Source organism: Anolis sagrei, chromosome Y, assembly GCF_037176765.1.
Source record: "Anolis sagrei isolate rAnoSag1 chromosome Y, rAnoSag1.mat, whole genome shotgun sequence".
Lineage (NCBI taxonomy): Eukaryota > Metazoa > Chordata > Lepidosauria > Squamata > Dactyloidae > Anolis > Anolis sagrei.
In genome coordinates, this window is record NC_090035.1 from 1,098,384 (window position 1) to 1,170,472 (window position 72,089).

A 72,089-nucleotide genomic window follows, 5' to 3' on the forward strand; every position below is an offset into this window, starting at 1 on the left:
AAGGGCCCGGCCCCTTTGGGAAGAGGATTGCCTGGCAGCGAGGCAAGAAAGCCGAGGCTCCACCCGGACTGCTAGGGCTGTTGTGAGCTGAGGGGGCGCTCCTCAAGTGGTGGTCGAGGAGCATTTACAGAGCCGCCTCTGCGCCCCTGGCAAAAAAAAAGTGTTCTGCGACCGCTTACTTCGCGTAATGGACGAGCCGCCCCTGTGTGTGTGTAGGGAAACGCCCGCTCTCTATACACACAATGAGAAAACCCCAGGTTTTGAAAAGAGACACAAGAAGAGATGGAAGAAGAAGAAGAGGTGGCCGAGATTTTGGGAAAGCATAAGCTATTGGAATCCATGGACCCATGGTTCTCAACCTTCCTAATGCCATGACCCCTTAATGCAGTTCCATATGTTGTGGTGACCCTCAACCATAATATTGTTTTTGTTGCTACTTTGATACCTGTCATTTTAATACTGTTATAAATCGTAATGTAAATATCCGATATACAGTATGTATTTTCATTCACTGGATTAAATTGAGCACAAATACCCAATATGCCCAAATGTGAATGCTACTAGGATTGGGGGGATTGATTTTGTAATTTGGGAGTCATAGTTGCTGGGATTTATAGTTCACCTATAATCAAAGAGCATTCTGAACTCCACCAGCGATGGATTTGAACCGAACTCGGCACACAGAACTCCCGTGACCAACAGAAAACACTGGAAGGGTTTGGTGGGCATTGACCTTGATTTTGGGAGTTGTAGTTCACCTATATCTAGAGGAGTGTTGTAGATTCATGCAATGATGGATCTGGACCAAACTTGGCATAAATACTCAATATGTCCAAATGTGAACACTGGTGGAGTCTGGAGAAAATAGACCTTGACATTTGGGAGTTGTAGTTGTTGGGGTTTATAGTTCACCTACAATCAAAGAGCAATCTGAACCCCGCCAATGATAGAATTGACCTAACTTTCCACACATAACCCAGATGATCAAGAAAAAAATACTGTGTTTTCGGATGGTCTTTGGCAATCCCTCGAACACCCTCTCGTGACCCCCCCCCCAGGGGTCCCGACCCCCAGGTTGAGAAACACTGGTCTAGATCTAGGGAAGTCATTCAGATAATTAGTTTCATCCAAGGAGTCTATGGCAGTGTTTCTCAACCTGGGTCTAGTGTCTAGATCTAGTGTCTAGATTTAGGGAAGTCATGCTACCCCTCTATTCCACCTTGGTTAGACCCAGAGGCAGCTCTCTTGGTCCCAATGGCTGAAGAGAAAGTCAGGAGAAGAGGCGACTTTTGGTGCGCACGCTGGAGTCTTCAGACACGCCTCTGGACCCGAAGCAGGCCAGGCACGGCTTGGCCCACCCGCAGATTGGGGAGAGGAGAGGAGGCGGGTGGATCAGGAAAGGGAGTCGGTCATGGGGAAGTTTCATCCAAGGAGTCTATTGCTGCTACTCATGTGGTCCCCCGCCCCCCTTTGGGTACTGTTTATATTGCTCTGGTGTTGGGGAGGGGGCAGAAGAGGAGGTGGCCCGGAGCCTGTGATGGAGAGTGTGGTGGGGAGGGAGGGGGAGGGGGAGGGGGGATGCTGGCAAGAACCAATAAACATAACAACAAGTGTAGGAGAAAGTACTCTTACAGCTCATAACGGCGGCATGGAGGGGGGGAGGTGTTCCACTAGCCGAGGGGTCCCCATAGAGGTCGTGGTGGGAAGGAGGAGATGCGGGAGAAGGAGACCTCGAATTCGGCCTAATTCGGACCGCTTTTCCAAATTAACTATCCCCAATAGGTCTCCTAAGGTAATTTGGTGTAACCAGGTGAGCGGGCCCTCTGGCTTGAAGGTGGTGTTGTTGAACGCCAGGTCTGTCAACGGAAAAACAACTTGGATCCAGGACTTAATCCTGGAGGAGCGGGCAGATCTGGCGTGCATCACGGAGACCTGGTTGGATGAAGCGGGGGGCGTAAACCTCTCCCAGCTTTGTCCTCCAGGTTTCTCCGTGCAACACCAACCTAGAGCCGGAGGACGGGGAGGCGGTGTCGCAGTGGTCTATAGAGATTCCATCCATCTAACCAGGAGCCCCATCCCGCAGACCACAAATTTTGAATGCGTCCACCTGAGGGTGGGTGACCGGGACAGAATAGGGATTCTTGTGGTGTACCGTCCACCTCGCTGCACTACAGTCTCCCTACCTGAGCTAGCGGGGGTGGTCTCGAGCCTGGCGGTGGAGTCCCAACGGCTTCTGGTGCTGGGGGACTTCAACATCCACGCCGAGGCAACCCTCACAGGTGCGGCTCAGGACTTCATGTCCGCCATGGCAACCATGGGGCTGTCCCAACAAATAACTGGCCCCACCCACTGTGCTGGACACACATTGGACTTGGTTTTCTGCCAGGGATGGGAGCAGGGTGGCGGTGTGGAGGAGCTGTCCATCTCTCCGTTGCCGTGGTCCGACCACTTCCTGATTAGATTTAGGCTCACTGCGCCCCCTAACCTCCGCAAGGGTGGAGGACCCATTAAGATGGTCCGCCCCAGGAGGCTAATGGATCCGAGTGGATTCCTGACGGCTCTTGGGGAGTTTCCCGCCGCCGCGGTAGGTGATCATGTCGAGGCCTTGGTCGCTCTCTGGAATGGGGAGATGACCAGGGCTATTGACAAGATCGCTCCGGAACGTCCCCTCTCGAGTAACCGAGCTAAACCAGCCCCTTGGTTTACTGAGGAGCTGGCAGCGATGAAGCGAAAGAAGAGGGTTCTAGAGAGCGTGTGGCGCTCAGACCCAAGCGAGTCAAACCGAACACGGTTTGTGTCCTTTTTAAGGGCTTATGCCGCGGCAATAAAAGCCGCAAAGAAAACTTTCTTTGCGGCCACTATTGCGTCTGCAAAAAACCGTCCGGCGGAGTTGTTTCGGGTTGTCAGAGGTCTTTTAACTCCCCCAACTTCAGGTGGGAGCCCTGACAACTCGGCAACACGCTGTGAAGCATTTGCTCGGTTCTTTGCAGACAAAGTCGCTTTGATCCGCTCTGGGCTGGACGCCGCATTAGATGCAGTCTCTGTGGATGTGACACAAGCACCTGCTTGTCCGATTTTGTTGGATTCTTTTCAGTTTGTGAAACCCGAGGATGTGGACAAGATACTTGGAGGAATGAGACCCACCACGTCCATCCTAGACCCCTGCCCATCCTGGCTTCTGAAAGAGGCCAGAGGGGGATTGGCCGAGTGGGTAACGGTGGTGGTTAATGCCTCCCTTCGGGAAGGCAAGATTCCAGCGAGCCTAAAACAGGCTGTTGTAAAGCCGCTGTTGAAGAAACCATCACTCGACCCCACTAAATTGGACAACTTTCGGCCTGTTTCCAATCTTCCCTTCTTGGGCAAAGTCATGGAAAGCGTGGTGGCCTCACAACTCCAGGTATTCTTGAGAGACACGGATATTCTGGATCCGGCACAGTCTGGTTTCAGACCGGGACATGGTACCGAGACGGTCTTGGTCGCCTTAGTGGATGATCTGCGCCGGGAGCTAGACAGGGGGAGTGTGTCCCTGTTGGTGCTCCTGGACCTCTCAGCGGCCTTCGATACCGTCGACCACGGTATTCTTCTGGGGCGCCTTGCAGAGATGGGTCTTGGGGGCACTGCTTTGCGGTGGCTCCGGTCATTTCTGGAGGGTCGTACTCAGAAGGTGTTGCTGGGGGACTCCTGTTCAGCGCCACAGCCGTTGATCTGTGGCGTTCCTCAGGGTTCCATCTTGTCCCCCTTGCTGTTTAACATCTACATGAAGCCGCTGGGTGAGATCATCCGGAGTTTCGGGGTGCGGTGTCACCTGTACGCAGATGATGTCCAGCTCTGTCACTCCTTCCCACCTGCTACTAAGGAGGCCGTCGAAGTCCTGAACCGGTGCCTGGCCGCTGTAATGGTCTGGATGAGGGCGAACAAACTGAAACTAAATCCAGACAAGACAGAGGTACTCCTGGTCAGTCGCAAGGCCGAACAGGGTATAGGGTTACAGCCTGTGCTGGACGGGGTCGCACTCCCCTTGAAGGCGCAGGTTCGCAGCTTGGGTGTGACCCTGGACTCATCGCTGAGCCTGGAGCCTCAGGTTTCAGCGGTGACCAGGGGAGCATTTGCACAGCTTAGGCTCGTGCGCCAGCTGCGCCCGTATCTTGGGAAGTCTGACTTGGCCACGGTGGTACACGCTTTGGTCACATCCCGCCTCGACTACTGCAACGCTCTCTACGTGGGGCTGCCCTTGAAGACGGCCCGGAAGCTTCAGCTAGTCCAACGCGCGGCAGCCATGTTGTTAACGGGAGCAGGACGCAGAGAGCATACAACGCCCCTGCTGTCCCAGCTCCACTGGCTGCCGATTCGCTACCGGGCCCAATTTAAGGTGCTGGTGTTATCCTACAAAGCCCTAAACGGTTCCGGCCCAAAATACCTTGCAGACCGCATCTCGGCCTATGAGCCCACGAGGGCCTTGAGATCATCCGGGGAGACCCTTCTCTCGGTCCCGCCGGCCTCACAGGCACGTCTGGCGGGGACGAGAGAGCGGGCCTTCTCGGTGGTGGCCCCCCGGCTGTGGAACACCCTCCCTGTTGAAGTTAGACAGGCGCCCTCCTTGATGGCCTTTCGTAGGGGCCTGAAAACATGGCTCTTCGAGCAGGCCTTCAACTGAGAGTATCTTGAACGACACTGGAATGGACTAGGATTATGAATTTTGGCTATGACCCCAGGACTAGACGAAGCGGATTTTTAGTATAAGTATATGTCATGTTGTATTGTCTGGTTTGTATTGTCTTGATTTATTGTACACTGTCCTTTTTTGTTGCTGTTCACCGCCCCGAGTCGCCCTCGGGCTGAGAGGGGCGGTCAATAAATGCAAAAAATAAATAAATAAATAAGTGATCAAACATGGAGAACAATTGAGCGCCAGCTCTGCTCGCACACCCGGTAGCTGTGTGGAGCAGGAACGAGAGGGGCTAGGTGAGGCTCAAGGGCCCGGCCCCTTTGGGAAGATGATCGCCCGGCAGCAAGGCAAGAAAGCCGAGGCTCCCCCCGGACTGCTAGGGCTGTTGTGAGCTGAGGGGGTGCTCCTTAAGTGGTGGTCGAGGGGCATTTACAGAGGCGCCTCTGCGCCCCTGGCAAAAAAAGTGTTCTGCGACCGCTTACTTCGCGTAATGGACGAGCCGCCCCTGCGTGGAGCCCTATTCTTGACCCGCATGTCTCGCGCAGTGAGGGCATCGGTTTCCACACGGAAGGCAGTCCTGGTTGGGGTTGGCTTGACCCAGCTTCCTCTTGGCACATTTCTCTCTTTTGCCCTCCATTCGTGCATCTTCAAATTCTACAGCACTGCTGGTCACAGCTGACCTCCAGCTAGAGTGCTCAAGGACCAGGGCTTCCCAGTTGTCTCTGAGTATCTCTGCCAGAGTTTTTAAGGTTGGCTTTGAGTCGTTTCAGGAGTTGCATGTAACATCTGTAGACAGTCCACATTTCTCAGGCGTAAAGCAGGGTGGGAGGACAATAGCTTTATAAGCAAGCCCCTTGGTCTCCCTACAGATGTCTTCCAGCACACTGATATTTGTCTGCCTGTCTTCGCAAGAGATTTGCAGGATTTTTTGGAGGAAGCAATGATGGAATCATTCCAGGAGTTGCATGTGACATCTGTAGACAGTCCACGTTTCTCAGGCGTAAAGCAGGGTTGGGAGGACAATAGCTTTATCAACAAGCCCTTGGTCTCCTTATGGATGTCCCAGTCCTCAAACACTCTGTGCTTCACTTGGAAAAATGCTGCACTTGCAGAGCTCAGGCGGTGTTGTATTTCGGTGCAATGTTGACTTTTGTGGAGAGGTGGCTGCTAAGGAAGCGGTCAAGAAGCATCCCTGAAAGAAAGATCCTGGAACATGGCATTAAAGGAAATACTCCGATATCTAGTGGGGAAAAGCAACAGAATGCATGGAAATATTATTGTCTGCAACATAAAAGAGTCTATTTGAAGCAGAGCAGGGTTTTCATTTTCCGAGCTGGGTAATAGTTTGGCATCTCCATTTAGAGCTTTCCAACAATGAGCAGATGCTGTGGGTCAAGAAGGGTGAGGCGCATTACCCAGCTCAGTCTCCTCTTGCTCACTGGCCCTCTCAGATCATCATCATTATATCTATTTATTTTTTTTGGAAAGCGACCATGCTTTCAACGTTTCCATTTGCATCTCAACAATAGCTTTTCTCTCTGTCCTCGACAACAATGAAGAATTCCTTGTGGATTAAAACAATGGATGTAGCCACTGAGAAAAGGAAGAAGGGGGGAAATGTCGCCAACAGCTTTGGGAAAGAGTTAGGTCTCTCGTGCAGGGGGACAACAATCGTAATTTATGTAAGAGAGACGGGGGGGGATGTAGGACAATACAATTCATAAGTGGGAGAGTGGCTCAATCAATGGCTTAGGATGCACAGAATTCCCAATTTCCCTCTAAATCCTTCCTTGGTGAGACAAATTAATGGGTGGCCAATTAAGAACTAAACAAGTCATTCTGAAGCCAAGAAGTCCCTTGTCTCATTTTGTGAAAATGCTCATTTCATTGTATATTGACCATCTAGCTGCTAGACAGCCATTCCTCCATTGTATGCCACAATTCCATTATTTGGGTACCAAGTTGCCCAAGCGGTGACAAGAGGTCCAGGCGATGACAAGGTGCCTCCTCCACCACTATTGGAGCAGCAGAAGCAGCAAGGAGGAGGAAGAGGAAGGTAAAGAGGTCGAGGAATGAATGAGAGAGTGAGAGAGAAGGGGAGGGGACATCCCTACTTCGTGGAATTTCACTTATTGTGGGTGGTCCTGGACTACTGCCATGCACAGTACGTGGGGTTGCATCTGAAGACTGTCCAGAAACTCCAAATAATCCAATGCTCAGCAACCAGGTTGCTCATAGGAAGAGGGTACAGGGAGCGCACAACCCCCCTGTTACACTAGCTCCACTGGCTGCCAATTAGCTTCCGAGCACAATTCAAAGTGCTGTGTTTAACCTACAAAACCCTACATGGCTCGGGCCCAGTTTATCTGTCCAAACGTATCTTCCCCTATAAACCATCAAGGACTTTAAGACCTTCAGGAGAGGCTCTGCTCTTGGTCCCGCCACTGTTGGGATTCAGCCTGTGTTTGACCCTCAATCTGTTCCCTAAGAGCTCAATTTAAGTCCCAGACACTGATTTCTACTCCCCCCAGTCTTTGACCTTACATGCCGTATTCTTTCTGACCTGTGTAAACATTGGGCCTCTCTATGGTTCTGGCTGATTTCCAGACGGCGACTAGTCTTACCTATCTCCTCATTAACTGCAGGTGTGAAATTATCTTGCAAACTCAAGCCTGGAGAAGGGAGTGAACTTTCCTGCAAACTTGAGCCTGGAATTTTCTCATGCTAACTTAGCCTTTTCCCTGACACTTCTTGATCAAAGTCTGTAGTAACCTTATTGTCCAAAGTGTCTCCATTTTGCACCTCATCCTCATTGACATCCACGCCAGACTCAGAAACATTAGAAGGGGGAAACACTATTTTTCTGAGACTTATATGGATGTCAATGAGGATGAGGTGCAAAATGGAGACACTTTGGACAATAAGGTTACTACAGACTCTGATCGAGAAGCGTCAGGGGAAAGGCTAAGTTCTCATGAGAAAATTCCAGGCTCGAGTTTGCAGGAAAGTTCACTCCCTTCTCCAGGTTTGAGAGAGAGGAGGAGGGGACGTCCCTACTTCGTGGAATTTCACTTATCGTGGGTGGTCCTAGACTACTGCCATGCACAGTACGTGGGGTTCCATCTGAAGACTGTCCAGAAATTCCAACTAGTCCAATGCTCGGCAGCCAGGTTGCTCATAGGAGGGGGGTACAGGGAGTGCACAACCCCCCTGTTACACCTGCTCCACTGGCTGCCAATTAGCTTCTGAGCACCATTCAAAGTGCTGGTTTCAACCTACAAAAGAAGCAGATGGCGGAAACAGAAGAACGGCCTGCCTCAGGGGAGCGTGCTTGCTCCATCCATGTTCAACATCTACACAAATGACCAGCCGCTGCCAGAAGGGACAGAGAGCTTCATCTATGCTGATGATCGTGCCATCACTGCTCAAGCAGGGAGCTTTGAGATGGTGGAACAGAAGCTCTCCGAAGCTCTAGGTGCTCTTACTGCCTATTACAGGGAAAACCAGCTGATCCCCAACCCATCCAAAACACAGACATGTGCCTTTCATCTCAAGAACAGACAAGCATCCCGAGTTCTGAGGATTATTACCTGGGAAGGAAGGAATCCCACTGGAGCATGGCAGCGCACCCACATACCTGGGAGTCACCTGGACCGTGCTCTGACCTACAAGAAGCACTGCCTGAATATCGAGCAAAAAGTGGGTGCTAGAAATAATATCATACGAAAGCTGACTGGCACAACCTGGGGATCACAACCAGACACAGTGAAGACATCTGCTCTTGCGCTATGCTACTCTGCTGCTGAGTACGCATGCCCAGTGTGGAACACATCTCCACTAAAACAGTGGATGTGGCTCTTAATGAGACATGCCGCATTATCACGGGGTGTCTGCGCCCCACACCACTGGAGAAATTACACTGTCTAGCCGGTATCACACCACCTGACATCCACCGGGAAGTAGCAGCCAATAGTGAAAGGACCAAGGCAGAGACATCTCCAGCTCATCCCTTGTTTGGGTATCAGCCAATACGTCAAAGACTTAAATCAAGAAATAGTTTTCTAAGATCTACAGAGACACTTGCTTGAACACCCCAGCAAACAAGAGTCCAAAAGTGGCAGGCTCAAACCCAGAGCCTCAATCAATGGCTGATACCAAAGGAGAGACTCCCCCCTGGGCACACAGAAGTCTGGGCGACTTGGAAGGGTGTCGTCTGCATATTGGTAGCAGCCCAGGCCGAAACTCTGAGCCAAACTAGCAAACTAGTCTAACGTAGATGTTGAAGAGAAGAGGAGAGAGAATTGCACCTTGGGGGACCCCACATATGAGGGGGGAATCTATCGGAGACTTGATCCATGTAGCATTAAGTTTTGCTGTTAGCCATTCTGAGTCCCTCCACGGACGTAGAGAAGAACAGGACACAAAAGTTCTAAATAAATAAAACGTAACACCTGCGATAAGTGAGGGAACACTCTACCGTGTCTTCGGGGAAAGACTTGTTCTCCACCGACTTTGAGTTCTCCTTACTATGCCAGTTACTCCAGCAATTAGAAAATATTTAGTTAAGCGCCATCTCATCAGTATCGCCCTGATTAGACAAGTCTCCCTTGCGGAGAACCAAAGTTCATTGGAGAAGACAAGAGCGATGGGCTTCTGGAAGAGGCCAGAGCATCGCGCGCAGGAAGAACATGGTTAACGTGACTAATTGCACCCCGAGGCAGCCCAGGGCAAGGCAGTGCTGACGAGAGAGAATCCATTGCATCTGCATATTTCAGAGCAGGAGAATTATGCCTCGGTGATGAACCCATTGATGAATGAGGTGCTGGTTGCCCGGAGTCAAGACGAAGCAGTCCACTCCAGGTATATTCATTAAGAGAGAGGCAGCCTCTAACAACTCTCTCCTTTTCTCCTTCTCATTCAGCAAGAGTCTGAACAAAAATGGAAATTCAGTGCCAGTGTGGGATGAGACTACGGGAGAATGCAACGCAAGGAAGTTGGGAGAATATGTCCAAATGTCTTGGCTCTCTTTCGAGGAAAGACAGGACGCATAAAAGAAAATTACAACAATATTCTGGCTGGCACCCCAGTTGGTGATGTATGACTCTGTCCTACTATTGGATGTCTCTGTTTGGTCATTGCAAAACCTGCTAAGGCAGTGATTCTCAACCTTTCTAATGCTGTGACCCCTCATAGAATCATAGAATCATAGAATCAAAGAGTTGGAAGAGACCTCATGGGCCATCCAGTCCAACCCCCTGCCAAGAAGCAGGAATATTGCATTCAAATCACCCCTGACAGATGGCCATCCAGCCTCTGCTTAAAAGCTTCCAAAGAAGGAGCCTCCACCACACTCCGGGGCAGAGAGTTCCACTGCTGAACGGCTCTCACAGTCAATAAGTTCTTCCTAATGTTCAGATGGAATCTCCTCTCTTCTAGTTTGAAGCCATTGTTCCGCGTCCTAGTCTCCAAGGAAGTTCCTCATGTTGTGGTGACCCCCAACCATATTTTCGTTGCTATTTCATAACGGTAATTTTGCTACTCTTATGAATCATAATGGAAACATGTGATATGCAGGATGTATTTTTATTGTTAGAAATTGAACATAATTAAAGCATAGTGATTGATTACAAAAACAATATGCTCGGGGAGTATGGACAATGGATGATGGGAATTGCAGTACCTTCAACCGATTCAACTCTGACTTCCACAGACCACTGAGACCCCCACAAATTATAGACCTGGAACAAACTTAGCACACAGAACCGCAATGATCAACAGAAAATACTGGAGGGGCTGGGACAATGATTTACAGGCAGAGGCGGCCCTGGGTAATTTTCAATGGTAAGCAAACAGTATTTTGGCGAGAGAGAGAGAGAGAGAGAGAGAGAGAGAGACGGAGATGCCCGCCTTTCCTGAAGGTAGACGCAAAAACAAAGGAGGGAGCGGAGGTGGGAGATACCTCCAGCCGGAGGGGCTCTCTATCTCTCTCTTGGTCCCAATGACTGAAGAGAAAGTCAGGAGAAGAGGCGTCTTTTAGTGTGCATGCTGGGGTCTTCAGACACGTCTTTGGACCTGAAGCGGGCCAGGCAAGGGAGCAAGTGCGGCGTGGTGGCTCTGCCCCTTGGCCCACCCGCGATTGGGGAAAGGAGAGGAGCGCGAGGTGGGTGGAGTGCCGGGGACTCGGGAAAGGGAGCCGGTCATGGGGAAGGGATCGAACGCGGAGAACGATTGAGCACCAGTTATGCGTGCGCATCCAGTGGCCGGGTGGAGCAGGAACGAGAGGGGCTAGGCGAGGCTCTAGGGCCCGGCCCCTTTGGGAAGAGGATCGCCCGGCAGCAAGGCAAGAAAGCCGAGGCTCCCCCCGGACTGCTAGGGCTGTTGTGAGCTGAGGGGGCACTCCTCAAATGGTGGTCAAGGGGCATTTACAGAGGTGCCTCTGCGCCCCTGGCAAAAAAAAGTGTACTGCAACCGCTTACTTTGCTTAATGGATGAACCGCCCCTGTTTACAGATGTAGTTCACCTACAAATGGCGAGCACTGTGAATGACTGTGCATTTGGACCCAACTTGGCACAAATACTCAATATGCCCAAATTTGAACATCAGTGGAATTTGAGGGAAACAGATCTTGACTTTTAGGAGTTGCAGTTACTGAGATGTATAGTTCCCCTGCCATCAAAGAGCATTCTGAACTCCAACAACAATGGAATTGAACCAAACTTGGCATACAGAACTCCCATTATCAATAGAAAATACTGGAGAAGTTTGGGGAAAATATGTTCAGACATGGAGGAGTTGCAGTTCCTCCTGCAATTAGTAAAGCTCCACCAAACACGGTATTGGACTTAATTTGGCACACAGAATCCCATGGCCAGCAGAACATACTGAAGGTCTTTAGGGGAAATTTACCTTGATTTGAAGTTGTAGTTGACCTCCATCCAGAGAGCACTGTGAACCCAAACACCAATGGATCTGGACCAAGCTTGGCAGAGGGTGAGGGCTAAGCAACAAAGGTTCCCCAGACTGCCAGGCCATGTGGAGCCTTCCTCCCGGTTCTGCGCCACTTCTCAGCAGGGGGTGAGTGCCAGGCAGCCATGGCACTCCATAGATGAGAAAGGTTGAGAAACACTGTTCCAGATGCATCATTGGTAGGGTTGAGAAGGTTGAGAAACACTGTTCTAGATGCATCATTGATGGGGTTGAGAAAGGTTGAGAAACAATTTTCTTGATGCATCATTGGTGGGGTTGAGAAAGGTTGAGAAACACTGTTCTAGACGCATCATTGATGAGGTTGAGAAAGGTTGAGAAACACTCTTCTAGATGCATAATTGGTAGGACTGAGAAAGGTTGAGAAACAATTTTCTTGATGCATCATTGGTGGGGTTGAGAAAGGTTGAGAAACACTGTTCTAGATGCATAATTGGTAGGGCTGAGAAAGGTTGAAAAACACTGTTCTAGATGCATCATTGGTAGGGTTGAGAAAGGTTGAAAAACACTGTTCTAGATGTACCATTGGTGGGGTTGAAAAAGGTTGAGAAACACTGTTCTAGATGCATCTAGGGATATTCATGCTGGAGATCTTGCATTGAACAAAAAGTTGGGCTTGGTGGTGGCCTAATGAACCCATCCCAACTCTGTGTCTCTATATCTATGAAATCTTCTTTATCAGGAAATAAAACGTTGTGTGATTTGTCAGAAGGCAAGAGGTCCAAAGCTTCAGGAACAATCCAAAAGGAACCCCATTGCTTTGGAAATCCTTCCTGCAGCGCAGCCATTCTTCTGCTTCTTCTTCCAGTTTTATGCCTCCTGTATTCCAGAAGATAACACACCAAGCTGGCCTGGAGAACTTTATGTTCCCCAACAATGGGAAGTAGCATGGTTTCTATCAAGTTAAGCCTAAATGCCTCCCAGCTTGGAGGAGGCATGGATGAGAATAAGATAATGAAAGTGGTGCCAGGTTGACTCGTTGGAGAAGCTCTTCCCGCGATGACTTGCTGGGAGCCATTCTCGGATGCCATGGCTTACAATTAATTTGGGGAGTTTATGGAGAAATAATGGGCCAGAACTGCATTAGTTACAGCCGTAGCAAGAGCGAGCCATAGGGGATGCGGAAGATGTTCAATCCCACCACCAAAGATCCCCCTGCCTAGCTTACATGACCCACAGCTAGAGCTACGCTGAAGTTTTCCTAATTGCCATCTTCTCTTTGCATTTAGCACGTGGGGCAGAACGGAACTCAGCTGGTGGAGGCTTTTCTGCTGGCATGCTACTGTTCAGGTAATTCTCTCTCTCTGGCGGCTGATTCTTCTTGGCACTGTTTTGCTTTATTGCCTCCATTGCCCTCAGGCTTGTTTTCCACTGACACCCGACAGTTTGTTTGGATATTATGATTTACCCAGATGATTTTATAGATATTTGATGTCACGGATAGTACGAGAAATAGCAACCAAGGGGATAAAGGGACCATGAACAACAAAGGTTTGGGAAAAGTTAACCCAAATGCAATACTTACTTACTTACTTAGGCAACTTAGGCGTTGACCGAGTAAGATTGTCTTCCAATGTATTGTCGAAGACTTTCATGGCTGGAATCACTGGGTTGTGGTAGGTGTTTCGGGCTCTATGGCCATGTTCTAGAGGCATTCCCTCCTGAAGTTTCGCCTGCATCTATGACAAGCATCCTCAGAAGTAGTGAGGTCTGTTGGAACTAGGAAAAAGGGTTTATATATCTGTGGAATGACCAGGGTGGGACAAAGGACTCTTGTCTGCTGGAGCTAGGTGTGAATGTTTCAACTGACCACCTTGATTAGCATACAATGGGCTGACTGTGCCTGGAGCAATCTATTGTTGAGAGGTGTTTAGATGTCCTTGTTTGTTTCCTCTCTGTTGTTTTGCTGTTGTAATTTTAGTACTGGTAGCCAGATTTTGTTCATCTTCATGGTTTCCCCCTTTCTGTTGAAATTGTCCACCTGCTTCTTGTGGATTTCAGTGGCTTCTCTGTGTAGCCTGACATGGTGGTTGTGAGAGTGGTCCAGCATTTGGACCTCTCTCACAATATGCTGTGTCCAGGTTGGTTCCTCAGGTGCTCTGCTACGGCTGACTTCTCTGGCTGAAGGAGTCTGCAGTGCCTTTCATGTTCCTTGATTTGTGTTTGGGCAATGCTGTTGCGTTTGGTGGTCCCTATGGAGACTTCTTGTCCACAGCTGCATGGTACACTTCTGCAGGAGCAGAAGTGAGAGGATCTCTCTTCACCTTTTGCTGAATGGAGCAAAGTTGAAACCTTCACACCTAGCTCCAGCAGACAAGAGTCCTTTGCCCCACCCTGGTCCTTCCACAGATATATAAACCCTTTTTCCTAGTTCCAACAGACCTCACTACCTCTGAGGGTGCTTGCCATAGATGCAGGCGAAACGTCAGGAGAAAATGCCTCTAGACCATGGCCATATAGCCCGAAAAACTTACAACAACCCACTTACTTACTTACTTAGGCAATCCCTTGTCGTCCGAGTAGGATTGTCTTCCAAGACCTGTGTCCTGGCGATGTGTCTGTAGGTGACTGTGGAGCCCTATTCTTGACCTGCATGTTCTCCCACAGTGAGGGCATCGGTTTCCAGATAGAAGGTGGTCCCAGTCAGGCTTGGCTTGAGATGCCTTCCTCTTGACGTGCCAACATGGGCTCTTCAGGTGTTTTCGACTTCAACTCTCACAACTCCTTCAGTATGTGGACAACATACTCATAGCACAGGCATTGACACATTTCTCTCTTTCACCCTCCATTCATGCCTCTTCAAATTCTACAGCACTACTGGTCACAGCTGACCTCCAGTTGGAGTGCTCAAGGGCCAGGGCTTCCCAGTTCTCGATGTATATGCTGCAGTTTTTAAGGCTGGCTTTGAGCCCATCTTTCAATCTCTTTTCCTGTCCTCCAACATTACGTTTTCCGTTCTTGAGTTGGGAATAGAGCAACTGCTTTGGGAGACGGTGGTCGGGTATTCGGACAACGTGTCCAGTCCAGCGGAGTTGATGATGGAGGACCATTGCTTCAATGTTGATGGTGTTTGCTTCTTCCAGTATGATGACATTTCCCAAGAGATTTGCAGGATTTTTTGGAGGCGGTGCTGATGGAATCGTTCTAGGAGTTGCATGTGACATCTTAGACAGTCCACGGTTCACAGGCGTAAAGCAGGGTTGGGAGGACAATAGCTTTACAAACAAGCACCTTGGTATCCCTACGGATGTCCCAGTCCTCAACTCTCTCTGCTTCATTAGGAAAAAAGCTGCACTTGCAGAGCTCAGGCGGTGTTGTATTTCGGTGTCAATGTTGACTTTTGTGCCGCTGCACATTACAATTGGCAGGAAATACTTTTTTGGGTTTCAAGGTTTTGAAAATTGAGTTTCATATTAGATTCAATGACATATTAGACTCGGGTGAGTATGGTAGTAAGTGTACCCTTTTGCCCGTTCTACACTGCCCTATTGTAGTGGTTGAGGTAAGACTGCGGATAAGAGGATATGTGCCCGGCAAGCATACATTAAACCAAATGGGCCAGGATGGAAAAACAATTCACCAGGTTGAAGACAAGACACAGGTATTTAATTCAATTTGGCCAAAAGGCATGCAAGTACAAGCATGAACATATTTATTTATTTAATCATTCATTTGCAGTATTTATATTCTGCCCTTCTCACCCCGCAGGGGACTCAGGGCGGATTACAATGTACATATACATGGCAAACATTCAATGCCATAGACACACAACATATATAGACAGACACTCAGAGGTTATTAACTTTCTAGTTTCTGGCCACCAGGGGAGCTGTCGCTTCCTCATTCTTTGCATATTTGCATACTTCCTGGAGATTTTTATGGCCTCATAAATCAGTTAATTTAGCCTCCCCACAAAGCGGTACCTAATTTTCCTACTTGACAGATGCAACTATCTTTCGGGTTGCAAAATTCGACAACAAGCTACACAATTTTGGTCAGAAGCTCACTCTGACCCGGGCTGGCTTCGAACTCATGACCTTTCGGTCAGTAGTGATCTTAATGCAGCTGACTAAACAGAGGCTGGATGGCCATCTGTCAGGGGTGATTTGAATGCAATATTCCTGCTTTTTGGCAGAATGGGGTTGGACTGGATGGCCCATGAGGTCTCTTCCAACTCTTGATTCTAGGATTCTATGACTCCCAGCCAGCTGTGCCACAGTCCCGGTGCATACAGAGAAGGAGAGGTGTCTTATATAGTTTGCCAGCTATTCAAAACTCTTGATCCCTTCCCTGATTGGCTGAGAGAAGAGCCATTCAGGATTCACACCTGGATTGGCCGGGAGTTCCGCTGATGGAGCTTTTTCCAGGTGGGTATTCTCTTTCGTGGGGAAATGACAGCTAGAGATCAGATCCTGGGATATAGGGCAGTCCAGATCCAGACTTAGTTTTCTCATAAAGCTCATTTTCTTTTCCTCTGCCCTTTCTCTTAACCCTCTTTGTTATTTTTTTACTATTATTGCTGCTCTCTGGTTCCCCCCCCCCCCCCCCCTCAGTCTCAGCCTTTGTGCCCAATCCAGCCATTCCATATGCCCGTCTATCACAACCTCCCTGTTGGGGTTCAGACTGAGTTTGAACCTGATTCTCTGTTTGTACCTCCTGATGCTAATGAAAATATATTTACTGATGCTAATGAAAATGTACTTCCTGATGCTAATGAAAATGTACTTCTTGATGTCAATGATCCTGAAATTAGTGACAATGCTCCTGAAATTCTGTAGATTTGGAAAATGAAAGTACCAGTGTTCATGAGAATGTTTCAGAGGGAAGCCATGACCTTTCACTCCCTTCTGCTCCTGGTAACATTAATGAGAATAGAAGGGGGCAGATCTGGCAAGACAGGAGTAAATCATTCAGCTTGCGAAGGTCTTCCAGATTAAAAGAAAAACGAACAAGGGCTTCAAAGCAGGGAGGCATTTCACGAAACCAATTCCTCGGCTTTAAGTGCCTTCCACCGGGCTGACTTTCTCAGTTCAGGCATCGTTTCAGATTGATGAAGACCTTGGCAGTTCTCCCGGTTTCCCTGGCCATCGTCTTGAAAGATTTCTAGGACACCAAGTACGGTTAGTGGATTGCTAACAGGTTCCAGTATTTTACAGTGTGGCTTTGGGTTTTGATCTTGTTCATGGACATTCATGTTTGCTGATTTTGCTGTGGCTTTTGACTTTGCATTTTTCCTTTATTTTGTAACCATTTTTCTTCAATAAAAAAGGATTGTTTTTTCACAGTCAAGTGTGGTGGGTGGTTATCTTAGGGCCTCGTTTCCTGCTCTGGATTGCAACACTCCCCTTAACACATACTCTTTATTTATTATTTACTGTATTTGTATACTGCCTTTCTCAGCCAATTGGTGGCTATCCCTCTATCACTCAATTTCAAGTGTTTGATAAGAACCAGAGCCCTACAGAACACAGTGTGACATAGACCTGCCTGGAGGCCATATAAAGAAAATCTCCCCAGTAGACCCCTGCAGAGAGGAGAGGATCCCTCTTGTCCTCTCAACAAAGGATTCCCCCAGGCAGTAACAAGCCACACCTAAAAACTGTCAGGCCATCAAATGTTAATCAAGATGGCCACACTTGGCTCCAACAGACAAGAGTTCTTTCTCCCACCCTGGACATTATTCCACAGATATATATAAACCCCATTTTCCTAGACCTCACAACCTCTGAGAATGCCTGCCATAGATGTGGGCGGAACGTCAGGAGAGAATGCTTCCGGAAAATGGCCAGACAGCCCGGAAAACCTACAACAACACAATATGAGGTGAAATTAATCAAGAAGCAGAGGGGCAGTCTTATTCAAAACCTGACAAACCACAGGAAGGCTTTTGGAGAAGATGCGTAATAGGAGTGGGTGTGTATTGGGGGGGGAGGGGAGGCACACGCTGAATCCTGAGCAAATGTAGGCTTAAAATAATAAATAAATGGGCCATTTAATTAATCTGCGGCATTACTTGGCAAGGCCAGCGCTTGTCTGACAAAGGAAGGTCAGAATTATGTAGCTGAACAAGAATCCACATTAGGCAAGGAAGGGGAGCAACCCGGCATCTGTGCTTCGGCAGAAGAGCTGCCGGAAGGGGGAGCTGGCGGGGTGCCACTCCTCTCCCGATGGACTTGCCCTGGTTTGACAGGCAGGTCCACTTCTTCTCCCTCCCTTGACTTTCACCTCCAATGAAGAGAATACAGAGCTTGAGAGAATCCCTCTTTTCTGGGAGAGAGCTACTTGAGCGAGAGGAACATGTTTCCCCAAAAACAGAGGAACAAAGCACGAGGTTATATTAGAATCAAAAGTGGGCCTTATGGCAGAGGAACGAGAGACCAGATTGCCAATATCCGGATGCTGGAGAATGGAGAAAGGCAGGGAGTTTCAGGAAAACATCTACTTCTGCTTCATTGACTATTCTAAAGCCTTTGACTGCGTGGATCATAATAAATGGTGGCAAGTCCTTGGTGGGATGGGCATCCCAAGCCCCCTCCCCTCTCTCCTGAGGAATCTGTACAAGGACCAAGGAGCCACAGTCAGAACTGACCACGGAACAGGAGACGGGCTCAAGATTGGAAAAGGCGTACGGCAAGGCTGCATCCTCTCACCCAACCTATTCAACTTGTATGCAGAACACATCGTGCGAGGATGTGCGGGGCTGGATGAATGCAAAGCTGGGGTGAAAATTCATGGAAGAAACATGAACAACCTCAGATATGCAGATGACACCACTCTGATGGCCGAAAGCGAGGAGGAGCTGAGGAGCCTTCTCATCAAGGTGAAAGAAGAAAGCGCAAAAGCCGGGTTGCAGCTGAACGTCAAAAGAACCAAGATTATGGCAACAAGAATGATTGACAACTGGGAAATAGAGGGAGAAAATGTGGAGGCCGTGACAGGGTTTGTATTTCTAGGTGGGAAGATGAGTGCAGATGCAGACTGTGGCCAGGACATCAGAAGACGCTTCCTTCTTGGGAGGAGAGCAACGTCCAGTCTCGATCAAAGAGTCAAGAGTAGAGACATCAGACTGGCAACCAAGATCCATTGCCTAGTCCAAGCCATGGTCTTCCCTGGAGTCACATCTACGGATGTGAGAGCTGGACCTTCGGGAAGGCTGAGCCAAGGAAGATGGATGCTTTTGAGCTGTGGTGTTGGAGGAAAGTTCTGAGAGTGCCTTGGACTGCGAGAAGATCCAACCAGTCCATCCTCCAGGAAAGAAAGCCCGACTGCTCACTGGAGGGAAGGAGACTAGAGACAAAGCGGAAGTCCTTTGAATGCCACATCATGAGGAGACAGCCAAGCCTAGAGAAGGGAATGATGCTGGGGAAAGTGGAAGGTAAAAGGAAGAGGGGCCGACCAAGGGCAAGGTGGATGGATGGCATCCTTGAAGCGACTGGACTGACCTTGAAGGAGCTGGGGGTGGTGACGGCCGACAGCGAGCTCTGGCGTGGGCTGGTCCATGAGGTCATGAAGAGTCGGAGACGACTGAACAAATGAACAACAACAACAATTTCTTTTTTTGGTGATACAATTTATGTTTCCTTGCTTCTATAATTACAGGAGTATGGCTTACAAGATGGCAGAGGAGGGCAACTACAGGGCTCGAGTACTGGCTTGTGCTGCTTATCCCAGGTGTGCTACTTCAGGGAGAAGGGCAGAATATAAATAAAGTGTTGTTGTTGTTGTTGTTGTTATAGTCTTTTTCAACCAACTTCTAAAAGCATAATCTGTTTCTACTGACATCTCTAAGCATACTGTTCCTACTGGCACCTGAAAGCATGTTTCTAAAATGGAGTCAGAGTCCTGAACAATCCCAGATCCGACCCATGGTCTGCATTCCATCCCACAACAAAGAGTTAGGGAAAACTGGAAACCAACACACACATTTGCAATACAGTAAGCAATCAGAATTATATGCATTCCAAATAGCTAGTGTAGGAGGTCTGAAGAAGGTTGCTGTTTCCAACAAGAGTGTGCTCAAGATGGCTGTGCTGTCACGCGCTGGGCCTATAGCAGTTGGCTTTTGAACAGGATGTGCTCTTTGTGCCGGGGTGCCTCGAGTGAGAGGCCCTAAGGATTTTCCTATACAGAGTCTTTAGAAGCTTGAAAGGTTTAACAAAATCCTTTATTATTGCTTATGTCTTCAACAAACAATCAAATACTTCTTAGATCTTCAACAAATTACACAAATGTTTCAAGGCTTTGAATCAAATGGTGGCTTTCTCAATCTCGTCCACAAGGGACAGGCAACTGGCTTCGTGAACTGTTTCTTTTCTTTAAGAGGAAAACCCTTTTTAACCCCTCCTTGGGGTTCCTCCTCAGGGGGCCATTCTCTCCCCTCTGTTGTTTAACATCTATACGCGCCCACTTGCTCAGCTGGTTCGAGGTTTTGGGCTGGAGTGTGACCAGTACGCCGATGACACTCAGCTGGTGCTGAAGATGGAAGGCCGACCGGACTCTGTACCCAATTATTTCCATCAGTGCCTCGAGGCCGTGACTGGATGGCTGCGTGCCAGCAGGTTGAGGGTGAATCCAGCAAAGATGGAGATCCTATGGCTGGGTCAACCGGGCAGTGGGGACATCCAGCTGCCCACCCTGGATGGCGAGGTGCTACGCCCGTCCTCGTTGGTCAAGAGTCTGGGAGTCCTTTTGGACCCTCTGCTGAGGATGGAGGCCCAGGTCTCTCTCCGCCGTGAGCAGAACCGCCTTCTTTCTTTCACCTGCGGCAGGCGAGACGGCTACCCCCCCTCCCTGTCCAAGGACAACCTGGCTACGGTGATCCAGGCTACGGTCATCTCAAGACTGGACCTTCTACATTGGCCTTCCTCTGTCGGTGATCTGGAAGCTCAAGTTGGTACAAAACGCAGCTGCTCAGCTTCTTGCGGGAATTCCGATGAGATGCCACATCACCCCAATCTGACTCCAGCTGCACTGGTTACCCATTGAGCACCGGATCACTTTCAAAGGGATGGGACTCACCTTGAAGGCCTGGCATGGTCTGGGGCCGATGTACCTGAGGGACCGCCTCACCCCCTCCCAACCCCAGAGATCCCTCCGTTCTGAGGACCAAGATCTATTGGAAGTCTCCACTGTCAAGACCTTGCGCATAACAGCAACCAGGCGCAGAGCCTTCACAGCAGTGGCACCATCGCTCTGGAATACTCTGCCACCCGAAGTCCGTGCCTTGCGGGACTTACCAGCTTTCCGCAGGGCATGGAAGACATACCTGTTTCCACAGGCTTTTAATGTTTGATATTGCTGTTTTTAAATTGTTTTAAATTGCTTTTAAATTGTGTTAGATTTTAGCCATTCTTGTAAGCCGCTCCAAGCCCCAGAAGTTCAAATACTAAATAAATAAATAAAAATAACCCAGCCTAAAATCAATGGATCATGCTTACATGGCAGCTGCCAGTTGTGATTGCATTAGACTGAGATGGTCAAAGCAACAAGCTCCATGTAGCAATCTCATGCCATGTTCTGCTGAACCCTAATGGATGCAATGTACTCCATGTCCGACCAGTTGATTGGAGTTTGTGTCAGAGTTTTATGTTATGTAGATCATTTCTTAAGTGAAAAATGGATAAGTGGTTGCAGGAATCATTTCCAGTCATTGTATGACCAGCACCTGTGAGAGCTTAGCTACTACAAATTGAGAGAAGAAACAGAGTAGAGTGGAGAGACGAGAGTGGAGAGGAGTGAGAAGAGTATGAGCAGAGAATGCTGATGCTGGTGATGAGAGCAATAGATTCCTGTAAAAGCTCAAGGAAGGTTTGCTGGAGTATTGGGATGGACTGAAACTGTTATTTGTTACTGTGGCATAAACATTTACTTTATTTGAAGAAAGTTTGTCTTCTGTGGATTGCATTATTTTCTCAACGGGGCGCAGCTTCCAAGAAGGTGGCTTGAATGTTTGAATACAACTCCAGCTATAAAGCAGCAACACCATAGCTGCGACAGTTTGGACTAACTATTAGAGAGATGCTGCTTTTTCTTTCGGTTTGGAAGGAGTTCAAGCCGACATCTGTCCCGTGCTCTACTCCACCAGGCCCACAGCTACGTTGTGCTTGGCATGGCTTTGGCATGCTTCAGGAAGTTTGGATTAGGGGATGTTCTCTTTCAAGCAATGGCCATTTTGCAGCCGGGAATGGAAACAGAGATGGAGAGGGAGGGATGGAACAAAAGGCAATCATGGCATGTTGATCATGAAATCCTCTTTTGGTTCTTTGCTGCTTATCTGGATCAAAGTTGATCATTCGAGAGTACTAGAGGGAGCAAATCAGAACTATCTAGAATGCTTAGGTGAGAGTGCTAGCAAAAGACTTAGCGGAAACAAGGAAGTGGGGCTTGTCTCCTTCCTTCCTGTGTGAATCTCCTCGTAAGAGCCTGCCTATGTGTTAAGAGCTTTTGAGGAGGACCTTCTCTTTGTCCCATCATCCTCAGAGATACATTGAGTGGGGACGTGAGAGAGGCAGCTACTTCTCATTGTCTACTCCTAACTCTACAGTTGTGGATGCACCTACAGTTCCCCAGGATTCACTTTTTCCACAATTACCCTGATTCAGCCCAATATAAACTCATGTATACATCAACTTCATGTATAAGTCTAGGGCAGGCTTAAGGGACTTTGATGGTGCTACTCCTGAATGGCAGGAGGTTGGTCTAGGTAGCCCACGTGGTCTCTTTGTAATAGGAAATTCAATGTGTAGATTTGACAAATATGAATGTAATAATTATCTGTGGGAATGAATAGAAGAATGGAAGAATGTATGAATGGAGCTAATAATTTTGGAAACACCAGTAAAATATTAAGGCCTGCAATGACTAACTACTAGGGCTGGGCGGTTTCGTTCGTTAATTTCGTAATTCGTTATTAATTCGTATTTAAATTAGCTTACGATCCAATATTGAGCCATGCAGGACTACTGTGAGGAGTAATTAAAAATTGAAACAATTTTTCCAATTGATTTCGTATTGTTTCGTAATTGTTTCGTAATTGTTTCGAAATTGTTTCGTAATTATTTCCGTATGTCTGGTGCAAGTTTTATAGTTGTTGTTTGTTTTATCAGTGATAAAAAATAAATTATCACACCAGCAGTCAACAACAGAGGGAGAGTGAAGCTTCAGAAGTTCCCCCTGTCCCATTTGGAGATGGTTTTTTAGCATATTGCGCAATTGCGTCCGCCATTAACGAATCGATTCGTATTCGTTTCGTATTCGTTTCGTATTGTTTCGTAATTTTACGAAATTTCGTAAATATCGAACTTTTTTAAAGAAAAATTTCGGAATTCTTTTAAATATCGAAACGCAAAAACCCCCCAAAAACGAATCGAGTTTAGAAACAAATTTTTCCGTGGTTGCCCAGCCCTACTAACTACCCACTTGCTGGACTTGCTAATGAGAGACCCTGATAAGAACTGGGACAGTGATAACAGAAATGTTTGCAGCCTTCCTTATGTTAAGAAGGATGTCAACACAAGCCTTGTGTTTGTCAACACCAATCAAGAAATCAACAACTGGCCAGGAAACTGGGATGGATCCAGGAAGGAAGACGTCTATCATTCATTTACAACTTTGGGACGACATCAGCAGAATATTCCTATAAAAGACTCAGTCTAATAATGCTCAAAGTGTGGCAGACCTGAGGAGTCTGGTTCACCCACCATGCTCTGCTCCACGGGAAGGACAGAGGTGGTGTGCCTATGGAGAGTGGCAGATCTGCAAGAGAACAGTCTGGTCACTTTGAGGCTTCTTTCTCAAGGGAAGAGGAAGAAGTGTGCTTTTGGAGTCTTGGAATTTGTGCAGAGAGTCAGGTTCTGCTGTGTGGAAAACAGAGATCTGGTCCTTGGCATTATTATTTATTTATTTTATTTATTTACTTTATTTGTATACCGCTCTTCTCAGCCCTGAGGCGACTCAGAGCGGTTTACAACAGTTTAGGTATACACAATACAAAATCATTAGGCATTTAAAAGCAGTAGTATCACAAATCATTAAACATCAGCATCAATACATCAGTACATCAATACAACAAATCCATCAGGTCTCATCAATGAAATCAGAATCCAAACTCGTTATCCATTATTCCGTGTTCCGATAATCAGTCAATCAATCACACTGCTTAGTCGAATGCCTGTTCAAACATCCAGGTCTTTACTTTCCTCCGGAATGCCAGCAAGGAGGGGGTCGATCTAATGTCTGCAGGGAGGGCATTCCACAGCTGAGGGGCCACCACTGAGAAGGCCCTGTCTCTCGTCACCGCCAGGCGTGCTTGTGAAGCCGGCGGGATCGAGAGCAGGGCATTTAAAATGGTATCAAACTGCATTAATATTACAGTGTAGATGCTCAGAGTCTGTTGGGCCCTTTATCTGATGTTCCTAAAACAGGACGGAAAAACATTGTTCTTAGGGAAAGAAGTTTTGGTATCTCAGTGTTGTGAAGTTTTGACATTATGGAAGTTTTGGAACTATGTGTTGGCAAGCTGCAGGAAATCAGGGTCTGGCCTGACAGGTGCTCCTCCAAGGAGGGAGAAAATGATATGGTAACATTTGGATGCATGTGGATGAATGCATGTACATGGGGATGAATGTTGAGTGAAAATTTATTTATTTATTTATTTATTTGGGGTTCTTTTACCCCGCCCTTCTCACCCGGAAGGGGACTCAGGGCGGCTTACAGAAGCAAGGCACAATTTGATGCCTGCAGTACAAAACAATCAAGACACAAAATTACACAATTACACAGTTACAACACACTAGTTCATGCATTATATCAATAAAATCAATAAAATCAATAAAAAACCAATACAAACCCAATTCCTCTCTTACATGGTCAGCGATCGCTAACTCATAGTTCTAGTTTTCCGTTCCACTTCATCAATCCTGTTGGTCTTATTCACCTGATTGTCTTATTTAATTGCCTGGTTGCCCAAAGGCCTGGTCCCACAACCACGTCTTTACTTTCCTCCTGAAGGAGAGGAGGGATGATGATGCCCTAATTTCCCCCGGGAGTGAGTTCCACAGGTGAGGGGCTACCACTGAGAAAGCCATGCTCCTCGTCCCCAGCAGCCTCACTTGTGAGAGTGGTGGGGTCGAGAGCAGGGCCTCCCCAGATGATCTTAGATTTCGGGGTGGGACGTAGAGGGAGATACGTTCGGACAGATACACTGGACTGGAACCGTACAAGGTTTTGTAGGTCAAAACCAGCACCTTGAATTGAGCTCGGAACTGAACTGGCAGCCAGTGGAGCTGACATAACAGGGGGTGGTATGCTCCCTGTATGTCGCTCCGGTGAGCAATCTGGCTGCCGCTCGTTGGACTAATTGAAGTTTCCGAACAGTCTTCAAGGGCAACCCCACGTAGAGCGCGTTGCAGTAGTCTATTCGGGATGTGACAAGAGTGTGGACCACTGTGGCCAGATCAGACTTCCCAAGGTACGGGAATGTAATTCCCCTTTGTTTTTGTCGACCAATGTAATTGTAAATCCAATGTAGTTGCATAGAATCTGTCTGTCCAATGTCATTGTATGTCTAAATGTTTTCTGTAATCTGATATACCTTCTCACACTGGAAATCGCAATAAAAAGAACCTATGCTTCAGAGTTATTGAAAAGTCATTCATGACATCTTCCAACTCTATTATTCTATGATTCTAAAAATTATGGATTTTGTTATGATCTGAGGATACATTGCGGGTCCTTCTATAAAGAGGGGAAAATAGGAGGCTTGGTTGATCCAAAAAAAGGTTCAAAACTTGTTTTGGATGTAAAGGGGCACTAGTGGTAACAACCTCAGATATGCAGATGATACCACTGCATTGGCCGAAAGCGAGGAGGAGCTGAGGAGCCTTCTAATCAAGGTGAAAGAGGAAAGCGCAAAAGCCGGGTTGCAGCTAAACGTCAAAAAAACCAAGATTATGGCAACAAGAATGATTGACAACTGGAAAATAGAGGGAGAAAACGTGGAGGCCGTGACAGACTTTGTATTTCTAGGCGCAAAGATGAGTGCAGACGCAGACTGTGGCCAGGAAATCAGGAGACGCTTCCTTCTTGGGAGGAGAGCAATGTCCAGTCTCGATACAATAGTCAAGAGTAGAGACATCAGACTGGCAACCAAGATCCATTGCCTAGTCCAAGCCATGGTCTTCCCCATAGTAGTCACCTACGGATGTGAGAGCTGGACCTTCGGGAAGGCTGAGCCAAGGAAGATCGATGCTTTTGAGCTGTGGTGTTGGAGGAAAGTGCTGAGAGTGCCTTGGACTGCGAGAAGGTCCAACCAGGATCCTCCAGGAAATAAAGCCCGGCTGCTCATTGGAGAGACAGGAAAGCCCGACTGCTCATTGGAGAGACAGGAAAGCCTAGAGAAGACAATTATGCTGGGGAAAGTGGAAGGCAAAAGGAAGAGGGGCCGACCAAGGGCAAGGTGGATGGATGGCATCCTTGAAGTGACTGGACTGACCTTGAAGGAGCTGGGGGTGGTAACGGCCGACAGGGAGCTCTGGCGTGGGCTGGTCCATGAGGTCACAAAGAGTCAGAGACGGCTGAACAAATGAACAACAACAAGTGGTTTGATTCGGAATTGAATTCCGAATTTTTCCAAAGAAATTCGGAACTTTCCGAAATTTCTGAATTGTTTCGTTAATGGCAGATGCGATTGCACAATAGTGATTTCTTAGGCAACGCAGAGCAAACAAAGAAACAAACAAACACCACTGAGAGCTTTAGTGGCCCCAGCACTCTTCAGCAGAGAAGGGTAACGAGTCCTGGCATTTAAAATGGTATCAAACCGCATTAATATTACAGTGTAGATGCTCAGAGTCTGTTGGGCCCTTTATCTGACGTTCCTAAAACAGGACGGAAAAACATAGGCCTGGGAGGGATGCAGAATGAATGGGATGTACCTCTCAGAATTCAGCCACCGGGACATCTCTTGTGTTTACAAAAGTATTTTTTAAAAAGGGGGGCAGGGAGATGACGGGAGAGAGAAGAGAGTAATCAGGAACTAATGGCTTGTTCCTGGCCCATTAAGCTGCATTAGCCATCCATTTGAGAGCTAATAAAATAGAACAGAGTTTCCAGCCCACCAGATGTTCGTGAATAAACGGAGACTAAACCAGTGGCAATAATGTCATCAAGGGGCCACAGGTCAATTGACTGTTCCGGGGAGAAGCAAGGCCATGTTTGGGAAAGGAAAGAAACATAGAGGATGGTACAGCACGCTTTGGGGGTTCCTCCAAGGTCCATGCACACTGCTATAGAAAGAAGTTTCATAATGCAGTTTGACTGCAATGAAGTGCATTATTATTTATTATTTATTTACAGCTTTTCTCTTCCGCCCTTCTCCTCACCCCGCAGGAGACTCAGGGCGGATCACAGTGTACAAATATATGGCAAACATTCAATGCCAATTTTGACATACAACATAGACAGACATACACAAAGGCTATTTAACTTTTTCTGGCCGCCGGGGAGCTGTCGCTTTCATCGTCCATCTGCGACACTGATGAAGCACTTCCGCATTCCCCGCATGCTTTTTGCTGGAGTGCTTACTAGAGTCTTCTTTATGGCCTCATAAATTAGTTAATTTAGCCTCCCCACACTTATTTTCCTACTTGACAGGCACAACTGTCTTTCAGGTTGCAAAGGTCGACAACAGGCTACACAATTGGTTGGAAACCCACCAACCCGGGCTGGCTTCAAACTCATGACCTTTTGGTCAGAGTGATCACTCAGCCAGCTGCGCCACACTCCCGGTTTAGAAATGGTGTGCCGTCGCGCCTGGGGGCTATAACTCTTAGTGAAAGAGGCATGGACGTGGCATCTTTCCCCAGGGGATTGCTTCTTGCCCTCCTATAGGAAACTGGAACTCCCAAAGACCAACACACAACAGATAATTCGAAATGGTATTTATTGTTCACAATGAGTTATCTTTCTCAGGCATAAGCTTGATGTTTCAACAGGGATAAAGGAAATATACTTTGCAATCTCTGAAGTCCAAGGAGTTTGGAGCTGAGAAGCTTTTCCTGTTTCCTCTTTCCTCAATGGCTGTGAATATCGGAATAAACACAGCCCCAGTCCAATGGCCTATGTTGAAAGGACAAGACCTTTCTCTGGTGCCAAAAGAACCGGTTTGAAGGTGCTTGTGTCTCCTCAATGTTGTCCAGGACGATCAGGACATAAAGCATGAGTCCCAAGTGTAAAGAAACCTTAGAATTGGTGCTGAGAGGTAATTTAAGCAGAGGCTTTTAGAGCCAAGTATCTTACTCACGTCCATCTGATAGAAACTCTGATGGCAGAATGAAAAAAGGGAAGCACTCCCCTCCTCCAGGAAGAGGTGGAGCCAAACAATTGAGCTTGAGAAAGCAATTCAGCTGGTGCAAACAACACTGATTGACAGCTATAAATAACCAATTAATCCAACTATACATAAGCGGGGTGAAAAGGCAGGATTAAGCATGATACAACAGTTTAAATCTTGCAACTAACAGTTCTACACATAGGTGGCGCCACTCGTGCTGTCACAAAAAGAGATTTAAAGATGGGCTCAAAGCCAACCTTAAAAACTCTGGCATAGACACTGAGAACTGGGAAGCCTTTGCCCTTGAGCGCTCCAGCTGGAGGTCAGCTGTGACCAGCAGTGCTGAAGAATTTGAAGAGGCACGAATGGAGGGTGAAAGAGAGAAATGTGCCAGGAGGAAGGCGCGTCAAGCCAACCCCGACCAGCACCACCTTCCACCTGGAAACCAATGCCCTCAGTGTGGGAGAACATGTAGGTCAACAATAGGGCTCCACAGTCACCTACGGACCCACCGCCAGGACACTGAATTTGGAGGACCATCATCCTCGGATTTCGAGGGATCGCCTAAGTAAGTAAGTAGACTGCATTAATTCTACAATATAGAATCACCCTTAGAATCAAAGAATCATTGAATCAAAGAGTTGGAAGAGACCTCGTGGGCCATCATCATCCAGTCCAACCCCATTCTGCCAAGAAGCAGGAATATTGCATTCAAATCACCCCTGACAGATGGCCATCCAGCCTTTGCTTAAAAGCCTCCAAAGAAGGAGCCTCCACCACACTCCCTCTGGGGCAGAGAGTTCCACTGCTGAACGGCTCTCACAGTCAGGAAGTTCTTCGTCATGTTCAGATGGAATCTCCTCTCTGGTTGGGTTCCCACCGTGTGTGTATTTTCCACATATGTGTCGCATTTTTCTTTTAATTGAGATTCCTGCATCTTCTTCATCCCGCTTGCAAATTACGCTGTTTCTGTTAAAATCTAATCAGAAAGAACAATGAAGGCCAACACTCCAAAATGACCACGGCTCTTCATGAATAGTCAACACGGCGAAATAACTCCCCATCACGAAGCTCCTTATCCTGGCTCTTCTGAATTGTTTTGATGCCCATTGAGAGCCCTTCAGCACAAAATGCCTGGCTCCGGGCCCACAAATCCACAACACTGGATGTGTGTGTTGATTGTTCACTGAAGGGAAGGTTGGAGATCGGCCAGCTTTCCCTTCTTTTGCTTTGGCTCGGGTTTTTTTTGGCTGCGTTCAGAGCAGGAGAACTGATATCTGCCATCCGATATAATGATTTCTCAGTCGCGGCCTTTGGATTCAGCAGTTTTAATTAAAGTCCACGGAGCAAAACGTCACCATGCGAAGTGCAGCATTGGGAAGCCCTCCTTTCTTCATTGACCTTTCAGGAGAGAAGGAGAGCAGCCTCACGTGGTTTGAATGACTTCTCCCTTTCTTGGCAACCTCTGCCATTCCATTTCAGGAAAAGAGAAAACAACAGCAGCGCTCAAAACCAGACTCAGCCCCTCCAACATGCATAACATATATCACATTGAGGCAAATTTGGATTTGCCCTCTTTTGGAGCATGTAAAAATCAGTTGGTGAGTGTGTGTTAACTGAAATGCAAAGCATGAAGCTGATTGGTTGGACTATACTCAAGGGACTAGCTGAGCCTGGGTGTTTTGGCAACAGTTACATATTTTAGGCTTTAGCTGTGAAGGATCTTGCAGAGACAGATTTGCTCCCGGGCTGCTGAAAGGAATTCATAGAATCATAGAATCCTAGAGTTGGAAGAGACCTCATGGTCCATCATCCAGTCCAACCCCATTCTGCCAAGAAGCAGGAATATTGCATTCAAATCACCCCTGACAGATGGCCATCCAGCCTTTGTTTAAAAGCTTCCAAACGTCTGGAGGGGCCCTGCTCTCAGTCCCGCCGGCCTCATAAGCACGTCTGCTGGGGATGAGGGACAGGGCCTTCTTGGTGGTGGCCCCTCAGCTCTGGAGCGCTCTCCCACTGGAGATCAGAACTGCTCCTTCTATCTTGATGTTCAGAAAACAGGTAAAAACTTGGCTCTGGAAATTGGCATGTGACGAATGAGTCAATATTCTGTGATATGGATAGATGATGACGAATGACAAACAACGATTTTATTGTGACAACTGACCATTGTAATTATTTGACGGCATTTTGCTATTTTAATGTTTTTAGCTTAATATGTAATATGATATTTTTTTAAAGACTGCTTGTGATATTATTGTTGGAAATCAGCCCGAGTCCCTCGACAGAGGTGAGAAGACCGGTATACAAAACTGCTAAATAAATAAACAAACAAACAAACAAACAAATAAATAGCCTCCACCACACTCCGGGGCAGAGGGTTCCGCTGCTGAACGGCTCTCACAGTCAGGAAGTTCTTCTTCATGTATTGTCAAAGGCTTTCATGGTCAGAATCACTGGGTTGTTGTAGGTTTTTTCGGGCTATATGGCCATGGTCTAGAGGCATTCTCTCCTGACGTTTCGCCTGCATCTATGGCAAGCATCCTCAGAGGCAGTGAGGTCTGTTGGAAGTAGGAAAATGGGTTTATATATCTGTGGAATGGCCAGGGTGGGGCAAAGGACTCTTGCTTGCTGAAGCTAGGTGTGAAGGTTTCAACTGACCACCTTCATTAGCATATAATGGCCTGGCAGTGCCTGGAACAATCTGTTGTTGAGAGGTGATTAGATGTCCTTGTTTGTTTCCTCTCTGTTGTTGTGCTGTTGTAATTTTAGAGTTTTTTAATACTGGTAACCAGGTTTTGTTCATTTTCATGGTTTCCTCCTTTCTGTTGAAATTGTCCACCTGCTTCTTGTGGATTTCAATGCTTCTCTGTGTAGCCTGACATGGTGGTTGTGAGAGTGGTCCAGCATTTCTGTGTTCTCCAATCATATGCTGTGTCCAGGCTGGTTCTTCAGGTGCTCTGCTATGGCTGATTTCTCTGGTTGAAGGAGTCTGCAGTGCCTTTAGTATTCCTTGATGTATGTTTGGGCCATTCTGCTGCTGCGTTTGGGGGTACCTATGGAGACTTGTCCACAGCTGCATGGTATGCGGTAGACTCCTGCAGAAGTGAGAGGATCCCTCTTGTCTTTTGCTGAACGGAGCATTGGTTGGATTTTCTTGGTGGGTCTGTAGATTATTTGTAGGTTGTGTTTCCTCATCAGCTTCCCTCTGCGGTCAGTGGTTCCCTTGATGTCTGGCAGGAACACTTTTCCTCTGGGTGGATCTTCATCTTGACTCTCGTGGCTTCTTCTCGGTGGTCTTGCAGCTCTTCTGATGTCTGAGGTGGAGTCTCCCTTGGCCTGGAGAGCCCAGTTGAGGTGGTTCAGTTCATCTTGAAGGAGGTGGGCTGCGCAGATTCTTTTTGCATTCTTTTGTTCTTTCTCATGTTCAGACGGAATCTCCTTTCTTGTAGTTTGAAGCCATTGTTCGATTGCATCCTAGTCTCCAGGGAAGCAGAAAGGAAGCTTCCTCCCTCTCCCTGTGACTTCCTCTCACATGACCCGGCGCTCATACATAGCTATGTGTGGTGTTTAAAATCAGAGGATTTTCCTGTCCTGGAGTCAGGGGCGGCTCATCCATTACGTGAAGTAAGCGGTCGCAGAACACATTTTTTGCCAGGGGCGCAGAAGCGCCTCTGTAAATGCCCCTCCACTGCCACTTGAGGAGCGCCCCCTCAGCTCACAACAGCCCTACCAGTCCGGGGGGGGGGGGGAGCCTCGGCTTTCTTGCCTCGCTGCTGGGCAATCCTCTTCCCAAAGGGGCCGGGCCCTTGAGCCTCGCCTAGCCCCTCTCATTCCTGCTCCACCTGGCCACCGGGTGTGTGAGCAGAGCCGGCGCTCAATCGTTCTCCGCGTTCGATCCCTTCCCCATGACCGTCTCCTTTTCCCGATCCCCGGTGGTCCACCCGCCTCCTCTCCTCTCCCCAATATGCAGGTGGGCCAAGGGGCAGAGCCGCCACACCTGGCCCACTTCGGGTCCGGAGGTGTGTCTGAAGACCCCAGCGTGCGCACCAAAAGTCCCCTCTTCTCCTGACTTTCTCTTCAGCCATTGGGACCAAGAGAGAAAGAGAGAGAGAGAGAGCCCCTCTGGCTGGAGGTATCTCCCACCTCCGCTCCCTACTTTGTTTTTGCGCCTACCTTCAGGAAAGGTGGGCATCTCCACCTCTCTCTCTCTCTCTCTCTCTTGATCCCAATGGCTGAGGAGAAAGTCAGGAGAAGAGGTGACTTTTGGTGCACACGACAGGGTCTTCAGGCACACCTCCGAACCCAAAGCGGGCTAGGCAAGGGAGCAAGTGCGGCAAGTGGAGTTACTGGACTGTATAGTTCACCTACAATCAAAGAGCGTTCTGAACTCCACCAATGATGGAACTGAACCAAATATGGCACACAGAACTCCCACAACAAACAGAAAATATATATCAATGATTGTTTGGGGTGGGGCGCCAAAATACTGTTTGCTTACCGTTGAAAATTACCTAGGGCCGCTTCTGCCTGGAGTGCAACACAGCGCCCTCAGACAATGGTTCAAGGGCAGGACCACTTCCTTGGCATCAGCTGAAACGGAGTAGTAGAGTTGGGCATCATCTATGTATGCATCATTGCCTCTCTCCACACATGCATTATACATACATTCTGAGAGCATCTCTTGAGTTTCCCCTTCAAGTCCCACTTATTTTGAATGGGCATGGATAGTTTCCCATTAATGTCCTCCTGCCAATGGATACAAAAGAACCCCGAGGGCAAATACTTTTGTGCAGAGAGATAATTCAAACTCGGACAACTCGGACAAAGCGACCTGAGGCAAACAGGGCGAAGAAGAAGACTTGGAATTGCAAAGAGGGCCTTTATTCAAGCAAGTCCCGTGCCTTTGACTCCTTTCACCCTCCTTTCCCTGTTTCAGATTGAATGTACACATTTCCGAAAAGGCAGCCGCCCGTTGCGATGCTGGTGTATCTCTTTCAAATGAGCAGCACACTCCAGCCTTGGGAAGAGGACGCATGTTTCCGAAAAAGTCCTCCATTGTGTCCCTGGGCGAATGCCCTCTGCATTTTCTCTGCGCCGGCTTCTCTGCTCCCCTGGCAGTTCATTTATCCAGTGCTGTCAATCCTTATCTGTCAGAATGGCAGGCCCCGAAAGCATGGCTGGTGACGGTTGCCTTTCCGTCGTGACTTCCCTTGCGTTCTCCTTGAACTTCCACCCCAGAGTTGGGCCGTGTAGACAATCCAAGCTGCTCACTTTGCCTCTCCTGCTGCGAGAGACCAGATCATGACGGAAGGGAGAGGGAAAGGCAAGTCTGATTGAGGATCTTCTTTATCCCTGTCAGGGCTTTGCTTTTCTGAATTAGGAGGTCAAAGATGAACTAAGTCCTCAGCTGATCTGTTTGGGAGCCGGAGGAAAGGCAGGCATAGCCTTCATTACACAGACATTGTGTATTCCTGCCTGGCAGGAGGCTGAACGAGAAGGCCTTTGTGGATTTTTCCAGTTGTAATATACTACGAGTAGCTCGGGTCCCGGCGACACCCAGGTTATTTCCAAAAGACAGAGTTAGTTTTTGGATGGTAGGTATTAATATCAGTTTGATCATTTGTGATGCCATTTATTGGGGGGGGGGGGGGGGGAGCCAGTCTTTGTATTACTTTTTATGAATGTGAAGTCAATACGGACTTTAGGAGGATCTCTCCAGTAAGAGAGACCCCTAGGACCGCACCAAAGACTGTCCGCAACCTTGGCGAGGACAGAGAAGATGAATTCCGGCAAATTTAAATTAATAAAAATAATAAAACTCCGTATCCGCGGTTTCAAGCGGTGCGGCTCCGGCATTCCGGAGGCATTCCGGGCAGGCTCGCAGTCCCCCACGGCCTGGAAAAGGTTGAATTCATGCATTTAGTTGGCTCAGGCAAGAAGTGACACAAAGTACCAAGCTAGAAAGTTTAAAAGTTGCAATTTCAAGTACCTTTATTAGGGGAATAGTTACAATATTAGGGCTTGGGGGAAAGTGATAGAAAGGCATAGAGGCTGAGCGCAGTCCCTGTTGAGCTGTCTGTTGGCGCACATTTCATCAGTTTGTCCCAATTGTGGCTTCCAGGAACTGCAGAACTCTCCGCTGCAGGTCAGACTAACTTGAAAGCGGGGGCCTCCGCTGCCCTTGATGACAAATGCTCCCATTAGAAAATGTGTAAGACTATGGGTGGACTTGATGTTGTTGTTAATTCGTTCAATCTTTTCCGACTCTTCATGACCTCCTGGAACAGCCCACGCCAGAGCTCCCTGTCAGCCGTCACCACCCCCAGCTCCCTTAAGGCCAATCCAGTCACTTCAAGGATGCCATCCACCTACCTTGCCCTTGGTCGGCCCCTCTTCCTTTTTCCTTCCATTTTCCCCAGCATCATTGTCTTCTCTAGGTGACCTCATGGACCAGCCCATGCCAGAGCTCCCTGTCAGCCATCACCACCCCCAGCTCCTTCAAGGTCAAGCCAGTCACTTCAAGGATTCGATCCATCCATCTTGCCCTTAGTCGGCCCCTCTTCCTTTTTCCTTCCATTTTCCCCAGCATCATTGTCTTCTCTAGGTGACCTCATGGACCAGCCCATGCCAGAGCTCCCTGTCAGCCGTCACCACCCCCAGCTCCTTCAAGGTCCAGCCAGTCCCTTTAAGAATGCCATCCATCCATCTTGCCCTTGGTCGGCCCCTCTTCCTTTTTCCTTCCATTTTCCCCAGCATCATTGTCTTCTCTAGGTGACCTCATGGACCAGCCCATGCCAGAGCTCCCTGTCAGCCATCACCACCCCCAGCTCCTTCAAGGTCAAGCCAGTCACTTCAAGGATTCGATCCATCCATCTTGCCCTTAGTCGGTCCCTCTTCCTTTTTCCTTCCATTTTCCCCAGCATCATTGTCTTCTCTAGGTGACCTCATGGACCAGCCCATGCCAGAGTTCCCTGTCAGCCGCCACCACCCCCAGCCCCTTCAAGCTCCAACCAGTCCCTTCAAGAATGCCATCCATCCACCTTGCCCTTGGTTGGACCCTCTTCCTTTTTCCTTCCATTTTCCCCACCATCATTGTCTTTTCTAAGCTTTCCTGTCTTCTCATGTATGGCCAAAAGACTTCATCTTTGCACGCACACACACAAACCAAACTAGCATTACATTTTTATTTATATAGATGTATTTTGATCTGTGCAATTTTGTTTTATATGATATGTCTTATTGTTGTTTATTTGTTCAGTCACTTCTGCCTCTTGGTGCCCTCCCAGACCATCCCATGCCAGAGCTCCCTATCAACCGCTGCCACCCCCATCTCCTTCACTTGCTTTTAGAATTATAGGTGTATGTTTGTTGCTCATTCATTCAGTTGCTTCCGCCTCTTTGTGACCTCCTGGACCAGCCCATGCCAGAGCTCCCTGTCGGCCAACACCACCCCCAGCTCCCTCAAGGTCAATCCAGTCACTTCAAGGATGCCATCCATCCACCTTGTCCTTGGTCGGCCCCTCTTTCTTTTTCCTTCCATTTTCCCCAGCATCATTGTCTTCTCTCAGCTTTCCTGTCTCCTTATGATGTGGTGAAAGGACTTCATTTTTGTCTCTACTATCCTTCCCTCCAATGAGAAAACCAAAGTGCTCTTCCAACAGTCACCAGCCAATCCCTCTGCAATGCCAGAAATACAGCTTAATGGTGTAACATTAGAAAATGCTGACCATTTCTGCTCCCTTGGCAGCCACCTCTCCATCAACATCAACATTGACACCAAAATACAACACCGCCTGATCTCTGCGAGTGAAGCATTTTTCTGAATGAAGCAGAGAGTGTTTGAGGACCAGGACATCTGTAGGGAGACCAAGGGGCTTGTTTATAAAGCTATTGTCCTCCCAACCCTGCTCTACGCCTACGAGACATGGACTGTCTACAGACGTCAACATTGACACTGAAATACAACACCGCCTGAGCTCTGCAAGTGCAGCATTTTTCTGAATGAAGCAGAGAGTGTTTGAGGACCGGGACATCCATAGAGAGACCAAGGAGCTTGTTTATAGAGCTATTGTCCTCCCAACCCTGCTATACGCCTGCAAAACGTGGACTGTCTACAGCCATCACATGCAACTCCTGGAACGATTCCATCAGCGCTGCCTCCGGAAAATCCTGCAAATTTCTTCGGAAGACAGGCGGACAAATGTCAGCGTGCTGGAAGAAGCAAAGACCACCAGCATTGAAGTCATGGGCCTCCACCATCAACTCCGCTTGACCGGCCATGTTGTCTGGATGTCCGACCACCGTCTCCCAAAGCTTGTGGCGCAGCTGGTTCCCGGGCTTGTAGCGCAGCTGGCTGAGTTCATGAGTTCAAAGCCAAAAGGTCATGAGTTCAAAGCCAGCCAATTGTGTAGCCTGTTGTCGACCTTTGCAACCCGAAAGACAGTTGCATCTGTCAAGTAGGAAAATTAGGTACCACCTTAAAGTGTGGGGAGGCTAAATTAACTGATTTATGAGGCCATAAAGAAGAGACTCCAGCAAAGCATTCCAGCAGAGGGGGAAGCATGCGGGGAATGCGGAAAGCGACAGCTCCCCTGGCAGCCAGAAAAAGTTAAAAATAACCTCTGTGTATGTCCGTATATGTTGTATGTCAAAAATTGGCATTGAATGTTTGCCATATATGTGTACACTGTAATCCGCCCTGAGTCCCCTGCGATGGGGTGAGAAGAAGGGCGGAATATAAAAGCTGTAAATAATAATAATAATAATAATAATAATAATAATAATAATAATAATAATAATATATTATAAAGCAGGTGCTCTCCGTTGGACCAGCCATGTTGTCCAGATGCCCAACCACAGTCTCCCAAAGCAGTTGCTCTACTCCGAACTCAAGAACGGAAAACAGAATGTTGGTGGGCAGGAAAAGAGATTGAAAGATGGGCTGAAAGCCAACCTTCAAAACTCTGGCATAGACACTGAGAACTGGGAAGCCCTGGCCCTTGAGCGCTCCAGCTGGAGGTCAGCTGTGACCAGCAGTGCTGTGGAGTTTGAAGAGGCACAAATGGAGGGCGAAAGAGAGCAACGTGCCAAGAGGAAGGTGCATCAAGCCAACCCCAACTGGGACCACCTTCCATCTGGAAACTGATGCCCTCACTGCAGGAGAACGTGCAGATCAAGTCACCTACGGACCCACCACCAGGACACTACTCTTGGAGGACCATCATCCTCGGACAGCAAGGGATCTCCTAAGTAAAGTTTTGCACTGAGGCTAAAGAACTCTCTGGGTGAGAATCCCAAGTGTCCCTGTGCTGGTACAGCTGTACCAGGAGCTCTAATTCTGTTTGCTTTGCATTAGATGTTTGTTTGCAATCCCAGGCTTGGGATTTTGCAGCAGGGTGGCTTCCTGTTATAGTTTGCAATCATAGGGCAAGCCACCTGTCTATTATGGTTAGGTTCCCTGGTCCCACCCCTTTTTGAGTTTTAGTGGGAATAGGAGCCATTTTGAGTCAGTTCCCACAGAGAAGCCTTTCGCACAGGACATAAAACGAAGAGCTCCTGTAGAAAGCTTCGTCTTCTACTGCTTGGCCGGGGAGATATACAGCCTACAGCCTGACTGGAGTTATGCCTTACAGCTCCTCTGCTGAGGGACTTCAGCCAGCCATCACAGCAACCTGAACTCTTTATTTTCCCCTGGAGGTCTACAAAGCTCTGCTTGGTAAGGGTCACTCGTGGAAGCCAGGCGCAGTTGGTACCGGGTGCAGGGGCTTCACGCCAACAGAGGCAAAGACAGACTGCCCAAATTAGAAGTTAAGGATTTCCTCATTAGTTAATTACAGTTATGAAGACAGTGCCTGTTCCCAGTGAACCAGATTGCAAGAGCCAATAGACTGTTAAGAAAGCTTAAAAGTACCTGTTTGTTTTCATCAATAAAGAATCATAGAATCCAAGAGTTGGAAGAGACCTCCTGGGCCATCATCCAGTCCAACCCCATTCTGCCAAGAAGCAGGAATATTGCATTCAAATCACCCCTGACAGATGGCCATCCAGCCTCTGTTTCAAAGCCTCCAAAGAAGGAGCCTCCACCACACTCCGGGGCAGAGAGTTCCACTTCTGAACAGCTCTCACAGTCATAGAATCCTAGAATCAAAGAGTTGGAAGAGACCTCCTGGGCCTTCATCCAGTCCAACTCCATTCTGCCAAGAAGCAGGAATATTGCATTCAAAGCACCCCTGACAGATAGCCATTCAGCCTCTGTTTCAAAGCTTCCAAAGAAGGAGCCTCCACCACACTCCGGGGCAGAGAGTTCCACTTCTGAACAGCTCTCACAGTCATAGAATCCTAGAATCAAAGAGTTGGAAGAGACCTCCTGGGCCATCCAGTCCAACCCCATTCTGCCAAGAAGCAGGAATATTGCGTTCAAATCACCCCTGACAGATGGCCATCCAGCCTCTGCTTAAAAGCTTCCAAAGAAGGAGCCTCCACCACACTCCGGGGCAGAGAGTTCCACTGCTGAACGTCTCTCCCAGTCAGGAAGTTCTTCCTCATGTTCAGATGGAATCTCCTCTCTTGTAGTTTGAAGCCATTGTTCCCTTGCGTCCTAGTCTCCAAGGAAGCAGAAAGGAAGCTTGCTCCCTCCTCCTCTCTGTGGCTTCCTCTCACTTTGTTGGACTTACTTTAAGCCTCTACAGAACTTTGTTTTGGGGAGATCCAAGGGCCTTTAATCTGAGGCATCCCCGGCATCCCGTTGGGCACACGGAATTTATGTCCTGTGTCTACAGTCTAACGCACAGGCCCAGCGTGCGACAGCACAGTCCCTCCTCAACTGCTAAGAATCCAGAGGTTGTTGCCCTGACATCTCCAGAGGAAGAACAGTGTGACAACAATGCGGTGTGATAAGGACTTCAGTCTCTCCATTTTGAAATCCTATTAAGATTCCTAATACGATTTCAAAAGCCTTGTCATTTTCACAGAGATGAAGAAAGAGAGAGATTTGGAGGGGACTGTCTGTCTGTGTGTTGCTTTGGGCATGTGCCACCCCATGCTTGAATTCACTCCCTCTTGGTGCACCTGCCGGATCTCGTCTCTGGGTCTCCTAATAATTCCTCCCCGTGTCTCTTTAATGTTTTCCCTCCGCAGACCAGAAATCTCTTTTATGTCGAGGAGCATTCCTCTCTGTGCCAGGCTGCTGTTTACACCACTTTTGCTCCCTGCAGGGCATCATTCCATGTCGTCGTTCTGCTTGCGCGGTAAACAACATCCGTACTGATGGAGAGGAAGCTCTGGAAGGGAGAGGATTGTTTTCAAGCAACACTTTCCGTTCTGCGAGACCAAGGGTGGGCTGAGACGTCGAAAAACACCCGGTGAGCTCTGTTTTCTAACAACACAGTGGGAAGAGCACAACACTCAAGTGGCACCGCGAGAACGGCGGGCAGATGGCAACTCTTGGCTTTTCTTCTTTATTTCATTGATTTATAGCTTGCTTGTCTTGCAGGAGGAAAAAAAAAGATCAGTAACTACTTCATGTCAACCATATACTCACATAGGAGGGTTGAATGAAAAGTAATGCCTCCACCTTCGTAACTCCTCAACAGAATCCTAGAGTTGGAAGGGATCTCATGGACCATCCAGTTCTCATGGACCATTCAGATTCATTAAACTGCCTGGCAAAAAGGAACACACAAACACACCCACACAGTCTTCCAGGCACAAATGCCTTCTTCCCCTAGAATTCTAGAATCCTAGAGTTGGAAGAGACCTCCTGGGCCATCATCCAGTCCAACCCCATTCTGCCAAGAAGCAGGAATATTGCATTCAAATCACCCCTGACAGATGGCCATCCAGCCTCTGCTTCAAAGCTTCCAAAGAAGGAGCCTCCACCACACTCCGGGGCAGAGAGTTCCACTGCTGAACGGCTCTCACAGTCAGGAAGTTCTTCCTTGTGTTCAGATGGAATCTCCTCTCTTGGAGTTTGAAGCCATTCCTCCATTGCGTCCTAGTCTCCAGGGAAGCAGAAAGGAAGCTTGCTCCCTCCTCCTCCCTGTGGCTTCCTCTCACATATTTATACATGGCCCTCATCATATCCCCTCTCAGCTTTCTCTTCTTCAGGCTAAACATGCCCAGCTCCTTAAGCCGCTCCTCATAGGGCTTGTTCTCCAGACCTTTTATCATTTTAGTCACTCTCCTCTGGACACATTCCAGCTTAGAATCAATATCTCTCTTGAATTGTGGTGCCCAGAACTGGACACAATATTCCAGATGTGGTCTAATATCATTCACATTATTGTGAAATGTTGCTATTTTGTGTGGAGTCATATACCATTGGTAGAACATTTTGATCCAGTTCTCTTTAAGATCAAACGTGTACGTATAGTTCATTCTACTTGTTGTTGTTCATTCATTCAGTCATCTCCGACTCTTCGTGACTTCATGGACCAGCCCACACCAGAGCTCCCTGTCGGCCGTCACCACCCCCAGCTCCTTCAAGGTCAGTCCAGTCACTTCAAGGATGCATCCATCCCTCTTGCCCTTGGTCGGCCCCTCTTCCTTTTTCTGACTCTTCATGACCTCATGGACCAGCCCACTCCAGAGCTCCCTGTCAGCCGTCACCACCCCCAGCTCCTTCAAGGTCAGTCCAGTCACTTCAAGGATGCCATCCATCCATCTTGCCCTTGGTCGGACCCTCTTCTTTTTTCTGACTCTTTGTGACCTCATGGACCAGCCCACTCCAGAGCTCCCTGTTGGCCGTCACCACCCCCAGCTCCTTCAAGGGCAGTCCAGTCACTTCAAGGATGCCATCCATCCATCTTGCCCTTGGTCGGACCCTCTTCCTTTTTCTGACTCTTCGTGACCTCATGGACCAGCCCACGCCAGAGCTCCCTGTCGGCCGTCACCACCCCCAGCTCCTCCAAGGTCAGTCCAGTCACTTCAAGGATGCCATCCATCCATCTTGCCCTTGGTCGGACCCTCTTCCTTTTTCCGACTCTTTGTGACCTCATGGACCAGCCCACGCCAGAGCTCCCTGTCGGCCGTCACCACCCCCAGCTCCTTCAAGGTCAGTCCAGTCACTTCAAGGATGCCATCCATCCATCTTGCCCTTGGTCGGACCCTCTTCCTTTTTCTGACTCTTCGTGATCTCATGGACCAGCCCACGCCAGAGCTCCCTGTCGGCCGTCACCACCTCCAGCTCCTTCAAGGTCAGTACAGTCACTTCAAGGATGCATCCATCCCTCTTGCCCTTGGTCGGCCCCTCTTCCTTTTTCTGACACTTCGTGACCTCATGGACCAGCCCATGCCAGAGCTCCCTGTCGGCCGTCACCACCCCCAGCTCCTTCAAGGTCGGTCCAGTCACTTCAAAGATGCCACCCATCCATCTTGCCCTTGGTCGGCCCCTCTTCCTTTTGCCTTCCACTTTCCCCAGCATCATTCCCTTCTCTAGGCTTTGCTGTCTCCTCATGATGTGGCCAAAGGACTTCCACTTTGCCTCTCGTCTCCTTCCCTCCAGTGAGCAGCCAGGCTTTCTTTCCTGGAGGATGGACTGGTTGGATCTTCTCGCAGTCCAAGACACTCTCAGGACTTTCCTCCAGCACCACAGCTCAAAAGCATCGATCTTCCTTGGCTCAGCCTTCCCTAAGGTCCAGCTCTCACATCCGTAGATGTGACTGCAGGGAAGACCATGGCTTGGACTAGGCAATGGATCTTTGTTGTCAGTCTGATGTCTCTACTCTTTACTATTTTATCGAGATTGGACATTGCTCTCCTCCCAAGAAGGAAGCGTCATTCTACTATTCCACATGATTTCCCATGATTTCCCTGACAGGAAAGCTTGCTTTCCTGTCAGGTGGGTTTTTCTTCCGAGAGGGCCCTTACCGTTATGAGTTCCTGAAGTACTGAAGGTACCAACAGAGGAAACAGAGGAAATGAATTCTGCATACAACTCTAATGCACGTTGGCATGTAGATGTGATTGGCACGAAGATGTGTGCATGTTGTGCCTTTGGTGGTCCATCCAGGTATGTATTCCATTGTGTCATGTTTCCCTTCAACACAAGTAAAATAATAGGGAATCATTCCAGGAGAGGAGGCGGAATAATAAATGTACATCTACTCTGACGAACAGCAACAATACGAGAAGGAGCAGGAGACACCAGAGGCTTACAAACACTGCCTTCACTTACGCTGACCTGCTGACCTGAATTCCCCCATTTATTTCAGTGTCAATTAGCGTGAGGCTTCCCCTGCAACCCGGATGGGAAAGCCAACCTCGTGTGCGGATCAGCCATTCCTTTTCGGTCTCCTTCTCCTCACTTTGTCTATATTTGATAAAACATTTCTTCCCTATCTGAAAACAAATGCCGCGATCAATGCTGGATCTGCCGTGCAGTCAAAGCCTGGCTGAGCCGCCTTTCATCTCCTGCCAGTGGGACACCTCCACGTCAATCCACGACCCCAAGCAAATTAAAAATGAAGAGCGTTGTCAGGTCCGGAAATGTAGTTATTTCACTTGTCATTTCTTGTTAGCGCTGCATTTCGCCCGTGTTCAGTCGGGGGATAAAATATTTAAAAGAATGCGGAGTGCTCAATCGGATGCAATTGAGATGAGCACCCGAGGTTGTCAGGCGGAAGGGTCACCGGGCAATTTCGCTCTTTGCTTTCTTACAAGGCTCTTCCCAGCCAAATATTATGAAAGTGATCCCGGGCTGAAGGAAATAATGCTGAGTGAGCTGCAGGATTTTATTGGTGGCCTCAATGAGAGTTGACCCATTGATTCAAGGGAATTTGCCTACTTTGGCTTATCACCCAGCAACTGGTTCTAGGATTATTTGATCAAAAAAATAAAGGTTCAAAACTCATTTTGGATGTAGGAGGCGCTGGTGGTTCAATTCTAAAGTCAATTCCAATTTTCACAGGAAAAAATGTTCAAAACTTTTTGAAACTTCCAAGACTTCTGAATCCTTTTGTTAATGGTTTGAAAGTATTGTTTCCTATTTCATTGGGTGGTCTTTACTTTGAAAGTAGTTGTCTTACTCCAGAAACAGGGAAAAGCAAATGGAGTAAATTCTTTCCATCTCTGGTTGAAACAGGTTTCTCTGGCTTGAGCTGAGGTCAGGGACCAGAAGCAGGAAAAGCAAGAAGAGTAAATTCTTTCCTTCTCTGGTTTAAAACTGGCTTCTCTGGCTTGAGCCGAGGCCAGGAACCAGAAGCGGGAAAAGCAATTGGAGTAAATTTTTTCCATCTCTGGTTTGAAACAGGTTTCTCTGGCTTGAGCTGAGGCCAGGAAATTCCTTCCTTTTCTGGTTTAAAACTGGCTTCTCTGGCTTGAGCTGAGGTCAGGGACCAGAAGCGGGAAAAGCAAGCAGAGTAAATTCTTTCCTTCTCTGGTTTACAACTGGCTTCTCTGGCTTGAGCTGAGGCCAGGGACCAGAAGTGGGAAAAGCAAGCAGAGTAAATTCCTTCCTTCTCTGGTTTAAAACTGGCTTCTCTGGCTTGAGCCAAGGCCAGGGACCAGAAGCGGGAAAAGCAAGCAGAGTAAATTCCTTCCTTCTCTGGTTTAAAACTGGCTTCTCTGGCTTGAACTGAGGCCAGGAAATTCCTTCCTTTTCTGGTTTAAAACTGGCTTCTCTGGCTTGAGCTGAGGCCAGGGACCAGAAGCTGGAAAAACAACTGGAGTAAATTCTTTCCATCTCTGGTTTACAACTGGCTTCTCTGGCTTGAGCTGAGGCCAGGGACCAGAAGCGGGAAAAGCAAGCAGAGTAAATTCCTTCCTTCTCTGGTTTAAAACTGGCTTCTCTGGCTTGAGCTGAGGTCAGGGACCAGAAGTGGGAAAAGCAAGCAGAGTAAATTCCTTCCTTCTCTGGTTTACAACTGGCTTCTCTGGCTTGAGCTGAGGCCAGGGACCAGAAGCGGGAAAAACAAATGGAGTAAATTCTTACCTTCTCTGGTTTAAAACTGGCTTCTCTGGCTCAAACCAAGGCCAGGAAATTCCTTCCCTCTCTGGTTTAAAGTGGCTTCTCTGGCTTGAGCCGAGACCAGGGATCAGAAGTGGGGAAAAGCAAGCGGAGTAAATTCTTTCCCTCTCTGGTTTAAAACTGGTTTCTCTGGCTCAAGCCGAGGCCAGGAAAATCCTTCCCTCTCTGGTTTAAAGTGGCTTCTCTGGCTTGAGCCGAGGCCAGGGACCAGAAGCGGAGAAAAGCAAACGGAGTAAATTCTTTCCTTCTCTGGTTTAAAACTGCCTTCTCTGGCTTGAGCTGACTAAGGCGTGGACCACCATGGCCAGATCCGACTTCAAGAGGTAAGGTCATAGCTGGTGCACGTATCTTTTACACTATTTATTTATCGTGTCAGGAGCAAACCAAACAGTTGTATTGCATGTTTTAACAAACAAACAAACAAACAAACAAAACACGAAGTTTGCAAGCTTGGTGGTTGATTAAATGTCCTTTGACCAGTATTTGTCCCCTTGGAGTGCCTCTGGTGTTGCCGCAAGAAGGTCCTCCCTTGTGCATGTGGCAGGGCTCAGGGTGCATTGCAGCAGGTGGTCAGTGGTTGGCTCTTCTCCGCACTCGCATGTCGAGGATTCCACTTTGTGGCCCCATTTCTTGAGGTTGGCTCTGCATCTCGTGGTGCCAGAGCGCAGTCTGTTCAGTGCCTTCCAAGTCTCCCAGTGTTCTGTGTGCCCAGCAGGGAGTCTCTCATTTGGTATCAGCCATTGATTGAGTTTCTGGGTTTGAACCTGCCACTTTTGGACTCTCGCTTGCTGAGGTGTTCCAGCGAGTGTCTCTGTAGATCTAAGAAAACTATGTCTTGATTTAAGTCGTTGACGTGCTGGCTGATACCCAAACAGGGGATGAGCTGGAGATGTCTCTGCCTTGGTCCTTTCACTATTGGTTGCTACTTCCTGGCGGATGTCAGGTGGTGCAATACCAGCTAAGTAGTGTAATTTCTCCAGTGGTGTAGGGCGCAGACACCCCGCGATAATGTGGCATGTCTCATGAAGAGCCACAGCCACTGTTTTAGTGTGGTGAGGTGTGTTCCACACTGGGCATGCATACTCAGCAGCAGAGCAGCACAGCGCAAGGGCAGATGTCTTCACTATCTTTTACACCATTAAATAGTTATTGATGCCAGGAAGGTCTTTCTAATGCTTATCTGGCATTTAAATGATTCCTTTCTTGTAACTTGAACCCACTGCTTCTGGTTTTCGCCTCTGGAGCAGCAGAAAGCAAGCTCCTTCCGTCTACGTGACAGTTCTTTGGATTTTTGGAGACGGCTGTCACGCTGCCTCTCCATCTTCTCTAGGCCAAATATGTCTCCGTTCCTGAGTTGTCCCTCCTCAAGCTTGGCTTCCAGACTTTGTGCTCCTTCAGACACATTCCAACTCATGTTAATGAATTATTCAGGTTACACCAGGTACAGGAAAACATCAAGTTGGGAAGATGTGGCGTTACTTCTGGTGCCATGTGTCCATGGCATGAAGGACTTTGAATGGAGAGGTGGGTTCCAGTCTGAGTTGAGCAAGAATACATTGTGGACAAGACTGGAGAAGAAAAGGCAACCAGGAGGTTGGATTGAAACACAAGCAGGAGGCTAGAACAGAACAACACCGCATGAGCTCTGCGAGTGCAGCATTTTTCCGAATGAAGCAGAGAGTGTTTGAGGACCGGGACATCAGTAGGGATACCAAGGTGCTTGTCTATAAAGCCATTGTCCTCCCAACCCTGCTATACGCCTGCGAAACGTTGACTGTCTACAGACATCAACATTGACACTGAAATACAATCCCGCCTGAGCTCTGCAAGTGCAGCTTTTTCCCGAATGAAGCAGAGAGTGTTTGAGGACCGGGACATCAGTAGGGATACCAAGGTGCTTGTCTATAAAGCCATTGTCCTCCCAACCCTGCTACATGCCTGCAAAACGTGGACTGTCTACAGACATCAACATTGACACTGAAATACAATCCCGCCTGAGCTCTGCAAGTGCAGCTTTTTCCCGAATGAAGCAGAGAGTGTTTGAGGACCGGGACATCCGTAGGGAGACCAAGGTGCTTGTCTATAAAGCTGTTCCCCTCCCAACCCTGCTAAATGCCTGCGAAACATAGACTGTCTACAGACGTCACATGCAACTCCTGGAATGATTCCATCAACGCTGTCTCTGGAAAATCCTGCAAATCTCTTGGGAAGACAAGCAGACAAACGTCAGCGTGCTGGAAGAAGAAGCAAAGACCACCAGCATTGAAGCGATGGTCCTCCGCCATCAACTCAGCTGGACCGGCCATGTTGTCCGGATGCCTGACCACCATCTCCCAAAGCAGTTGCTCTTCTCTGAAGGTGAAATTTCAGGAGAGAATGCTTCTAGAACATGGCCATACAGCCCAAAAAACCTACAACAAAGCAGTGGTTCTGGCCATATTTATTTATTTATTGTGTCAGTAGCAACCAGACAATTGTATTACATTTTAAACAATTTTTTAACAAACAGACAAAACAGAATTTGCAAGTTTGGTAGTTGATTAAATGTTCTTTGACCTGAATCTGGCCCCTTGGAGTGCTTCTGGTGTTGCCGCAAGAAGGTCCTCCCTTGTGCATGTGGCAGGGCTCAGAGTGCGTTGCAGCAGGGGGTCAGTGGTTTGCTCTTCTCCACACTCGCATGTTGTGGATTCCACTTTGTGGCCCCGTTTCTTGAGGTTGGCTCTGCATCTCGTGGTGCCAGAGCGCAGTCTGTTCAGCGCCTTCCAAGTCGCCCAGTCCTCTGTGTGCCCAGGGGGGAGTCTCTCATTTGGTGTCACCTATGAATTGAGGTGCTGGGTTTGAGCCTGCCACTTTTGGACCCTCGCTTGCTGAGGTGTTCCCGCGAATGTCTCTGTAGATCTAAGAAAACTATGTCTTGATTTAAGTCGTTGACGTGCTGGCTGATACCCAAACAAGGGATGAGCTGGAGATGTCTCTGCCTTGGTCCTTTCACTATTGGCTGCTATTTCCCGGCGGATGTCAGGTGGTGCAATACCGACTCAGCAGTGTAATTTCTCCAGTGGTGTAGGGCGCAGGCACTCCATATCTCATGAAGAGCCACATCCACTGTGTTAGCATGGTGAGATGTGTTCCACACTGGGCATGCGTACTGAGCAGCAGAGTAGCACAGCGCAAGGGCAGATGTCTTCACTGTGTCTGGTTGTGATTCCCAGGTTGTGCCAGTCAGCTTTCGTATGATATTGTTTCTAGCACCCACTTTTTGCTTGATGTTCAGGCAGTGCTTCTTGTAGGTCAGAGCATGGTCCTGAGTGACTCCCAGGTATTTGGGTGGGTTCTGGCCATGAAAGCCTTCGATAATACATAGCTCTCAAATCTTCCCAGTAATGAATTGGCCACGAACCTGGAGCATGGCTGGAGACACTCACAACAGGAGGAGATGGTTCTAGTCTGAAAGCATTGAAACTTCTATTTCTCTGATGGATGAATCCTCACAAAGAATTGTTGTAAAAGCACAATGCAGCCTATAAAAGATCCTCCCTGAGGAGTGTGGGACTTTTATAGGGAGGATGACATTTGGGCTTTCTCTCTGTTTTTTTGGAAAGTTTCTGCTCTCTCAAGTTGTTTGTCTCTCCCTTTCCCTGAGTTGAATGAATTCCAGTAAAAAGTGCGCTGTTATGACCCTTCCAGCTTCGAGTTGTCAGCTCTGTCACGCATCAATCCCCAGCCGTAGCAAAAGTGGCAGCTATGGAAACCGAGGGAGCTGTGTCAACTTCCCCTTTCTGGTTCAGAAATATGAATTACACGAGAAGTAATTAGACCGATCGAGTGCAGAAATACATCATTTCTGTAAGAGGTAGAGCCTGAAGGGTGCTGCATCCCGGAGATGAGGAGGTGGCGAGAGATGGGGCTTTGCCAGCGAGAAGGAAATGGCTTTCCGTCTTGAGGAAGCTCCCCTCGAGTAACTTGCTCCAGAGGTGGATATGCAACGTCCCTGCAGGTGGAAACTGCTACAGATAAGCAGAAGTCAAAAGGATCTAATCAGCCATGATTCCTCTTTAGGCAAGCTATCCAGAGAGAGCCAGCATAGTATATGTAATGCAGGCATCATCAGACTGTGGCCCTCCAGCTGGGAGGGAGGAAATTCATCCACTCTGGTTTAAAATGGCTTCCTAGGCTTGAGACAGAAGTGAGGGGAGAAGAGAGGGAGGAAATTCATCTACTCTGGTTTAAAATGGCTTCCCAAGCTCAAGACAGAAGAGAGGGGAGAAGAGAGGGAGGAAATTCATCCACTCTGGTTTAAAATGCTTCCAAGGCTCGAGAAAGAAGTGAGGGCAGAATAAAGGGAGGAAATTCATCCAGTCTGGTTTAAAATGGCTTCCCAGGCTCGAGACAGAAGTGAGGGGAGAAGAGAGGGAGGAAATTCATCCACTCTGGTTTAAAATGGCTTCCCAGGCTCGAGACAGAAGTGAGGGGAGGAGAGAGGGAGGAAATTCATCCACTCCAGTTTAAAATGGCTTCCCAGGCTTGAGACAGAAGTGAGGGGAGAGGAGAGGGAGGAAATTCATCCACTCTGGTTTAAAACGCTTCCCAGGCTCGAGACAGAAGTGAGGAGAGGAGAAAGGGAGGAAATTCATCCACTCTGGTTTAAAATGCTTCCCAGGCTCAAGGCAGAAGTGAATCTCAGCAACTACAAATCCCAAATGACAAAATTACAGTTATGAAGTAGCAACAAAAATTATTTTATGGTGTGGGGGGGGGGGTGTCACCACAACATGAGGGACTGTATGAAGGGGTCGCTGTATTAGGAAGGTTGAGAAGCACTGGTCTAAAGCATCTCTTTGATCTAAGAGTCTAATTTGTTTATTTGTTTGTTTGTTTACTACATTTATATACCACACCCAGAGGCGGCCCTAGGTAATTTTCAACGGTAAGCAAACAGTATTTTGGCGCCCCCCCCCCCCCAACCAATCATTGATATATATTTTCTGTTTGTCGTGGGAGTTCTGTGTGCCGTATTTGGTTCCATTCCATCATTGGTGGAATTCAGAATGCTCTTTGATTGAACTATACATCCCAGTAACTACACGTGCCTCATTTGCTCCCTTGCCTGGCCCGCTTTGGGTCCGGAGGCGTGCCTGAAGACCCCGGCGTGTGCACCAAAAGTCACCTCTTCTCCTGACTTTCTCCTCAGCCACTTGGGACCAAGAGAGAGAGAGAGAGGTGGAGATGCCCACCTTTCCTGAAGGTAGGCGCAAAAACAAAGGAGGGAGCGGAGGTGGGAGATACCTCCAGCCGGAGGGGCTCTCTCTCTCTCTCTCTCTCTCTCTCTCTTGGTCCCAATGGCTGAAGAGAAAGTCAGGAGAAGAGGCGACTTTTGGTGCACACGCTGGGGTCTTCAGACACGCCTCCGGACCCGAAGCGGGCCAGGCGCAGTGGCTCCGCCCCTTGGCCCACCCGTGGATTGGGGAGAGGAGAGGAGGCGGGTGGAGCGCCGGGGGATCGGGAAAAGGAGCCGGTCATGGGGAAGGGATCGAACAGGGAGAACGATTGAGCGCCGGCTCTGCTTGAGCACTCGGTGGCCGGGTGGAGCAGGAACGAGAGGGGCGAGGTGAGACTCAAGTGCCCGGCCCCTTTGGGAAGAGGATCGCCCGGCAGCGAGGCAAGAAAGCCGAGACTCCCCCCGGACTGCTAGGGCTGTTGTGAGCTGAGGGGGCACTCCTCAAGTGGCGGTCGAGGGGCATTTACAGAGGTGCCTCTGCACCCCTGGCAAAAAAAGTGTTCTGCGACCGCTTACTTTGCGTAATGGACGAGCCGCCCCTGAGCGCACCTCTCAGCCCAAGTATCTGTCTTCCTAAAGAATTCTATTTCTACAATGGAGTCTAAACTGTACTGTTTGGAATGACTTCTAAACTGTAGCTTTTCTACACTGAAAGTCTCATGGCTTTTGCCTTTTTAAACTAGAGTCTGAGTCCGTTCAGCAGTGGAACTCTCTGCCCCACCGTGTGGTGGAGGCTCCTTCTTTGGAAGCTTTTAAACAGAGGCTGGATGGCCATCTGTCAGGGGTGCTTTGAATGCAACATTCCTGCTTCTTGGCGGAATGGGGTTGGACTGGATGGCCCATGAGGTCTCTTCCAACTTTTTGATTCTATGTTCAGCAGTGGAACTCTCTGCCCCGGAGTGTGGTGGAGGCTCCTTCTTTGGAAGCTTTTAAACAGAGGCTGGGTGGCCATCTGTCAGGGGTGATTTGAATGCAACATTCCTGCTTCTTGGTAGGGGGTTGGACTGGATGACCCAGGAGGTCTCTTCCAGCTCTTTGATTCTATGTTCAGCAGTGGAACTCTTTGCCCCGGCGTGTGGTGGAGGCTCCTTCTTTGGAAGCTTTGAAACAGAGGCTGGATGGCCATCTGTCAGGGGTGCTTTGAATGCAACATTCCTGCTTCTTGGCGGAATGGGGTTGGACTGGATGGCCCATGAGGTCTCTTCCAACTTTTTGATTCTATGTTCAGCAGTGGAACTCTCTGCCCCGGAGTGTGGTGGAGGCTCCTTCTTTGGAAGCTTTTAAACAGAGGCTGGGTGGCCATCTGTCAGGGGTGATTTGAATGCAACATTCCTGCTTCTTGGCAGAATGGGGTTGGACTGGATGACCCAGGAGGTCTCTTCCAGCTCTTTGATTCTATGTTCAGCAGTGGAACTCTTTGCCCCGGCGTGTGGTGGAGGCTCCTTCTTTGGAAGCTTTGAAACAGAGGCTGGATGGCCATCTGTCAGGGGTGCTTTGAATGCAATATTCCTGCTTCTTGGCAGAATGGGGTTGGACTGGATGATGGCCCAGGAGGTCTCTCCCAACTCTAGGATTCTAGGATTCTATGATCATGAATAGTCCCAGATCTGATCACATGGCCTGTAGCCCCTCCCACAACCTAGAGTTAAGGAAAACTGCATCCCACTGCACACATATACAATACAGTAAGCAATCTGAATTATATACAAACAAATCTTTGAAAAGGTTGCTAATTCCAACAATTAGTAGCTGAGCTCAATCGTATTTTTTAACCACAAAATGATATGAAGACCGGCAGATCAGAGGTTCGAATTTGAGGAAAGCGTGGATAAGCTCCCTCCGTCAGCTCCAGCTCTCCATGTGGGGACATGATAGAAGCCTCCCACAAGGATGGTAAAATATCAAAACATACGGGCAACATCCCCTGAGCAACGTCCTTGCAGACGGCCAATTCTCTCACACCAGAAGTGACTTGCAGTTTCTCAAGTCGCTCCTGACATGAAAAACAAAGGACATAAAGTCCTTCTCGGATCGGGCAACTTGGTTAAATTGGAACCCGTGGAGAGCAAATAAACACACTGCCACTGTGCATGCCTGCCCAGCAAATTCTGAAAAAGTTATCAATTCCATCAAGCAACATTTCTTTTGAAGGGGTTTCCACAGCTTGCCACAAATTTTCAGCGGCAAACCACAAAAAAGCCCTTTTAAACAAGTAGATATATACTTGGTTTTTTAATCCTTCTTTGTGGTTTCCTGCTGAAGCCCATCTGTATGCTTTGACCACAGTGACACACACACACTTTCATATTTATTTTGTGTAGCTTGAGGCAATTAGCGTTCTAGGTCCTTCAATGCAAGTCTAGGTAATTTCCTGCAGAATCCGGCCCTTTGGAGTGCCTCTGGTGTTGCCGCAAGAAGGTCCTCCCTTGTGAATGTAGCAGGGCTCAGGTTGCATTGCAGCCAGTGGTCTTTGGTTTGCTCCTCTCCACACTCGCATGTCGTGGACTTCTCTTTGTGGCCCCATTTCTTGAGGTTGGCTCTGCATCTCGTGGTGCCAGAGCGCAGTCTGTTCAACGCCTTCCAAGTCGCCCCGTCTTCTGTGTACCCAAGATGGAGTCTCTCATTTGGTATCAGCCATTGAGGTTCTGGGTTTGAGCCTGCCACTTTTGGACTCTCGCTTGCTGGGGTGTTCTGGCAAGTGTCTCTGTAGATCTTAGGAAACTATTTCTAGATTTAAGTCATTGACGTGCTGGCTGATACCCAAACAAGGGATGAGCTGCAGATGTCTCTTCCTTGGTCCTTTCACTATTGGCTGCTACTTCCCGGCGGATGTCAGGTGGTGTCATAATGAGTGTCTCTGTAGATCTTAGGAAACTATTTCTTGAAGTCACAGGGAGGAGGAGGGAGCAAGCTTCCTTTCTTCTTCCCTGGAGACTAGGACGCAAGGGAACAATGGCTTCAAACTACAAGAAAGGAGATTCCATCTGAACACGAGGAAGAACTTCCTGACTGTGAGAGCCGTTCAGCAGTGGAACTCTCTGCCCCGGAGTGTGGTGGAGGCTCCTTCTTTGGAGGCTTTGAAACAGAGGCTGGGTGGCCATCTGTCAGGGGTGCTTTGAATGCAATATTCCTGCTTCTTAGCAGAATGGGGTTGGACTGGATGAGGGCCCAGGAGGTCTCTTCCAACTCTAGGATTCTATGATTCTATGATCCTGTTAGTAACCTGTCTGCTGACTGTTGGACCAGTTGAAGCTTCTGGACAGTCTTCAAAGGCAACCCCACGTAGAGAGCATTGCAGTAGTGTATATGGGATGTAACCAGAGCGTGGACTACCGTGGCCAAGTCAGACTTCCCAAGGTACGGATGCAGCTGGCGCACAAGCTTTAATTGTGCAAATGATCTCCCGGTGATCGCCGAAACCTGGGGTTCCAGGCTCAACGATGAATCCAGGATCACACCCATGTCTAAACTTGTCTCTGACATGTTAAGAGTGAGGGTGCCGATCTAATCTCCTTAGGGAGGGTGTTCCATAGCTGAGGGGCCACCACAGAGAAGGCCCTGTCTCTCACGCTCACCAGACGTACTTGTCATGAGGGCGGATCTTAAAGTCCTAGATGGTTCATAAGGGGAGATGCGTTCGGACAGGTAAATTGGGCCAGAACCATTTAGGGCAGTGGTTCTCAACCTTCCTAATGCCGTGACCCCTGAATCCAGTCCCCCATGTGGTGGTGACCCCCAACCATAACATTGTTTTCGTTGCTACTTCATAACAGTCATTTTCCTACTGTTATAAATCATAATGTAAATATCTGATCTGCAGGATGCATTTTCATTCACTGGACCAAACTGGGCACAAATACCCAATGCACCCACATGTAAATGCTAGTGGGGTTAAGGGAGGATTAACTTTGTAATTTGGGAGTTGTAGTTGCTGGGATTTATGTTGTTGTTGTTCATTCGTTCAGTCGTCTCCGACTCTTCGTGACCTCATGAACCAGCCCACGCCAGCGCTCCCTGTCGGCCGTCACCACCCCCAGCTCCTTCAAGGTCAGTCCGGTCACTTCAAGGGTGCCATCCATCCGTCTTGCCCTTGGTCGGCCCCTCTTCCTTTTTCCTTCCACTTTCCCCAGCATCATTCCCTTCTCTAGGCTTTGCTGTCTCCTCATGATGTGGCCAAAGGACTTCAGCTTTGTCTCTCGTCTCCTTCCCTCCAGTGAGCAGCCGGGCTTTCTTTCCTGGAGGATGGACTGGTTGGATCTTCTCGCAGTCCAAGGCACTCTCAGCACTTTCCTCCAGCACCACAGCTCAAAAGCATCTCTCTTCCTTCGCTCAGCCTTCCCTAAGGTCCAGCTCTCACAACCGTAGGTGACTACAGGGAAGACCATGGCTTGGACTAGGCAATGGATCTTGGTTGCCAGTCTGATGTCTCTACTCTTCACTCTTTTATCAAGACTGGATATTGCTCTCCTCCCAAGAAGGAAGTGTCTTCTGATTTCCTGGCCACAGTCTGCATAGGATTTATAGTTCACTTATAATCAAAGAGCATTCTGAAGTCCACCAGCGATGGATTTGAACCAAACTTGGCTCCCGTGACCAATGGAAAACACTGGAAAGATTTATGGGCATTGACCTTGAGTTTGGGAGTTGTACTTCACCTATATCTAGAGAGCACCGTGGACTCATGCAATGGTGGATCTGGACCAAACTTGGCACAAATACTCAATATGCCCAAATGTGAACACTGTGTTGTGGTTCAACAACAACAGCATGATGGGGATGAGAGTGAGAGTGCAGCTGAAGATGTTGGCTTTCAGTTTTCTCAGTCACAGCCTGTATCTGTAGAGAGGCCGCTGTTCTCACAGGAAAGAAATGCGGCTGATAAGGCAGACGCTGGGAACCAGGGTCAAGGTGCCCAGGTGTTGAGACGGAGCCCACAGATTGCAGCCAAGTGTTGAGATCATCAGTTTGGTGGGAAAGCTGATTGTTTTGATGTTTAGTGAATATAGGCTCTGCTCTGGTGATTTTCGGGTGTCAGTTGCAACGTTGTTTTAAGGCTAGCTCCAGCTCCAGGCCTTCGGAAAGGCTGCTTCATGCTTCATGCTATTTCATGCTATTTCATGGACTTTACACTGAACCTGTGCTTCAAGTCTCCTGCTTTGGGCAATATGGATTATATTGGATTATAACCTGTACTATTGATCTTTTCACTGCTTATGAACTGCCTTTTGTTTGAAAACCTCACAATAAACTATATACCTCACAACTCTGGCTGGTTTGTTGTAGAGAGCAAGGTGAATCTTATTCTGAGACATAACACACTGGTGGAGTCTGGGGAAAATAGATCTTGACATTTGGGAGTTGTAGTTGCTGGGATTTATAGTTCATTACAATCAAAGAACATTCTAAACTCCACCAACGATAGAATTGGCTCAAACTTCCCACATGGAATCCCCATGACCATCAGAAAATACAGTGTTTTCTTATGGTCTTTGGTGACCCCTCTGACACCTCCTCGCGACCCCTTCAGGGGCCGCGACCCCCAGGTTGAGAAACACTGGTTTAGGGCTTTATAGGCTAAAGCCACCATCTGCCCCAAATAAGGTTCTCCTCCTAGGAGTAAAAAGAGCATCAAAGCTGTGGAAGGAGAAATGGAGCCTCCCTTCATGTTCTTATGGAGATTGGCAGCTGTTTGAAGGCAGCCGTTCCCCAGTCAATTTCCATCCGCTGAGGAGCTCACCCAGGAGAGGGGAATGGAGCTGCAAAGGAATGGCTGAGATCCCTCCTTCCCTCCCAATCCCTCCTTCTTCCCCTTCCCTTTGCTTGAGCAGCAGCTGTCCTCCTTTGGTGAGGCTCTCTCTCTCTCCTGGCATCCCCTGCTTTCCACGGCACAGCCGGCGTTTGAGCCAAGAGAGTGTCCTTTCGGCACTCAGGCAGAAAGATATATTTAAAAATCACTAGTCTGTTTGCTAATTACCTCGGGGAGACGAGGAAAAGTGAGGCTTTTAGAGTGCAATCAGCAAAAAAAGTTGGAATTCTGCTGACGCCGGGAAAGAAAAACCCTCCTTTTCCCCCCTGTTGAAAAGACACACTCCACCAGCCGTATTTTACAATTCAGATTCATTAAACTGCCTGGCAAAAAAGGGACACACAAACACACCCACACAGTCCTCCGGGCACACATGCCTTCTTCCCCTTCCCCGTGGAACATCATCCCTTCGGGCAGGGTTTCCCCACCTTCCTAATGATGCGACCTCTTAACACAGTTCCTCGTGTTGTGGTGACCCGCAACCACAACATTATTTTTGTTGCTGCTTCACAACTGTAATGTTGCTCCTGTGATGAATCGTCATGTAAATACCTGATATGCAGGATGCATTTTCATTCACTGGACCAAATTTGGCACAAATCCCCGATAAGGCCCAAATGTGAACACTAGTGGAGTTTGGGGAAAATAGACCTTGACATTTGGGAATTGTAGTTGCTGGGATTTATAGTTCACCTACAATCAAAAAGCATTCTGAACTCCACCAATGATGGAATTGAACCAAACTTGGCACACACAACTCCCATGACAGAAACAGAAAATACTAGAAGGATTTGGTGGGCATGGACCTTGAGTTTTGGAGTTGTAGTTCACCTACATCCAGAGAGCATTGTAGACTCACACAATGATGGATCTCTTATGGCGATTGGCTCTTACTTAGCTGCTCCTTCCAGAACAAGCCAGTCCACAATGCAGTGGCATGAACTTGGCATGAATACTCAATATGCCCAAATATGAACACTGGTGGAGTTTGGAGAAAATAGACCTTGACATTTGAGAATTGTAGTTGCTGAAATTTATAGTTCACCTACAATCAAAAAGCATTCTGAACTCCACCGATGATGGAATTTAACCAAACTTGGCACACACAACTCCCATGACCAGCAGAAAATACTGGAAGGGTTTGGTGAGCACTGATCTTGAGTTTGGGAGTTGTAGTTCACCTATGTCCAGAGAGCACTGTGGACTCAAACAATGATAGATCTGGACCAACGTGGCATGAATACTCAATATGCCCAAATGTGAACACTGGTGAAGTCTGGAGAAAATAGACCTTGACATTTGAGAATTGTAGTTGCTGGGATTTATAGTTCACCTACCATCAAAAAGCATTCTGAACTCCACCAATGATGGAATTTAACCAAACTTGGCACACACAACTCCCATGACCAGCAGAAAATACTGGAAGGGTTTGGTGGTGAGCACTGACCTTGAGTTTGGGAGTTGTAGTTCACCTACATCCAGAGAGCACTGTGGACTCAAACAATGATAGATCTGGACCAACTTGGCATGAATACTCAATATGCCCAAATGCAAACACTGGTGGAGTTTAAGGAAAATAGAGGTTGACATTTGGGACTTGTAGTTGCTGGGATTTATAGTTTGCCTACAATCAAAGGGTATTCTGAACCCCAACAATGAGAGAATTGCGCCAAACTTCCCACACAGAGACCCCCATGACCAACACAAAATACCGTGTTTTCTGGTGGTCTTTGGCGACCCCTTTGACACCCCAGAGGTCCTGATCCCCAGGACGAGAAACAGTGCCTTAGGGCACTTTGACGTCTAGAGACTCACCATGACCATACTCATGGTAACACACCCAAAAGTGTGAGAAATGATGTTTTTCCATATCAAGACACCAGTTCTAGTGGGTTTTATTATGATCTATGGGTTTTTTTTAGTAAAGTTCACGGCTCTTACTTAGCTGCTCCTTCCAGAACAAGCCAGTCCTCAAAGCGGTGGCATGACTACCAGGATCACTCTGTTGGGCAGTCATGCCTGAAGCGGGATCAAGGAATCCAGATCGTTATATTCCTAAATATTCACAATCAAGGCAATAGTACAATTATCATATCATATTGTAGGATGTTGCAACTGTGCTACTATTAGGTTCTTGTGGTTTTTTTCGGGCTCTATGGCCATGTTCTAGAGGCATTTCTCCTGACGTTTCGCCTGCATCTATGGCAAGCATCCTCAGAGGTGTGAGGTCTGTTGGAATTAGGACAAAGGGTTTATATATCTGTGGAATGGCTGGGGTGGGGCAAGGTGCTACTATTGTCATGGGCCAGGTTGGGAGCTGGAATGTAGCAGCCACATTTTCCTTCTGCTCTTGGTTTCCATCCCTTTCCATTGAGAGAAATGCATGCTCACATACCGCAAGGACTACGAAACAGGGAGGCAAGGATGAAGACAAACAGATGCTGCCATTACTGAGTTGGGAATATGCATTTTCCCAGCTTGCAATCACTGGACAAGCTCTGAATTGAGCATCTTGTTCCTCCGGGGACTTTTTATTGGCTGACAATGGAAAATGAGATTCAGGGGCTACAAGGACAATTCCCCGGCCCCTGGGCACGCCAAGCCCGCTTCTTGAGAGCCATATGTGCATCAATTCTTTGGCACTGATTGCCGTTGGAAGCATTCATTTCTTAATTGACGACGCTGGTTTCCTGCTTTTCTTCAAAGGCACGGGCCAGTGAATCTACCCTCGGAGACATTGGAGCCTTATAGAATCCTAGAATCAAAGAGTTGGAAGAGACCTCCTGGGCCATCATCCAGTCCACCCCCATTCTGCCAAGAAGCAGGAATATTGCATTCAAATCACCCCTGACAGATGGCCATCCAGCCTCTGTTTAAAAGCTTCCAAAGGAGGAGCCTCCACCACACTCCCTCCGGGGCAGAGAGTTCCACTGCTGAACGGCTGTCACAGTCTGGAAGTTCTTCCTCGTGTTCAGATGGAATCTCCTCTCTTGTAGTTTGCATCCTAGTCTCCAGGGAAGCAGAAAGGAAGCTCATAGGGCTTGTAGTCCAGACCCTTGATCCTTTGAGTCGCCCTCCTCTGGACACATTCCAGCTTAGAGTCAATATCTCTCTTGAATTGTGGTGCCCAGAACTGGACACAATATTCCAGGTGTGAGCTAACCAAAGCAGAATAGAGCATGGGGAGCATGACTTCCTTAGATCTAGACACTAGGCTCCTATTGATGCAGGCCAAGAAGTAGGAATATTGCATTCAAATCTCCCCTGACAGATGGCCATCCAGCCTCTGTTTCAAAGCTTCCAAAGAAGGAGCCTCCACCACACTCCGGGGCAGAGAGTTCCACTGCTGAACGGCTCTCACAGTCAGGAAGTTCTTCCACATGTTCAGGTGGAATCTCCTTTCTTGTAGTTTGAAGGCATTGTTCTATTGCGTCCTAGTCTCCAGGGAAGCAGACAGGAAGCTTGCTCCCTCCTCCTCCCTGTGGCTTCCTCTCACATATTTATCCATGGCCCTCATCATATCCCCTCTCAGCCTTCTCTTCTTCAGGCTAAACATGCCCAGCTCCTTAAGCCGCTCCTCATAGGGCTTGTTCTCCAGACCCTTAATAATTTTAGTCGCCCTCCTCTGGACACATTCCAGCTTAGAGTCAATATCTCTCTTGAATTGTGGTGCCCAGAACTGGACACAATATTCCAGGTGTGGTCTAACCAAAGCAGAATAGAGCATGGGGAGCATGTCTTCCCTAGATCTAGACACTATGATCGAGCTGCCTTGGATCAAGCATCTTTGGTGTTTTTTGGGGCACAGCAGCCAGCACTGGGGATTCTGATTCAGAGAATGAAGGAGATGATGGGATCTTTCCTGCGCCTATGTCTCCTCAGGTTGAAATGCAGGCCACAGATCACAGAGACAGGCCAGGGCCAGAAGAGATAAGAGTATGCTTTTCCTGAGAATCAGTTGGCCGGGCCTTCCCAGCTTTCAGAGATTGAGATAAGAGACTAGTTGTCCACTCAGAGATAGCCCAAGAACGGTTAATGAGGAGGTCAGAAGGAATTTGTGAGAAGCAGTCCTTGAGTTCCAGGTGCAAAAAAGATGATCGCATGTTTCTCGGGTCAGGTTTGAGCTTAAATCAGGTTCTGCTTCCCTGGGCTGTTAAGAGCAGCCAACTTCGTTCAACACTCTTGTTCAGGATCAGCTCTGAACTTTCTTCAAAGTTCAACGTAAACCCAGAATTTGCTGCTCCTCTGACATAGACAGGGGCGGCTCAACCCATTACACAAAGTAAGCATTTGCAGTATAGTTGGTTTTGCCCAGGGGCACTCTTGAGGCGCTCTTGGGGGAAAATAGACCTTGACATATGCGAGTTGTAGTTACTGGGATATATAGTTCACCTAAAATCAAAGAGCATTCTGAACTCCACCAATGATGGAATTGAACCAATCTTGCCACAAACAGAAAATATATATCAATGATTGGTTGGGGGTGTGTGTGTGTGTGTGCAAAATACTGTTTGCTTACCATTGAACATTACCTAGGGCCACCTCTGGACATAGAATTATTATTATATTTAATAATAATAATAATAATAATAATAATAAGAAGAATTATAAGAAGAAGAAGAAGAAGAAGAAGAAGAAGAAGAAGAAGAAGAAGACACAAAAGAAATGATCTCATGTTTGTTGGATCAAGTTTAAGCTTAAATTGGTTTCTGCTTCCCTGGGCTCTTCAGAGCATCTCCGTATATGAACCCACACAATCTCTCTAATCATCTGGAGAGGCCCTGCTCACAATCCCACCTGCGTCGCAAGCGCGGTTGGTGGGGATGAGGGACAGGGCCTTCTCTGTGGTAACCCCCTGACTCTGGAACTCTCTCCCCAAGGACATTTGACAAGCCCCAACGTTGGCAGTCTTTAGGAAGAGCTTGAAGACGTAGCTGTTCCAGTGTGCCTTTCCAGAATAGGAAGCTCCTAGCATCATGTCCTAAATGCACTTTACTAGAGATTTAAGAATGTCTGCACACAGCACTACCTCTAAAAACCTATACATGTCACCTGTCATGTCCAGCACTTTTAAATGTTATTCATTACATTTGACCCGGCCTTAGTTTTAAATGTGTCATGGTGTTACTGTTTTTAATGTTTATTGTTATTGCTTTAAAAAAATTGTTTGCTTTATGAGTTTAATTGTTGTATTTGTTATGTTGTTGTTTTATTGAGGGCCTTGGTAGGCTTGGGCGGTTTTGTTCGTTAATTTCGTAATTCGTTATTAATTCGTATTTAAATTAGCTTACGATCTGCTATTGAGCCATGCAGGAATAGTATGAGGAGTAAATTAGATTCGAAACAATTTTTTCAATTTATTTCGTAATTATTTCGTTATTATTTCGAAATTATTTCGTAATTGTTTCGTAATTATTTTGGCATGTCTGGTGCAAGTTTTATAGTTGTTGTTTGTTTTATCACACCAACAGTCAACAACAGAGGGAGAGGGAAGCTTCAGAAGTTCCCCCTCTCCCATTTGGAGATGGTTTTTTAGCATATTGCGCAATTGCGTCCGCCATTAATGAATCGATTCGTAATTTTTCGAAATTTTTAAAAGGAAAATTTCGGATTTTTTTAAAAAAAACGAAACGCAAGGGCCCCCTAAAAACGAAACGAGTTTAGAACCAAATTTTTCCATTGTTACCCAAGCCTAGGCCTTGGCCTTTTGTAAGCCACACCGAGTCCTTCAGGAGATGTTAGCGGGGTATAAATAAAGATAATAATAATAATAATAATAATAATAATAATAATAATAATAACACTATAGATAGGGCAAATGGGATGGATGGTTACTCTCCAAAGGCACATTGGAAAAGCCAGGTGCCCTGACCTTGTGTGCAACAGTGGTTTCTTCAAAGTTCAAAGTAAACCCTGGATTTGCTGCTCCTTTGACACAGAAGCCACAAAAGAGATGATCTCATGTTTGTTGGATCGGGTTTGAGCTTAAATTAGGTTCTGCTTCCCTGGGCTCTTCAGAGCAGCCAACTTCGTTCAACAATCTTGTTCATGGGTTCTTGTAGGTTTTTTCGGGCTGTATGGCCATGTCCTAGAGGCATTCTCTCCTGACGTTTCGCCTGCATCTATGGCAAGCATCCTCAGAGGTAGTGAGGTCTTGTTCAATCTTGTTCATGACCAGCTCTCAAGTTTGCCTTTGTGTGCAAATGGATTTTTGCCTTGCTTAAATTCATGTTTTCATGCTCTGGATTATTGACTAATATGCTTTGACTCCTTGGATTTTCATGTACTTTGTTATTTTGGTTATTTTGGAAATCCAAGAGCAAGATACGTGGAAACCAAAATAATTGAAGTGACTGGACTGACCTTGAAGGAGCTGGGGGTGGTGACGGCCGACAGGGAGCTCTGGCGTGGAGTGGTCCATGAGGTCACGAAGAGTCGGAGATGACTGAACGAATGAACAACAACAACAACAACACGTATCTTGCTCTTGGATTTCCTGTATTCTGATATCTTGGATTTTCATGGACATTACGAGCTGGGACTATTGATCTTTGTGTTTTGGATTGTGGCTATTTTATAGCACCTCTTCTGATGCCCATTCGGAAATACCTTTTTCCTTTTTGGATCTAACTTTTGTAAATAAACTTCTGTAGTTAGTAGCTACTGGACCCTGTTTGATCATAGAATCATAGAATCAAAGCGTTGGAAGAGACCTCCTGGGCCATCATCCAGTCCAACCCCATTCTGCCAAGAAGAAGGAATATTGCATTCAGATCACCCCTGACAGATGGCCATCCAGCCTCTGCTTAAAAGCTTCCAAAGGAGGAGCCTCCACCACACTCTGGGGCAGAGAGTTCCACTGCTGAATGGCTCTCACAGCCAGGAAGTTCTTCCCTCATGTTCAGATGGAATCTCCTCTCTTGTAGTTTGAAGCCATTGTTCTGCGTCCTAGTCTCTAAGGAAACAGAAAACAAGCTTGCTCCCTCCTCCTCCCTGTGGCTTCCTCTCACATCTTTATACATGGCTATCATGTCTCCTCTCAGCCTTCTCTTCTTCAGGCTAAACATGCCCAGATCCTTAAGCCGCTCCTCATAGGGCTTGTTCTCCAGACCCTTGATCATTTTAGTCGCCCTCCTCTGGACACATTCCAGCTTGTCAATGTCTCTCTTCAATTGTGTTGCCCAGATTTGGACACAATATTCCAGGTGTGGTCTAACCAAAACAGAATAGAGCATGGGGAGCATCCTCTTGATGCAGGCCAAAATCCCATTGGCTTTTTTGCCGCCACATCACATTGTTGGCTCATGTTTAACTTGCTGTCCACGAGGACTCCAAGATTTTTTCCACACGTCCTGCTCTCGAGCCAGGCATCCCCCATTCTGTATCTTTGCATTTCGTTCTTCCTGCCTAAGTGGAGTCTCTTGCATTTCCCCCTGTTGAACTTCATTTTGTTAGTTTTGGCCCTTGATCTCTCTAATCTGTCTAGATCGTTTGAATCCTGCTCCTGTCCTCTGGAGTCTTGGCTCTCCCTCCCAATTTGGTGTCGTCTGCAAACTTGATGATCATGCCTTCTCGCCCTTCATGCTGAGGAAAAGGTGTCCCTGACCTTGTGTGCAACAGTGGTTTCTTCAAAGTTCAAAGTAAAACCTGGATTTGGTTCTCCTCTGACTTAGAAGCCTCCATATTCCTTGAAAAGTTCAGGGTGGCACATACATTCTAATTAAATGGCTCAGTGATGGTAATGCCATGGACCATATTTCATAGACTCCTAGAATCAAAGAGTTGGAGGAGACCTCCTGGGCCATCATCCAGTCCAACCCCATTCTGCCAAGAAGCAGGAATATTGCATTCAAAGCACCCCTGACAGATGGCCATCCAGCCTCTGTTTCAAAGACTCCAAAGTTCTTCCAGACCCGTGGTGGTCCATGGACCACAGGTTGGGAACCACTGCTACTTCAAAATGAAATATGGTGTCCAACTACATTCACTCCACAGTATTGATGCACCCTAGGAAAAGTGAGAAGAGCAAGAAGAATGAACTCCCAGAGCCATCTCCAGGAAGTTATTTGAAAGCCCGAATGGGAGAACTCTATTCCTTGAAGACAGGAACAAGTCACCACCTCAAGCCTTCTTCTGCATAGACAACTGTGAAAGGCAAGTGTTCCCTTATCTTAATTTAGAAGCGGCTTCAACTCATCTCCCTGTCACTCCTGCCACTAGAGTGGAGCATAATTTCCATGGGTTGGTGACACTGGCTAGGCGGAAAATGTGACAACGTGTCTTCGCTTCCCTTATTGAAGTGTCTCTTTGGAAAAAAATTACAGAATACAATATAAGTGGTGTTGTACGAGAGCCAGGCTTCACTGGGAAGGGTGGAATAACCATTCCCAAATATTAAACAATAGTTGGAAAATGGTTCTTTCAAATCCTAGATGAATGAGATCCTTCACCGTTCAGGAACACTGTACGCATGACACGTGCATGCGTACATTGCTCTATGCCAGTGGTTCTCAGCCTGGGCTCCCCAGATATTTTTGGCCTTCAAATCCCAGTAATCCTAACAGGTGGTAAACTGGTTGGGATTTCTGGGAGTTGTAGTTCAAAAACATCTGGGGACCCCAAGTTGAGAACCACTGCTCTATGCCAATTCTTCACCAAAACTCAAGAGAAGTGTTGTCTTGATAGAGGCAGCACTGGAATTGCACTTATAGCAGTGGTTCTCCACCTTCCTAATGCCGCGACCCCTTAATCCAGTCCCTCCTGTGGTGGTGACCCCCAACCATAACATTGTTTTCGTTGCTACTTCATAACAGTCATTTTACTACTGTTATAAATCATAATGTAAATGTCAGATATGCAAGATGTATTTTCATGTATTTTCATTCACTGGACCAAACTGGGCACAAATACCCAATGCACCCACATGTAAATGCTAGTGGGGTTAGGGGAGGATTGATTTTGTAATTTGGGAGTTGTAGTTGCTGGGATTAATAGTTCACCTACAATCAAAGAGCATTCTGAACTCCACCAGAGATGGATTTGAACCTAATTTGCCACACAGAACTCCCATGACCAACGGAAAACACTGGAAGGGTTTGGTGGGCATTGACCTTGAGTTTGGGAGTTGTAGTTCACCTATATCCAGAGAGCACTGTGGACTCACACAATGGTGGATCTGGACCAGACTTGGCACAAATACTCAATATGTGCAAATGTGAACACTGGTGAAGTTCAGGAAAAATAGACCTTGACATTTGGGAGTTGTACTTGCTGGGATTTATAGTTCACCTACAACCAAAGAGCATTCTGAAGCCCACCAATGATAGAATTAGGCCAAACGTCCCACACAGAACTCCCATGACCAACAGAAAATACTGTCTGTTATGGTCTTTGGCGACCCCTCTGCTTGAGAACCACTGTTCTAGAGGCATTTTCTCCTGACGTTTCGCCTGCATCTATGGCAAGCATCCTCAGAGGTAGTGAGGTCTTGTTCAATCTTGTTCATGACCAGCTCTCAAGTTTGCCTTTGTGTACAAATGGATTTTTGCTTTGCTTAAGTTCATCTTTTCATGCTCTGGATTATTGACAGATATGCTTTGACTCCTTGGATTTTCATGTACTTTGTTATTTTGGTTATTTTGAAAATCCAAGAGCAAGATACATGGAAACTAAAATAATTGGTTTCTACGTATCTTGCTCTTGGGTTTCCTGTATTCTGATATCTTGGATTTTCATGGACATTACCAGATGGGGCTATTAATTCATGAGTTTTGGATTGTGGCTATTTTATTGCACCTTTTCTGATGCCCATTGGGAAATACTTTTTCCCCTTTTGTGTTTAACTTCTGTAGTTAGGAGCTACTGGACCCTGTTTGATTCTGAGGAAAAGATGTCCCTGACCTTGTGTGTGACAGTGGTTTCTTCAAAGTTCAAAGTAAAACCTGGAGTTGGTTTATTTATTTACTGTGTTTTCTGATGGTCTTTGGTGACCCCTCTGACACCCCTTCGTGACCCCCTCAGGGGTCCCGGCCTCCAGGTTGAGAAACACTGACTTATAGCATTATTGCACACTTGGGATCCTGCATTGTATGTTGCAGTTCTGCATTGTGCTTGGTTCCTGTCACAAGTCCTGGTTGTGGTCTCACTTGTTTTGTGGGAAAGGGCTGAACATGCCCTCCGCCTTGGACACCTGTCAAGTGTTCCACAGATCTTTCTCGCTCAACGCAGCAGCTGGTTGGTAAGGTGGGCGTTGTGGGGGAATCTGGCCAGGAGACAATACCTTGTTGTTGTGCATTCGTTCAGTCGTCTCCGACTCTTCGTGACCTCATGGACCAGTCCACGCCAGAGCTCCCTGTTGGCCGTCACCACCCCCAGCTCCTTCAAGGTCAGTCAAGTCGCTTCAAGGAAGCCATCCATCCACCTTGCCCTTGGTCGGCCCCTCTTCCTTTTGCCTTCCACTTTCCCCAGCATCATTCCCTTCTCTAGGCTTTCCTGTCTCCTCATGACAATACCTAGTTGTACACATAATGCTTAATATAACTGATGCAGAATATTGGTGGTAAAGAATGCATATTTTAGGCTAAAATATAATTATATATTTAATTAATCCATGGCCTTCACCACCTCTCCTCTCTCTCCGCCTTCCCTTCTGCAGGCTCAACATGCCCAGCTCTTGAAGTCACTCTGTCCTCATCAGGCTTGTTCTCCAGACCCTGGATCCTTGGAATCACCCTCTTCCTCTCAACACAGTATTCCAGTTTATTAGAGTCAATCTCTCCCTTTAGTTGCAGTGCCCAGAAATGGACACAGTGTGATTCCAGGTAACATGGTTTGACCAAGGCAGAATAGCGCATGGGGAGCATGACTTCCCTAGATCTAGACACTAGACTCCTATTTATTCCTGGCTTATGTTCCCCTTCCTCCCCACGAGGACTCCAAGATCTTTTCCCCACGTCCTAGAATCCTAGAGTTGGAAGAGACATCATGGGCTATCCAATCCAACTCCATTCTGCAAAGAAGCAGGACAATTGTGTTCAAAGCACCCCTGACAGATGGCCATGCAGCCTCTGTTTCAAAGCTTCCAAAGAAGGAGCCTCCACCACACTCCCTCCGGGGCAGAGAGTTCCACTGCTGAGCAGCTCTCACAGTCAGGAAGTGCTTTCTAATGTTCAGTTGGAATCTCCTTTCTTGTAGTTTGAAGCCATTGCTCCATTGCGTCCTAGTCTCCAAGGAAGCAGAAAACAAGCTTGCTCCCAACTCCTTGTGGCTTCCCCTCACCTATTTATACATGGCTATCATGTCTCCTCTCAGCCTTCTCTTCTTCAGGCTAAACATGCCCAGCTCTTGAAGCCTCTCCTCATAGGGCTTGTTCTCCAGACCCTTGATCATTTTAGTTGCCCTCCTCTGGACACATTCCAGCTTAGAGTCAACATCTCCCTTCAATTGTGGTGCCCAGAAAGGGACACAGTGTGATTCCAGGTAAAGTGGTCTGACCAAGGCAGAAGAGAGCATGGGGAGCATTACTTCCTTAGATCTAGACACTAGGCTCCTCTTGATGCAGGCCAAAATCCCATTGGCTTTTTTTGCCGCTGCATCACATTGTTGGCTCATGTTTAACTTGTTGTCCACGACGACTCCTCTCGAGCCATGCATCCCTTCTGGAACATGGCAATGCAGGCCAGAAAGGTCACAGGAGCCCCATGATTCCAGCCATGAAAGCCTTCGCCAACACATTTCTAATATGCGTGGCTTTTCTTTCTTAGTTCACTAAGAGGCTGAAGCAGATGCACAACAGTCAGAGGGAGAACACAAGAGACCTTTCCTAGCTGTAATTGAGATCGCTGTTGATCCTCTTCCGAGTTTTGAATTTACAAAACAGAAACTTTTGGCTGCCGTCTAAGAGGAAATGGTTCTAGGGATGTCAGTTGAGATATGGGATGAGGCTCCTGTAATAGTAACTCTTGACAGATCTTGGAGCAGTATGGGCAACCATAAAACACCAAGCAGGATGAATGTGCATTCTTCACTTTCCAAACCCAACTGCCAACCAAGACTTCCCTGTTAATGGCATCTCCACAGAGCAAGGCAAGGAAACACATCAAACACAGTCTCCTTAAAACTATCAGCTAATTTATTGTACAACTATTTACATTAGAAGCTAAGCAGATCGTAAAACTTGCTTCCTCCTCCATCTAAAGCTACATCGCAAACACAGTTATCAGCATTAGTCCACACCTCCTGCATTCCAGAGTGACACACAGACACGTTGTTATCAGCATTAGGGCTGGGCAACCACGGAAAAATTTGTTTCTAAAATCGATTCGTTTTTAGGGGGGTTTTATGTTTCGATTTTAAAAATAATTCCGAAATTTTTCTTTAAAAAAGTTCGATATTTACGAAATTTCGGAAATTACGGAAATTACGAAACAATTACGAAACAATTACGAATCGATTCGTTAATGGCGGACACGACCGCTCAATACGCTAAAAAACCTCCAAATGGGACAGGGGGAACTTCTGAAGCTTCCCTCTCCCTCTGTTGTTGACTGCTGGTGTGATATTTATAATTTTTTTTCACTGATTAAACAAACAGCAACTATAAAACTTGCCCCAGACATGCGGAAATAATAATGAAACAAATACGAAAGGAATACAAAACGAATTCGAAACAAATACGAAGCAATTACGAAACGAATTGAAAAATTCGTTTCGTTTTTTAGATGCTCCTGAATGGTTTGTTATCGCTTCGTTATCAAAAAAATAATGAATTTTTAACGAATTACGAAATTAACGAACGAAACCGCCCAGCCCTAATCAGCATTAGTCCACACCTCCTGCATTCCAGAGTGACACGCAGACACATTGTTATCAGCATTAGTCCACACCTCCTGCATTCCAGAGTGATGTATGACATACAACGCACTACGCTGCATCCATTGCTCTCTGTACTAAGGTTTATGACCTCTCTAGGAATGCCATTTCTCTTCATGGTACAATTAACCCTTTCCACACAGGAATTCTCTCGGCACACAGAATTGCATTTTAAACATACAAACTTTGAAAACTACATTACACATTTTCAAAACACATCAACATTCCCCAATGTGGATAATATTGCCTCGTAGGTGGAAAGAGGTGGGAGGAGGTCTCCACCACACGTGGCTGACCCTCTTCATTTCTCTAAGACTATGACTCCCTCCTTCCCCAGAAATCTGCTATGGAATGCTTCCAAAATTAACCATTTCTTGCATATTTAATGGAAAAACTTTAGGCTGAAGAAACATAGAGAGAAGGGGAAAAAATAGCATCCTCCCCGTGCCTCCCTCCAGTGATCCTTAATTAGCTCCAAACCACTGACTCAGAAGCTCTCGGCCCCGTGTTCTTCTTGAGTGTGGCTTAGTGCTTATTCCATGTTTTTAAAATACAGTTTTGCTCTTAAATGATTCATGATGCTGCTCATCGCTGTGACTGCGCCTTACAGGAACTTGGCATCGTCTTAAGGACCTTTGCTCCAATCCAGCTTGTCATTCCAGATGGCTCTGAATTGGCACGGCAGATGAGATAGGATGGGCACCGTTGCAAAGATGCATGGATTTGCCGGTTGGTGCTGTCACTGGCCTCGGAATGTTTCCAAAGATGCCTTACAGCAGCTTGGGTGTGATCCTGGACTCTTCGCTAAGCTTGGAACCCCAGGTTTCGGCGGTGTCCAGGGGAGCATTTGCACAACTCAAACTTGTGCGCCAGCTGCGCCCGTACCTTGGGAAGTCTGATTTGGCCACGGTAGTCCACGCTCTGGTTACATCCCGGATTGATTACTGCAACGCGCTCTACGTGGGGTTGCCCTTGAAGACTGCCCGGAAGCTTCAGATGGTCCAGCGCTCGGCAGCCAGGTTGCTAACAGGAGCGGCACTCAGGGAGCATACCACTCCTCTGTTGAGCCAGCTCCACTGGCTGCCAATTCGCTACCGGGCACAATTCAAGGTGCTGGCTTTAGCCTATAAAGCCCTAAACGGTTCTGGCCCCACTTACCTCTCCGAACGCATCTCCACCTATGAACCGACTAGAACATTAAGATCGTCTGGGGAGGCCCTGCTCTCGATCCCGTCTGCGTCACAGGCGCGTCTGGCGGGGACGAGAGACAGGGCCTTCTCAGTGGTGGCCCCTCGGCTATGGAATGCCTTGCCGGCAGACATCAGACAGGCACCTTCGTTGCTGACGTTTCGGAGAATGGTCAAGACCTGGCTTTACGAACAAGCGTTTGGCTAAGCAATGCAACCAATCAAGGAAGACGGTAAATGGAACATAGGAACGGCACAAGGACTATGAGAACGGATCTGATTCAACTGAGGCGTTATATATGTTGTTTTGTTGATTTGTCCTGTCTGATTGATAATTGTTGTGGATCGATGTGTTGATCCTGTTGTTGCACTGTTATGTTTTAATTGCACTGTAAACCACATTGAGTCGCCTGTCAAGGGCTGAAAAATGCGGTATAAAAGTGAAGCAAATTAATTAATTAATTAATTAATAAGTCCTAAGGAAAAGATCAGCTGTCCATCCAGAGCTGGGCCTCCTAGATAATTGGTCCTCAACCATTGGTTTTTCCAATGTTTTGGGCTTCGTTGTTCAGAATCTTTAGCCGTAGACCAAGTTGAGTGGGAATTCTGGGAACTGAAGTCCAAAGCATCTGGAGGACCAACATTTCAAGACTGGTGACATAGACCAACATTTCTCTCTTTAGATTGAAGACCAGGAATCCAGTATCTCAAAGTCCAATGGGATATTCAGAAATTTCATCTACAGATGTGTAGACCTGCAGACATTCAGCAAAAGGTATCTGGATTCAGATCCTCAAAAGTTTCTGACCACATCTCTGTTGGATGGAAGAATGATGTTTGGTTTTGCTTCATCGACAGGTAGGAAGGTGGGTTGTTGTAGGTTTTTTTGGACTATATGGCCATGGTCTAGAGGCATTCTCTCCTGACATTTCACCTGCATCTATGGCAAGCATCCTCAAAGGTAGTGAGGTCTGTTGGAACTAGGAAAATGGGTTTATATACCTGTGGAATGACCAGGGTGGGACGAAGAACTCTTCTCTGCTGGAGCTAGGTGTGAATGTTTCAACGGACCACCTTGATTAGCATTTGATGGCCTGACAGTGCCTGGAGCAATCTTTTGTTGAGGGATGATTAGGAAGGTAAACTCTGAATGCTACCATTTCAAATATTTAGGAACGTCATCTACAGACAGGACGGTGAGCTCTTAATGCACTGTTGGGTCTAGGAACCATAACATAGAATCAAAAAATCATAGGGTTGGAAGAGACCTTCTGGGTCATCCAGTCCAATCCCATTGTGCCAAGAAGCAGGAATATTGCCTTCAAAGCACCCCCAACAGATGGCCATCCAGCCTCTGTTTAAAAGCTTCCAAAGAAGGAGCCTCCACCACACTCCCTCCGGGGCAGAGAGTTCCACTGCTGAACGGCTCTCACAGTCAGGAAGTTCTTCCTCATGTTCAGATGGAATCTCCTCTCTTGTAGTTTGAAGCCATTGTTCCGCGTTCTAGTCTCCAAGGAAGCAGAAAACAAGCTTGCTCCCTCATGTGTAGACCTGCAGAGTGACATTCAACAAAAGGCACCTGGATTCAGATCCTCAAAAGCTCCTGATCACGTCTCTGTTGGATGAAAGAATAATGTTTGGTTTTGCTTTATCGACAGGTAGGAAGGTGAACTCTGAATGCTACCATTTCAAATATTTAGGAACATCATCTACAGACAAGACGGTGAGATCTTAATGCACTGATGGGTCTATGAACCATAACATAGAATCATAGAATCCTAGAGTTGGGAAAGACCTCATGGACACATTTGGTGTCATCTGCAAACTTGATGATCCTGCCTTCTAGCCCTTCATCTAAGTCATGAATGAAGACGTTGAACAGGACCGGTCCCAGGATGGAACTCTGTGGCACTCCACTCATCACTTAACAAATGTTGTTGTAATGCTAACAGCTACATCATTAGGTACAGGAATTGTGTACTTCTCCCATTCTTACTGTACTACATCTTTCAACGTTCTCAAGCATTGGCTTTGTTGACTAGGGCTGCCGGGAACTGCGGTTCAGCAAAATCGAGAGGGACATTTAGTTCTCATCTGTGAACCACATACTTGGGAGAAAAATAGGGACAGAAGCAGGTGGAAGTGAGTGACCTTATTATTTAGAATTATTCCTTTTAACATGAAGAAAAAGCAGATTAAGCAAGATAAAGAAGGGACGGCCCAGAGAGAAACACCCTGATGGTTTCTCTCCACTATTGTTGCTCTAGGCATATAAGCCCAGTCCTCCACAGATGGAACCATCTACAACTTGAAAATATTCAGGGTTTTTTTCCCCAAAAGGTTATTTTTTCCCATTTTATATAAGACTGGTCCAACTGTCTTCTTTCTCTCCTTCCTTGCTTCCTTCCTTTCCTCTCTCCTTCCTTCCTTCCTTCCTTCCTTCCTTCCTTCCTTCCTTCCTTCCTTCCTTCCTTCCCTCTCTCCTTCCTTCCTTCTTTCCTTCCCTCCTTCCTTCCTTCCCTCTCCCTTCCTCCCTTCCTTCCTTCCTTCCTTCCTTCCTTCCTTCCTTCCTTCCTTCCTTTTCCTTCCTTCCTTCCCTCTCCCTTCCTTCCTTCCTTCCCTTCCTTCCTTCTTTCACTCTCTCCTTCCTTCCTTCCTTCCTTCCTTCCTTCCTTCCTTCCCTCTCTTCTTCCTTCCTTCCTTCCTTCCTTCCTTCCTTCCTTCCTTCCCTTCCATCCTTCCTTCCTTCTTTCACTCTCTCCTTCCTTCCTTCCTTCCTTCCTTCCTTCCTTCCTTCCTTCCTTCTTTCCTTCCTTCCTTCCTTCCTTCCTTCCCTCTCTCTTTCCTTCCTTCCCTTCCTTCCTTCTTTCACTCTCTCCTTCCTTCCTTCCTTCCTTCCTTCCTTCCTTCCTTCCTTCCTTCTCTTCCTCTTCCCTTCCTCCCCACTTTTCTTTCCCTTCCCCTTTCTCCCCTTTCTTCCTTCTCTACCTATTCTTGGAC